Source organism: Triticum aestivum, chromosome 5D, assembly GCF_018294505.1.
Source record: "Triticum aestivum cultivar Chinese Spring chromosome 5D, IWGSC CS RefSeq v2.1, whole genome shotgun sequence".
NCBI lineage: Eukaryota > Viridiplantae > Streptophyta > Magnoliopsida > Poales > Poaceae > Triticum > Triticum aestivum.
The window spans coordinates 426,875,168-426,947,256 of NC_057808.1; the positions used below are offsets into that span (position 1 = coordinate 426,875,168).

The 72,089-nt window shown below is 47.8% G+C and overlaps 2 protein-coding genes across 2 annotated transcripts; one reads left to right on the forward strand and one right to left on the reverse strand.

Moving 5' to 3' along the window:
* Nucleotides 1–28,204: 28,204 nt before the first annotated feature.
* Nucleotides 28,205–30,162, forward strand: LOC123125274 (thaumatin-like protein 1). Its single transcript, XM_044545793.1, has 3 exons — nucleotides 28,205–28,526; nucleotides 28,667–29,354; nucleotides 29,691–30,162. Exons 1-3 carry the CDS (start codon nucleotides 28,448–28,450, stop codon nucleotides 29,881–29,883), a joined length of 960 nt encoding a protein of 319 aa, XP_044401728.1. The 5' UTR covers nucleotides 28,205–28,447; the 3' UTR covers nucleotides 29,884–30,162.
* Nucleotides 30,163–35,851: 5,689 nt separating this feature from the next.
* Nucleotides 35,852–39,579, reverse strand: LOC123122376 (protein NUCLEAR FUSION DEFECTIVE 4). The gene is made up of 2 exons (XM_044542570.1): nucleotides 38,216–39,579; nucleotides 35,852–36,769 (listed from the first exon to the last, which is right to left on the reverse strand). Exons 1-2 carry the CDS (start codon nucleotides 39,379–39,381, stop codon nucleotides 36,289–36,291), a joined length of 1,647 nt encoding a protein of 548 aa, XP_044398505.1. The 5' UTR covers nucleotides 39,382–39,579; the 3' UTR covers nucleotides 35,852–36,288.
* Nucleotides 39,580–72,089: the final 32,510 nt, after the last annotated feature.

Below are 72,089 nucleotides of genomic sequence, written 5' to 3' on the forward strand. Positions count from 1 at the left end.
TTAATGTCAGGAGGCACCAAGAACAATGTTCTCGTCACAAAACCATCGGAAAGATTCCAAGATACCCGCGTGATCCTAAATTTTTTTTTAGTGAAATTCGAGGAGAGAAGAGTCAAAACTTCTACGTCAGGAGACCTCACCAGAGCGACGAAGGGACTGAGGAGTAAAAAGAATCCTACTCTCCGATATATATAAACCTAAGACTCAAAACATTTTTGCTCTAGACTCAACAACGCCTGCGATTCGATCAAGCAGGGGGCTCCTAAGTCGGGGATGGCTCTGATTACCAACTTGTAACGCCCACGATGCGGCTATATCTCCCACGTGTCGAGGCACGACTTAGAGGCATAACCTCATTGTGGTTTTGTCGCAAGAAGGGTCATCTTCACACAATCCCATGTAATGAACAAGAAGGGGATAAAGAGTTGGCTTACAATCGCCACTTCACACAATACATAAATATAAATCATACATCATCCAAAATACACACATAGACCGTCTACGGTCAAGATCCAAATGAAAATAAGATAACCCCAAATGCTAGATCACCGATCGTCCCAACTGGGCTCCACTGCTGATCATCAGGAAAAAGACACATAGTAACGACCACGTTCCTCATCGAACTCCCACTTGAGGTCGATCCCATCATCTGCACCGGCATCGTCGGCACCTGCAACTGTTTTGGTAGAATCTGTGAGTCACGAGGACTCAGCAATCTCACACCCGCGAGATCAAGACTATTTAAGCTTATAGGAAAGGATGGTGTAATGAGGTGGAGCTGCAGCGGCAATAAGCATATATGGTGGCTAACATACGCAAAAGAGAGCGAGAAGAGAAGCAACGGAACGGTCGTCATCTAGTAATGACCAAGAAGTGATCCTGAACTCCTACTTACGTCATTCATAACTCAAACCGTGTTCACTTCCCAGACTCCGCCGAGAAGAGACCATCACGGCTACACACACAGTTGATGTATTTTAATTGGGTCAAGTGACAAGTTCTCTACAACCGGACATTAACAAATTCCCATCTTCCTCATAACCGCGGGCACGGCTTTCGAATGATAATACCCTGCAGGGGTGTCCCAACTTAGCCCATCATAATCTCTCACGGTCAACGAAGGATAAACCTTCTCCCGGAAACACCCGATCAGTCTCGGAATCCCGGTTTACAAGACATTTCAACAATGGTAAAACAAGACCAGCAAAGCCGCCCAATGCGCCATCAAATCCCGAGAGGAGCTGCACATATCTCGTTCTCAGGGCACACCGGATGAGACATCCTACGAGTAAAACCAGACCTCGAGTTTCCAAGAGGGGGCCCTGCAGTCTACTCAGTTCGGACCAACACTCGAAGGAGCACTGGCCCGGGGGGCGTTAAAATAAGATGACCCTCGAGCTCGCGAAAACCCGGGGGAAAAGGCTTAGGTGGAAAGTGGTAAAACCAAGGTTGGGCCTTGCTGGAGGAGTTTTATTCAAGGAGAACTGTCAAGGGGGTCCCATAAATCACCCAACCGCGTAAGGAACGCAAACTCAAGGAACATAATACCGGTATGACGGAAACTAGGGCGGCAAGAGTGGAACAAAACACCAGGCATAAGGCCGAGCCTTCCACCCTTTTACCAAATATAGATAGATGCATTAATTTAATAAGAGATATTGTGATATCCCAACATATCCATGTTCCAACATGGAACCAACTTCAACTTCACCTGTAACTAGCAACGCTATAAGAGGGGCTGAGCAAAAGCGGTAACTTAGCCAAACAACGGTTTGCTAGGAAAGGATGGTTAGAGGCTGACATGGCAATATGGGAGGCATGATATAGCAAATGGTAGGTAGCGCAGCATGGCAATAGAACGAACAACTAGCAAAGCAAAGATAGAAGTGATCTCGAGGGGTGGTCATCTTGCCTGCAAGGTTCTCAGAGTTGTCGAAACCTTGATCCTCGTAAGCGTACTCAACAGGTTCCTCGTTCACGAACTCATCTCCCGGCTCTACCTAAGACAAGAACACAAGCAACGGAACCACAATCAATCACGGGAAATGCACAAGCAACATGATGCAAAACATGTATGATATGCAAGATATGATATGCGATGCATATGCGTGCTCCGGATGAAAAAATATGAACAATGCAGTAACTTGGCAAACCAAGCATGCCACTGGAAAGATGAGATGATTTCGGTCGAAATCGATATAAAGATCACCGGAAACGGATGCACGGTTTGCAAATGGCAAGCAAAACAAGAATGACACGAATCTGCGATTAACAGCAAGATAGCACTTGGAATGCAACAACTAACAATGCTACAGCACCACAACATAGAAACAAAGCATATGACAGTAATCTATAGGAGATGCTTGACAAAAGATGAACACTGAGCTATGGCTAGATCACAACATAACAAGCTCGAACAAGCATGGCAAAAGTGCAAAAGATAACAGGTTCACAGACTTAGTGAAATTACTGGACATGGCAGAAAACAGCATCAGGTAGCAATGTTCAGAGCATGAAATCAACATGCTACAGGAACTTAACATGGCAAACAAGGCATGGCAGTGTTCTACTAAATGCATAGGACAAAATTCCCTTACTGACCATAAGCCAAAAAGGACCAGAAGATATGATGGCAACCATGTAAACATAGCAAGTTTCGTTATCAGGTTTCAGACTTAGCAGAAAAACAGAGCATGACAGAAACAATAATATGAAGGCATCTTGGTGAGCTTGATGCACTCACCACAAAGCAATGCATGACAAAACAAGCATACCTATAGCAAGATGGCATGTTTATGAAGCTGTCCATTGCAAGAGAAAATACATAGCATGTATGGATCCACTACAACAAGCTGGGCAAAATTGAATAACACGTAAACAATCTGCCAGAAATATTTTATAGCAAAAGTAGAGCAAGATTGAGTCATGCTATGGCACTCCATAATTGCAAACAAGGGCAGGAATGGATCAATTATAACAATATCTACAAAACATCCTTACTGAACAGCTCCAAACTATGCATGGATCTCTCTGTAGCATCAAGTTTACATGGCAACAAAATAACAGCAGACGGACTCTGAGAAATCACTAAATCCCTGAAATCAGAAACATTACGGGGCCTAGTTTGCATTCTTGTGCAAGTCACCACAGAGATCACAAAAATACACGGGATACACCACTCGAAAGATGGCATGGCATACAACAAAACACATGTAGAGCTCATGCCCATAAGATGCACAGATTAAATGATACAAAAATAACAAATCTCCAAGTTCTGCTAAGTAACAGCAGATAACAGCAACTAGTACTCTTGCACCAGAGATTTGGGCATCAAGATGGCCTCTAATGAACATGGTGCAATTAAACAAAATGTAGAGCATCACGAGACGAACATTTCGATATATTACACGCGCGAAGCGGAGCTAAATGCAGAGAGTTATGATGCGTTGAACATGGACACATGCGGTAATATGTTGATGTTTTAGAGAAATTTCGGGGTCTCGGGGTCAACCTTGCTGGTTCAGATCTGGATCGGGAGCAACGGGGAAGCTCGAGGCGCTGGAGCTGCTGCCCGCCGAAGCTCGGGAAGAGGGAGATGGCGGCGGGGCGCCGAAGCCAGGGCGCCGGAGGGGCGGCGCCGGCCGGGGGCGGCGGGGCCGCGGCGGGAGGAGCCGGCCACGGGCGAGGAGCTCGCGGGCGGGGCGCGTGCGGGAGGAAGCGGCCACGGGCGGCGGAGCTCGGGCCCGGGCGGGCCTGCCCTGGGCGGCGGCGGGCCCGCGGTGGAGAGGCGCGTCGGCGACAGGTGGCAGCGGGCGAGTGGACGGGGGCGGCGGCGCGGCTGTGTCCGGCCGGCGGCGGACGCGTCCGGCGGCGCGGAGGGTTAGGGTTAGGGTTGGACCGCGAATGTTAAACGGGAAGGGTGCAAATATATAGGTAGAGGGAGCTAGAAGAGTCCAAATGAGGTGCGGTTTTCGCCCACACGATCGTGATCGAACGACCTACAGCATGGAAGAGAGTTTGGTGGGTTTTGGGCTGTTTAGAGAGGGGGTTTTGCTGCAACACACAGAAGGCATCTGCGGTTACCCGGTTAACCGTTGGAGTACCAAACGACCTCCAAATGGAACGAAACTTGACCGATGGTCTATCGGTGGTATACCAAGGCCACTTGACAAGCCTCGGTCCATTCTGAGAACGTTTGACACCCGCTCACGAAAGAAAACAAGAGGGGTGCGCCGGAGGAGGTGGGAGCGCCGGATTGCAAAACAGACAACGGGAAAAATGCTCGGATGCATGAGACGAACACGTATGCAAATGCAATGCACATGATGACATGATATGAAATGCAAGACATGAACAAAATTCAAAATGAAATACAAAACCCGACCACGAAGGGAATATCATAACACATAGCCGAAAATGGCAGGAGTTGGAGTTACAAATATGGAAAGTTACATCCGGGGTGTTACACACTCCCTCTCTCTCGTTGCTGGTCTCTCCATAGATTGATCTTGGTGATGCATAGATTTTTTTTATTTCTGCAACGATACCTAACAGTGGCATCATGAGCTAGGTCTATGCGTAGTTTCTATGAACGAGTGGAACACAAGTTGTTGTGGGCGTCGATTTTGTCAATTTACTTGCCGTTACTAGTTTTATCTTGATTCAGCAGCATCGTGGGATGAAGCGGCCCGGACCGACCTTACACGTACGCTTACGTGAGACAGGTTCCACCGACTGACATGCACTAGTTGCATAAGGTGGCTAGCGGGTGTCTGTCTCTCCCACTTTAGTCGGATCGGATTCGATGAAAAGGGTCCTTATGAAGGGTAAATAGAAATTGGCATATCACGTTGTGGTTTTGGCGTAGGTAAGAAACGTTCTTGCTTGATACCTATAGCAGCCACGTAAAAACTTGCAAGAATTAGAGGACGTCTAACTTGTTCTTGCAGCATATGTCGTGTGATGTGATATGGCCAAAAGGATGTGATGAATGATATATGTGATGTATGAGATTGGTCATTTTCTTGTAATAGGAATCACGACTTGCATGTCGATGAGTATGCCACCGGCAGGAGCCATAGGAGTTGTCTTAATTTGTTATATGACCTGCGTGTCAATGAAAACGCCATGTAATTACTTTACTTTATTGCTAACCGTTAGCCATAGTAGTAGAAGTAATAGTTGGCGAGACAACTTCATGAAGACACGATGATGGAGATCATGATGATGGAGATCATGGTGTCATGCCGGTGACGATGATGATCATGGCGCCCCGAAGATGGAGGTTAAAAGGAGCAAACTGATATTGGCCATATCATGTCACTATTTGATTGCATGTGATGTTTATCATGTTTTTACATCTTATTTGCTTAGAACGACGGTAGCATAAATAAGATGATCCCTCATAAAATTTCAAGAAAGTGTTCCCCCTAACTATGCACCGTTGCGAAAGTTCGTTGTTTCGAAGCACCACGTGATGATCGGGTGTGATAGATTCTAACGTTCGCATACAATGGGTGTAAGCCAGATTTACACATGCAAAACACTTAGGTTGACTTGACGAGCCTAGCATGTACAGACATGGCCTTGGAACACAAGAGACCGAAAGGTCGAACATGAGTCGTATAGTGGATACGATCAACATGAAGATGTTCACCAATGATGACTAGTCCGTCTTACATGATGATCGGACACGGCCTAGTTGACTCGGATCATGTATCACTTAGATGACTAGAGGGATGTCTATCTGAGTGGGAGTTCATTAAATAATTTGATTAGATGAACTTGATTATCATGAACATAGTCAAAAGGTCTTTGCAAATTATGTCGTAGCTCACGCTTCGGTTCTACTGTTTTAGATTTGTTCCTAGAGAAATTTAGTTGAGAGTTGACAGTAGCAATTATGCGGACTAGGTCCGTAAACTGAGGATTGTCCTCATTGCTGCGCAGAAGGATTATGTCCTTAATGCACCGCTCAGTGTGCTGAACCTCGAGCGTCAGTTGTGGATGTTGCGAACATCTAACATACACGTTTTGATGACTACATGATACTTCAGTGCGTAATGCTAAATGGTTTACAATTGAGGCACCAAAGATGTTTTTGAAACATCGCAGAACATATGAGATGTTCCAAGGACTGAAATTGGGATTTCAGGCTAGTGCCCACGTCAAGAGGTATGAGACCTCTGACAAGTTTCTTAAGCGTGCAAACTAAGGAGAAAAGCTCAATCGTTGAGCATGTGCTCAGATTGTATGAGTACTACGATCGCTTGAATCGAGTGGGAGTTAATCTTCCACAGGAGATAGTGATGGTTCTCCAAAGTCACTGCCACCAAGCTACTAGAGCTTCGTGATGAACTATAACATATCAGGGATAGATATGATGATCCTTGAGCTATTCGCGACACCGCAAAAGTAGAAATCAAATAGGAGCATCAATTGTTGATGGTTAGTAAAACCACTAGTTTCAAGAAGGGCAAGGGCAAGAAAGGGATACTTCATGAAACGGCAAATCAGTTGCTGCTCTAGTGAAGAAACCCAAGGTTGAACCCAAACCCGAGACTAAGTGCTTCTGAAATGAGGGGAACGGTCACTGAAGCAGAACTACCCTAGATACTTGGTAGATGAGAAGGCTGGCAAGGCCGATAGAAGTATATTGGATATACATTATAATGTGTACTTTACTAGTACTCCTAGTAGCACCAGGGTATTAAAGACCGGTTCGGTTGCTAAGTGGTAGTAACTCGAAATAAAAAGCTACGGAATAAACGGAGACTAGCTGAAGGTGAGATGACGATATGTGTTGGAAGTGTTTCCAAGGTTGATGTGATCAAGCATCGCATGCTCCCTCTACCATCGAGATTGGTGTTAAACCTAAATAATTGTTATTTGGTGTTTGCGTTGAGCATAGACATGATTGGATTATGTTTATCACAATACGGTTATTCATTTAAGGAGAATAATGGTTACTCTGTTTATTTGAATAATACCTTCAATGGTCTTGCACCTAAAATGAATGGTTCATTGAATCTCGATCGTAGTGATACACATGTTCATGCCAAAAGATATAAGATAGTAATGATAGTACCACATACTTGTGGCACTGCCATTTGAGTCATATTGGTATAAAACGCATGAAGAAGCTCCATGTTGATGGATCTTTGGACTCACTCGTTTTTTGAAAAGTTTGAGACATGCGAACCATGTCTATTGGTTTATACGCATGAAGAAACTCCATGCAGATGGATCGTTTGGACTCACTTGATTTTGAATCACTTGAGACATGCAAATCATACCACATGGGCAAGATGACTGAAAGGCCTCGTTTTCAGTGAGATGAAACAAGAGAGCAACTTGTTGGAAGTAATACATTTGATGTGTGCAATCCAATGAGTGCTGAGGCACGCAGTGAATATCGTTATGCTCTTACTTCACAGATGATTTGAGTAGATTCTAAGTATATTTACTTGATGAAACACAAGTCTGAATTATTGAAAGGTTCAAGTAATTTCAGAGTGAAGTTGAAGATCGTCGTGACAAGAGGATAAAATGTCTATGATATGATCATAGAGATGAATATCTGAGTTACGTGTTTGGTACACAACTAAGACATTGTGGAAATTGTTTCACAACTAATGCCGCCTGGAACACCATAGTGTGATGGTGTGTCCGAACATCATAGCTGCACCCTATTGGATGTGGTGCAAACCATGATGTCTCTTATCGAATTACCACTATCGTTTATGGGTTAGGCATTAGAGACAACCGCATTCACTTTAAATAGGGCACCACGTAATTCCGTTGAGATGACACCGTATGAACTATGGTTTAGAGAAACCTAAGCTGTCATTTCTTAAAAGTTTGGGGCTGCGACGCTTATGTGAAAAGGGTTTAGCCTGATAAGCTCGAACCCAAAGCGGATAAATGCATCTTCATAGGACACCCAAAACAGTTGGGTATATCTCCTATTTTTCGGATCCGGAAGCAAAAGTGATTGTTTCTAGAAACGGGTCCTTTCTCTAGGAAAAGTTTCTCTCGAAAGAATTGGGTGGGAGGATGGTGGAGACTTGATGAGGTTATTGAACCGTCACTTCAACCAGTGTGTAGCAGGGCACAGGAAGTTGTTCCTGTAGCGCCTACACCAATTGAAGTGGAAGCTGATGATAATGATCATGAAACTTCAGATTCACTACCAAACCTCGTAGGTCGACAAGGATGCGTACTATTTCAGAGTGGTACGTAATCCTGTCTTGGGGGTCATGTTGCTAGACAACAATGAACCTACGAGCTATGGAGAAACGATGATGGGCCCGGATTCCGACAAATGGCTCGAGGCCATAAAATCCGAGAGGATCCATGTGTGAAAACAAAGTATAGACTTTGGAAGAACTACTTGATGGTCGTAAGGCTATTGGGTACAGATGGATTTTAAAAGGAAGACGGACAATGATGGTAAGTATCACCATTAAGAAAGCTCGACTTGTCATTAAGATGTTTTCCGACAAGTTCAAGTAGTTGACTGCGGTGAGACTTTCTCACTCGTAGCGATGCTAAGAGTCTATTGGAATTGTATTAGCAGTTACTGCATTATTTATGAAATCTTGCAGATAGGATGTCAAAACATTGTTTCCTTGACAATTTTCTTGAGGAAAGGTTGTATGTGATACATCCAGAAGGTTTTTGTCAATCCTAAAAGATGCTAACAAGTATGCAAAGCTCCAACAATCCTTATAAGGACTGGAGTAAGCATCTCGGAGTTGGAATATACGCTTTGATGAGATGATCAAAGATTTTGGGTTTATACAAAGTTTATGAGAAACTTGTATTTCCAAAGAAGTGAGTGGGAGCACTATAGAATTTTTGATGAGTATATGTTGTTGACATATTGTCGATCAGAAATGATGTAGAATTTCTAGAAAGCATATAGGGTTATTTGAAAAGTGTTTTTCAATGGAAAACCTGGATTAAGCTACTTGAACATTGAGCATCAAGATCTATAAGGATAGATCAAAAAACGCTTAATAGTACTTTCAAATGAATACATACCGTGACAAGATTTTGAAGGAGTTCAAATAAGATCAGCAAAGAAGGAGTTCTTGGCTGTGTTATAAGGTGTGAGCATTGAGTGAGACTCAAGATCTGACCACGGCAGAAGAGAGAGAAAGGACGAAGGTTGTCCCCTATGCTTTAGACGTAGTCTCTACAGTATGCTATGCTGTGTACCGCACCTGAAGTGTGCCTTGCCATGAGTCAATCAAGGGGTACAAGAGTGATCCAGGAATGGATCACATGACAGCGGTCAAACTTATCCTTAGTAACTAGTGCACTAAGGAATTTTCTCGATTATGGAGGTGGTAAAAGAGTTCGTCGTAAAGGGTTACGTCGATGCAAACTTTGACACTAATCCGGATGACTCTGAGTAGTAAACCGGATTCGTATAGTAGAGCAGTTATTTGGAATAGCTCCAAGTAGCGCATGGTAGCTGCATCAACAAGATGACATAGAGATTTGTAAAGCACACACGGATCTGAAAGGTTCAGACGTTGACTAATAACCTCTCTCACAAGCGAGATATGATCAAACCCCATGGGTGTTGGATTCATTACAATCACATAGTGATGTGAACTAGATTATTTACTCTAGTCCAAGTGGGAGACTGTTGGGAATATGCCCTAGAGGCAATAATAAAATGGTTATTATTATATTTCCTTGTTCATGATAATTGTCTATTGTTCATGCTATAATTTTATTAACCGGAGACCGTAATACATGTGTGAATACGTAGACCACAATATGTCCCTAGTAAGCCTCTAATTGACTAGCTCGTTGATCAATAGATGGTTACGGTTTCCTGACCAATGACATTGGATATCGTTCATAACGGGATCACATCATTAGGAGAATGATGTGATGAACAAGACCCAATCCTAAGCATAGCACAAGATCGTGTAGTTCGTCTACTAAAACTTTTCTAATGTCAAGTATCATTTCCTTAGACCATGAGATTGTGCAACTCCCGAATACCGTAGGAATGCTTTGGGTGTGCCAAACGTCACAACGTAGCTGGGTGGCTATAAAGGCACACTACGGGTATCTCCGAAAGTGTCTGTTGGGTTGGCACGAATCGAGACTAGGATTTGTCACTCCGTGTGACGGAGAGGTATCTCTGGGTCGGTAGGACATCATCATAATGAGCTCAATGTGACCAAAGAGTTGATCACGTGATAATGTGTTACGGAACGAGTAAAAGTGACTTGCCGGTAACGAGATTGAACGAGGTATTGGGATACCGTCGATCGAATCTCGGGCAAGTAATGTACCGATTGACAAATGGAATTGTATACAGGATTGATTGAATCCCCGACATCGTGGTTCATCTGATGAGATCATCGTGGAACATGTGGGATCCAACATGGGTATCCAGATCCCGCTGTTGGTTATTGGCCAGAGAGCTGTCTGGGTCATGTCTGCATGATTCCCGAACCCGTAGGGTCTACACACTTAAGGTTCGATGACGCTAGAGTTGTTATGGGAATTAGTGTGCAGTTACTGAATGTTGTTCGGAGTCCCGGATGAGATCCCGGACGTCACGAGGAGTTCCGGAATGGTCCGGAGGTAAAGATTTATATATGGGAAGTCCTATTTTGGCCACCGGAAAATGTTCAGGATTTTTTGGTATTGTATCGGGAAGGTTCTAGAAGGTTCCGGAGTGGGGCCCACCTGCATGGGGGGACCCACATGAACGTGGGTAGTGGGGGCAAGGCCCCACACCCCTGGTCAAGGCGCACCAAGATCCCCCCTTAGAAGGAATAAGATCATATCCCGAAGGGATAAGATCAAGATCCCTAAAAAAGGGGGATAACAATCGGTGGGGAAGGGAAATGATGGGATTTCTTTCCCCCACCTTTGCCAACGCCCCAATGGACTCTAGTGCAAGTGGGAGACTGTTGGAAATATGCCCTAGAGGCAATAATAAATGGTTATTATTATATTTCTTTGTTCATGGTAATTGTCTATTGTTCATGCTATAATTGTGTTATCCGGAAATCGTAATGCATGTGTGAATACATAGACCACAACGTGTCCCTAGTAAGCCTCTAGTTGACTAGCTCGTTGATCAACAGATAGTCATGGTTTCCTGACTATGGACATTGGATGTCATTGATAACGGGATCACATCATTAGGAGAATGATGTGATGGACAAGACCCAATCCTAAGCATAGCTCAAAGATCGTGTAGTTCGTTTGCTAGAGCTTTTCCAATGTCAAGTATCTTTTCCTTAGACCATGAGATCGTGCAACTCCCAGATACCGTAGGAGTTCTTTGGGTGTGCCAAACGTCACAACGTAACTGGGTGACTATAAAGGTACACTACGGGTATCTCCAAAAGTGTCTGTTGAGTTGGCACAGATCGAGACTGGGATTTGTCACTCCGTATGACGGAGAGGTATCTCTGGGCCCACTCGGTAATGCATCATCATAATGAGCTCAATGTGACCAAGGAGTTAGCCACCGGATCATGCATTACGGTACGAGTAAAGAGACTTGCCGGTAACGAGATTGAACAAGGTATTGGGATACCGACGATCGAATCTCGGGCAAGTAGCATACCGATTGACAAAGGGAATTGTATACGGGATTGATTGAATCCTCGACATTGTGGTTCATCCGATGAGATCATCGTGGAACATGTGGGAGCCAACATGGGTATCCAGATCTCGCTGTTGGTTATTGACCGGAGAGGCGTCTCGGTCATGTCTGCATGTCTCCCGAACCCGTAGGGTCTACGCACTTAAGGTCGGTGACGCTAGGGTTGTAGAGATATGAGTATGCGGAAACCCGAAAGTTGTTCGGAGTCCCGGATGAGATCCCGGACGTCACGAGGAGTTCCGGAATGGTCCGTAGGTGAAGAATTTTATATAGGAAGTCCAGTTTCGGCCACCGGGAAAGTTTCGGGGGTTATCGATATTGTACCGGGACCACCGGAAGGGTCCCGGGGGTCCACCGGGTGGGGCCACCTATCCCGGAGGGCCCCATGGGCTGAAGTGGGAAGGGAACCAGCCCTTAGTGGGCTGGGGCGCCCCCCATGGGCCTCCCCCCTGCGCCTAGGGTTGGAAACCCTAGGGTGGGGGGGCGCCCCACTTGACTTGGGGGGGGGGAGTTCCCCCCTTGGCCGCCGCCCCCCCCCCCCATAGATGGGTTCTTGGCCGGCGCCCCCCCCCCTCCCAGGGGGCCTATATAAAGGGGGGAGGGAGGGCAGCAATGACACAGCCCTTGGCGCCTCCCTCCTTCTTTGCAACACCTCTCCCTCTCGCAGAAGCTTGGCGAAGCCCTGCCGAGATCCCGCTACATCCACCACCACGCCGTCGTGCTGCTGGATCTCCATCAACCTCTCCTTCCCCCTTGCTGGATCAAGAAGGAGGAGACGTCGCTGCTCCGTACGTGTGTTGAACGCGGAGGTGCCGTCCGTTCGGCACTCGGTCATCGGTGATTTGGATCACGGCGAGTACGACTCCATCAACCCCGTTCATTGGAACGCTTCCGCTCGCGATCTACAAGGGTATGTAGATACACTCCTTTCCCCTCGTTGCTAGTATACTCCATAGATGGATCTTGGTGATGCGTAGGAAATTTTAAAATTCTGCTACGATCCCCAACAGTGGCATCATGAGCCAGGCCTATGCGTAGTTACTATGCACGAGTAGAACACAAAGCAGTTGTGGGCGTAGATGTTGCCAATTCTTCTTGCCGCTACTAGTCTTATCTTGTTTCGGCGGTATTGTGGGATGAAGCGGCCCGGACCGACCTTACACGTACGCTTACGTGAGACAGGTTCCACCGACTGACATGCACTAGTTGCATAAGGTGGCTAGCGGGTGTCTGTCTCTCCCACTTTAGTCGGAACGGATTCGATGAAAAGGGTCCTTATGAAGGGTAAATAGAAATTGGCATATCACGTTGTGGTTTTACGTAGGTAAGAAACGTTCTTGCTAGAAACCTATACAAGCCACGTAAAAACTTGCAACAACAATTAGAGGACGTCTAACTTGTTTTTGCAGCATGTGCTATGTGATGTGATATGGCCAGAAGATGTGATGAATGATATATGTGATGTATGAGATTGATCATATTCTTGTAATAGGAATCACGACTTACATGTCGATGAGTATGACAACCGGCAGGAGCCATAGGAGTTGTCTTTATTATTTTGTATGACCTGCGTGTCATTGAATAACGCCATGTAAATTACTTTACTTTATTGCTAAACGCGTTAGCCATAGAAGTAGAAGTAATGGTTGGCGTGACAACTTCATGAAGACACGATGATGGAGATCATGGTGATGGAGATCATGGTGTCATGCCGGTGACAAAGATGATCATGGCGCCCCGAAGATGGAGATCAAAGGAGCAAAATGATATTGGCCATATCATGTCACTATTTGATTGCATGTGATGTTTATCATGTTATGCATCTTATTTGCTTAGAACGACGGTAGCATAAATAAGATGATCCCTCACTAAAAATTTCAAGAGACATGTTCCCCCTAACTGTGCACCGTTGCGAAGGTTCGTTGTTTCGAAGCACCACGTGATGATCGGGTGTGATAGATTCTAACGTTCGCATACAACGGGTGTTGACGAGCCTAGCATGTACAGACATGGCCTCGGGACACACGCAATACACTTAGGTTGACTTGACGAGCCTAGCATGTACAGACATGGCCTCGGAACACGGAGGACCGAAAGGTCGAGCATGAGTCGTATAGAAGATACGATTAGCATGGAGATGTTCACCGATCTTGACTAGTCCGTCTCACGTGATGATCGGACACGGCCTAGTTAACTCGGATCATGTTTCACTTAGATGACTAGAGGGATGTCTATCTGAGTGGGAGTTCATTGAATAATTTGATTATATGAACTTAATTATCATGAACTTAGTCTAAAATCTTTACAATATGTCTTGTAGATCAAATGGCCCACGTTGTCCTCAACTTCAACGCGTTCCTAGAGAAAACCAAGCTGAAAGATGATGGCAGTAACTATACGGACTGGGTCCGGAACCTAAGGATCATCCTCATAGCTGCCAAGAAAGATTATGTCTTAGAAGCACCGCTAGGTGAAGCACCCATCCCAGAGAACCAAGACGTTATGAACGCTTGGCAATCACGTGCTGATGATTACTCCCTCGTTCAGTGCGGCATGCTTTACAGCTTAGAACCGGGGCTCCAAAAGCGTTTTGAGAAGCATGGAGCATATGAGATGTTCGAAGAGCTGAAAATGGTTTTCCAAGGTCATGCCCGGGTCGAGAGATATGAAGTCTCCGACAAGTTCTTCAGCTGTAAAATGGAGGAGAATAGTTCTGTTAGTGAGCACATACTCGGAATGTCTGGGTTGCACAACCGCTTGTCTTAGCTGGGAGTTAATCTCCCGGATGACGCGGTCATTGACAGAATCCTTCAGTCGCTTCCACCAAGCTACAAGAGCTTTGTGATGAACTTCAATATGCAGGGGATGGAAAAGACCATTCCTGAGGTATATTCGATGCTGAAATCAGCGGAGGTGGAGATCAGAAAAGAACATCAAGTGTTGATGGTGAATAAAACCACTAAGTTCAAGAAGGGCAAGGGTAAGAAGAACTTCAAGAAGGACGGCAAGGGAGTTGCCGCGTCCGGTAAGCCAGTTACTGGGAAGAAGCCAAGGAATGGACCAAGCCTGAGACTGAGTGCTTTTATTGCAAGGGAAGTGGTCCCTGGAAGCGGAACTGCCCCAAATACTTAGCGGACAAGAAGGCCGGCAACACCAAAGGTATATGTGATATACATGTAATTGATGTGTACCTTACCAGTACTCGTAGTAGCTCCTGGGTATTTGATACCGGTGCGGTTGCTCATATTTGTAACTCAAAACAGGAACTGCGGAATAAACGGAGACTGGCGAAGGACGAGGTGACGATGCGCGTCGGGAATGGTTCCAAGGTCGATGTGATCGCCGTCGGCGCGCTACCTCTGCATTTACCTACGGGATTAGTTTTAAACCTCAATAATTGTTATTTAGTGCCAGCTTTGAGCATGAACATTGTATCTGGATCTCGTTTAATTCGAGATGGCTACTCATTTAAATCCGAGAATAATGGTTGTTCTATTTATTTGAGAGATATGTTTTATGGTCATGCCCCGCTGGTCAATGGTTTATTCTTGATGAATCTCGAACGTGATGTTACACATATTCATAGTGTGAATACCAAAAGATGTAAAGTTGATAACGATAGTCCCACATACTTGTGGCACTGCCGCCTTGGTCACATTGGTGTCAAGCGCATGAAGAAGCTCCATGCAGATGGACTTTTGGAGTCTCTTGATTACGAATCATTTGACACGTGCGAACCATGCCTCATGGGTAAGATGACCAAGACTCCGTTCTCCGGAACAATGGAGCGAGCAACCAACTTATTGGAAATTATACATACCGATGTGTGCGGTCCAATGAGTGTTGAGGCTCGCGGAGGATATCGTTATGTTCTCACTCTCACTGATGACTTCAGTAGATATGGGTATGTCTACCTAATGAAACACAAGTCTGAAACCTTTGAAAAGTTCAAGGAATTTCAGAGTGAGGTTGAGAATCAACGTGACAGGAAAATAAAATTCTTACGATCAGATCGTGGTGGAGAATATTTAAGTCACGAATTTGGTGCGCACTTAAGGAAATGTGGAATCGTTTCACAACTCACGCCGCCTGGAACACCTCAGCGAAACGGTGTGTCCGAACGTCGTAATCGCACTCTATTGGATATGGTGCGATCTATGATGTCTCTTACCGATTTACCGCTCTCATTTTGGGGCTATGCTTTAGAGACTGCCGCATTCACTTTAAATAGGGCTCCGTCGAAATCCATTGAGACGACACCGTATGAATTATGGTTTGGAAAGAAACCTAAGCTGTCGTTTCTAAAAGTTTGGGGATGCGATGCTTATGTCAAGAAACTTCAACCTGAAAAGCTCGAACCCAAGTCGGAAAAATGCGTCTTCATAGGATACCCTAAGGAAACTATTGGGTATACCTTCTACCTCAGATCCGAAGGCAAGATCTTTGTTGCCAAGAACGGGTCCTTTCTGGAGAAAGAGTTTCTCTCGAAAGAATTAAGTGGGAGGAAAGTGGAACTTGATGAGGTGATAGTCACCCCTTCCGAATCGGAAAGTAGCGCAGCGCGGGAAGATGTTCCTGTGGTGCCTACACCGACTGGGGAGGAAGTTAATGATGATGATCATGAAGCTTCGGATCAAGTTACTGCTGAACTTCGTAGGTCCACAAGGACACGTTCCGCACCAGAGTGGTACGGCAACCCTGTCCTGGAAATCATGTTGTTAGACAACGGTGAACCTTCGAACTATGAAGAAGCGATGGCGGGCCCGGATTTCGACAAATGGCTAGAAGCCATGAAATCCGAGATAGGATCCATGTATGAAAACGAAGTATGGACTTTGACTGACTTGCCCGATGATCGGCGAGCAATAGAAAATAAATGGATCTTTAAGAAGAAGACAGACGCGGATGGTAATGTGACCATCTATAAGGCTCGACTTGTCGCTAAGGGTTATCGACAAGTTCAAGGGGTTGACTACGATGAGACTTTCTCACCCGTAGCGAAGCTGAAGTCCGTCCGAATCATGTTAGCAATTGCCGCATACTATGATTATGAGATATGGCAGATGGACGTCAAAACGGCATTCCTTAACGGCATTCTTAAGGAAGAATTGTATATGATGCAGCCGGAAGGTTTTGTCGATCCTAAGAATGCTAACAAGGTATGCAAGCTCCAGCGCTCCATCTATGGACTGGTGCAAGCATCTCGGAGTTGGAACATTCGCTTTGATGAGATGATCAAAGCGTTTGGGTTTACACAGACTTATGGAGAAGCCTGTGTTTACAAGAAAGTGAGTGGGAGCTCTGTAGCATTTCTCTTATTATATGTGGATGACATACTATTGATGGGAAATGATATAGAATTCTTGGAAAGTATAAAGGCCTATTTGAATAAGTGTTTTTCAATGAAAGACCTTGGAGAAGCTGCTTATATATTAGGCATCAAGATCTATAGAGATAGATCAAGACGCCTCATTGGTCTTTCACAGAGTACGTACCTTGACAAGATATTGAAGAAGTTCAATATGGATCAGTGCAAGAAGGGGTTCTTGCCTGTATTGCAAGGTGTGCAATTGAGCACGGCTCAATGCCCGACCACGGCAGAAGATAGAGAAAAGATGAGTGTCATCCCCTATGCCTCGGCCATAGGGTCTATTATGTATGCCATGCTGTGTACCAGACCTGATGTAAACCTTGCCGTAAGTTTGGTAGGAAAGTACCAAAGTAATCCCGGCATGGAACACTGGACAGCGGTCAAGAATATCCTGAAGTACCTGAAGAGGACTAAGGATATGTTTCTCGTTTATGGAGGTGACGAAGAGCTCGTCGTAAAGGGTTACGTCGACGCTAGCTTCGACACAGATCTGGATGACTCGAAGTCACAAACCGGATACGCGTATATTTTGAATGGAGGAGCAGTAAGCTGGTGCAGTTGCAAGCAAAGCGTCGTGGCGGGATCTACATGTGAAGCGGAGTACATGGCGACCTCAGAGGCAGCACAGGAAGCAGTCTGGATAAAGGAGTTCATTACCGACCTAGGGGTGATTCCCAATGCGTCGGGCCCGATGACTCTCTTTTGTGACAACACTGGAGCTATTGCGCTTGTGAAGGAGCCCAGGTTTCACAGGAAGACCAGGCATATCAACCGTCGCTTCAACTCCATTCGTGAAAGTGTTCAAAATGGAGACATAGATATTTGTAAAGTACATACGGACCAGAATGTAGCAGATCCGTTGACTAAACCTCTCCCTAGAGCAAAACATGATCAACACCAGGACGCAATGGGTGTTCGATTCATCACAATGTAACTAGATTATTGACTCTAGTGTAAGAGGGAGACTGTTGGAAATATGCCCTAGAGGCAATAATAAATGGTTATTATTATATTTCTTTGTTCATGGTAATTGTCTATTGTTCATGCTATAATTGTGTTATCCGAAAATCGTAATGCATGTGTGAATACATAGACCACAACGTGTCCCTAGTAAGCCTCTAGTTGACTAGCTCGTTGATCAACAGATAGTCATGGTTTCCTGACTATGGACATTGGATATCATTGATAACGGGATCACATCGTTAGGAGAATGATGTGATGGACAAGACCCAATCCTAAGCATAGCTCAAAGATCGTGTAGTTCGTTTGCTAGAGCTTTTCCAATGTCAAGTTTCTTTTCCTTAGACCATGAGATCGTGCAACTCCCGGATACCGTAGGAGTGCTTTGGGTGTGCCAAACGTCACAACGTAACTGGGTGACTATAAAGGTACACTACGGGTATCTCCGAAAGTTTCTGTTGAGTTGGCACGGATCGAGACTGGGATTTGTCACTCCGTATGACGGAGAGGTATGTCTGGGCCCACTCGGTAATGCATCATCATAATGAGCTCAATGTGACTAAGGAGTTAGCCACGGGATCATGCATTATGGTACGAGTAAAGAGACTTGCCGGTAACGAGATTGAACAAGGTATTGGGATACCGACGATCGAATCTCGGGCAAGTAGCATACCGATTGACAAAGCGAATTGTATACGGGATTGATTGAATCCTCGACATCGTGGTTCATCCGATGAGATCATCGTGGAACATGTGGGAGCCAACATGGGTATCCAGATCCCGCTGTTGGTTATTGACCGGAGAGGCGTCTCGGTCATGTCGGCATGTCTCCCGAACCCGTAGGGTCTACACACTTAAGGTTCGGTGACACTAGGGTTGTAGAGATATGAGTATGCGGAAACCTGAAAGTTGTTCGGAGTCCCGGATGAGATCCCGGACGTCACGGGGAGTTCCGGAATGGTCCGGAGGTGAAGAATTTTATATAGGAAGTCCAGTTTCGGCCACCGGGAAAGTTTCGGGGGTTATCGGTATTGTACCGGGACCACCGGAAGGGTCCCGGGGGTCCACCGGGTGGGGCCACATATCCCAGAGGGCCCCATGGGCTGAAGTGGGAAGGGAACCAGCCCTTAGTGGGCTGGGGTGCCCCCCATGGGCCTCCCCCCTGCGCCTAGGGTTGTAAACCCTAGGGTGGGGGCGCCCCACTTGACTTGGGGGGGGGGGAGTTTCCCCCCCTTGGCCGCCGCCCCCCCATAGAAGGGTTCTTGGCCGGCGCCCCCCCCCCTCCCAGGGGGCCTATATAAAGGGGGGAGGGAGGGCAGCAAGGACACAGCCCTTGGCGCGTCCATCCTTCCTTGCAACACCTCTCCCTCTCGCAGAAGCTTGGCGAAGCCCTGCCGAGATCTCGCTACATCCACCACCACGTCGTCGTTCTGCTGGATCTCCATCAACCTCTCCTTCCCCCTTGCTGGATCAAGAAGGAGGAGACGTCGCTGCTCCGTACGTGTGTTGAACGCAGAGGTGCCGTCCGTTCGGCACTCGGTCATCGGTGATTTGGATCACGGCGAGTACGACTCCATCAACCCCGTTCATTGGAACGCTTCCGCTCGCGATCTACAAGGGTATGTAGATGCACTCCTTTCCCCTTGTTGCTAATATACTCCATAGATGGATCTTGGTGATGCGTAGGAAATTTTAAAATTCTGCTACGATCCCCAACAGAGACGTCCCCGGGCTGTACGTGTGTTGAACGCGGAGGCGCCGTTGTTCGGCACTTAGATCGGAATCAACCATGATCTGAATAGCTACGAGTACGACTTCTTCATCCGCGTTCTTGTAACGCTTCCGCATAGCGATCTTCAAGGGTATGAAGATGCACTCCCCTCTCTCTCGTTGCTAGTCTCTCCATAGACTGATCTTGGTGATGCGTAGAAATTTTTTAATTTCTGCAACGATCCCCAACAATTAGCATCCACTCCACTCTACCAGGCCAGTATCAAACAAAGCAAAAAGAAGAGAGACAGATAACAAAAAAACGGATGCTGATATGATATCCTGGTATCGCCGACCCCACCAGTCACCCGGCCCAGCTGGAGCCGGAACCAACGGCCGGTCTCGGCCAACGCGGTCGGTGGCGGGTCAAGGGCGCGACGCAAAGGCAAGGCAAAGCAAAGCGGCCGCCGACCAGTGCGCCGGCATGCCAGACGCATGGAATCGCTTTGCATCCCGCCCCATGCATGTATGGCGGCTCCCCGTATCTTGCCATCTTTTTGCCTGGTCCGTTCGTGCATATTCATGTCATGTGTGCCCCCATTGCCTTCTTTAGAGGTGCAACTTGGCTTTCTTTTGGGCGCGCAACTTGGCCTATCCCACCGCCGGTTCGACGTGGCATTGACGTGACCCCTCGCGCGTCACCTAGCTCGCCGTTATGTGCACCTGCGAGAGCGGGAATGGATGGCACATCCCGATGTCAAGTCTGATGGCTCCCCGCCGTCGATGTGCCACTAGTGAGTCTCTCCTCCTCGGCAAGCAAAGGTCAAAGGTGTGTAAGTGTACTCACGAGCAGGGTTAAAATGGCATCTTCTCTGGGTCAATTCGAACGAACTACGACCGTCAAATTTGCCATTAGTTTCCAAAGCACTCACTCTTCCATACTGCCCTTTGCTCAGGTGGCCACATATGATGTTCTTCGCTTGAGAGTCGAGTTGTTTGAATCTCTTCACATCAGCAGCATTCATAGAAGGTGTGACAAAGGGAACACGATTTTCCACGACATACCAGAGATCGTTATCAATTGCCTCAAGATGCATTCGCATCTTATTCTTCCAGTAGGGGTAGTCCGTCCCATCAAAGTTAGGACCCCCGGTAGAGACCTTGATCATACCTGCGGTCGACATAACTAAAACTCCAGGCGGTTAAACCAAAATCACACAGAACAAGGGAGTACCTTGCTCTGATACCAATTGAAAGTGCGTTATATCGACTAGAGGGGGTGAATAGGCGATTTTTATGAATTCTTCACTGAGGAATTTGTGGGTGAGGAAATTCCTAAGTGAAGAACTACTTGCAGCGGAATAAGTACTCAGATGTAAACATAACAGAACACAAGCATGGTCATCATGAAGAAATGAAGACAAGCACATAGTACAGAAAGCGTAAACACAGGATAACACAGGATGAAGATAAACAGACTGAAGAAATTGAACTGAAGAAATTGAGAAAGTCTTCAGTCAAAGTCTTCAAACAGATATGAACAAGTACACAACATAGGTATGAGGAAATGAAAGAGTTGAGGAAATAAAACCAGTAAGCTTGGTGAAGACAATGATTTGGTAGACCAGTTCCAACTGCTGTCTCAATTGTACGTCTGGTTAGAGCGGCTAGGTATTTAAACCTGAGGACACACAATCCTCACCGTATTCTCCTTGAGCTAAGGTCACACAGACCTCGCCCAATCACTCGTGGTAAGTCTTCAGGTGACTTTATTTTTTTGAACTTATTTGAACTCCAGACTTTTTCTGTGTTCAAAATGCACCATTCAAAGCCACATCATCAATTTTCAACCCTTTCTGACTTCATTTGTTATTTTTCATGCATTCACTGATTATTTTGAGCTATAAGACCCTGAAATTGAAAAGCATTTCAAATGAACTCTGAAAAGGTTGAAAGTTGGCACGGTATCATCATTTCATCCACATAGCATATGCAAGAAAGTTGAGAGGGTTACGGCAAAAACTGGATGCACTTCGTGTACAAAACGGACAATCTCTTCGAAGTATCAGGGTTACATACGGAAACTCGTCTGTTACAAAGGGATTTCATTTTTTAAACTTATTTGAACTCCTGACTTTTTGTGTGTTCAAAATGCACCATTCAAAGCCACATCATCAATTTTCAACCCTTTCTGACTTCATTTGTTATTTTTCATGCATTTACTGATTATTTTGAGCTATAAGACCCTGAAATTGAAAAGCATTTCAAATGAACTCTGAAAAGGTTGAAAGTTGGCATGGTATCATCATTTCACCTACATAGCATGTGCAAGAAAGTAGAGAGGGTTACGACAAAAACTGGATGCACTTCGTGTACAAAATGGACAATCTCTTTCGAAGTATCAGGGTTTCATACGGAAACTCGTCTGTTACAAAGGGATTTCATTTTTTGAACTTATTTGAACTCCAGACTTTTTCTGTGTTCAAAATGCACCATTCAAAGCCACATCATCAATTTTCAACCCTTTCTGACTTCATTTGTTATTTTTCATGCATTTACTAATTATTTTGAGCTATAAGACCCTGAAATTGAAAAGCATTTCAAATGAACTCTGAAAAGGTTGAAAGTTGGCATGGTATCATCATTTCATCCACATAGCATGTGCAAGAAAGTTGAGAGGGTTACGGCAAAAACTGGATGCACTTCGTGTACAAAACGGACAATCTCTTTCGAAGTATCAGGGTTTCATACGGAAACTCGTCTGTTACAAAGGGATTTCATTTTTTTTAACTTATTTGAACTCCTGACTTTTTGTGTGTTCAAAATGCACCATTCAAAGCCACATCATCAATTTTTAACCCTTTCTGACTTCATTTGTTATTTTTCATGCATTTACTGATTATTTTGAGCTATAAGACCCTGAAATTGAAAAGCGTTTCAAATGAACTCTGAAAAGGTTGAAAGTTGGCATGGTATCATCATTTCACCCACATAGCATGTGCAAGAAAGTAGAGAGGGTTACAGCAAAAACTGGATGCACTTCGTGTACAAAATGGACAATCTCTTTTGAAGTATCAGGGTTTCATACGGAAACTTGTCTGTTACAAAGGGATTTCATTTTTTTGAACTTATTTGAACTCCAGACTTTTTCTGTGTTCAAAATGCACCATTCAAAGCCACATCATCAATTTTCAACCCTTTCTGACTTCATTTGTTATTTTTCATGCATTTACTAATTATTTTGAGCTATAAGACCCTGAAATTGAAAAGTATTTCACACGAACTCTGAAAAGGTTGAAAGTTGGCATGGTATCATCATTTCATCCACATAGCATGTGCTAAAAAGTTGAGAGGGTTAGCCTCAGCCACTTCGAGAAACATAATTATGTGTGTCTATCACTATACATCCATTGCCGGTTCATCTGCGTGCATTATATATAATTATGTGTGTCAAAAATCATTACAGGTTCACATGGATAGATAAGTGACCAAATCAATAGTAGTTCATCATCACATTAAAACCAAAGTACATACATAGTTCAAATTGAACAACATATAGCTCTCCGGAGCATCTAGTCAAACCATACATTGAAACTATGTAAAACCTTTCAATGCAACAACAAATGCGATCATAATCACAACCAAGGTAACAATTGATCCAGCGGCATAACGATACCAAGCCTCGGTATGAATGGCATATTTTCTAATCTTTCTAATCTTCAACCGCATTGCATCCATCTTGATCTTGTGATCATCGACGACATCCGCAACATGCAACTCCAATATCATCTTCTCCTCCTCAATTTTTTATTTTCTCCTTCAAGTAATTGTTTTCTTCTTCAACTAAATTTAACCTCTCGACAATAGGGTCGGTTGGAATTTCCGGTTCAACTACCTCCTACATAAATAAAATCTATGTCACATTGGTCGGCATAATTGTCATAAACAATAAATGAACCAAATAGTTATAAAAAGATAATATATACCACATCCGAATCATAGACAGGACGAGGGCCGACGGGGGCGGATACCAAAACCATCACACTATATAATAACAAGCAATAATAAAAGTAAGAAAATTAGACAAGTATCTATCTAAAGTAAGAATATTTTTTCTTTCAGAAAGAAGATAAGAACAAGAGGCTCACCACGGTGGTGCCGGCGACGAGATCGGTGCCGGTGACGAGATTGGCGCAGGCGATCGACGGCGGTGAAGACGGGGACAGGACATGACGGATCGCTAAACCTATGCAAATCTCGGGAAAAATGGAGCTTGGAGGTCGAGCTTCGAGAGGAGAAAGCTTAACTAGTGTGGCTCGGGCATTTCATTGAACACCTCGTGTGCATAGACCCTAACCCCAAATGCCCTCCCCTCGCCGGCCAGAAAAAACAGAGCACTAGAGTGCTCCGCTGCGGCGATGGGGTATATATAGGCAGCTCATTTGTCCCGGTTCGTGGCTGGAACCGGGACTAAAGCTCCACCTTCTGTCCCGGTTCTAGCCACGAACCGGGAACAATGTATGTGGGCCAGGAGCGAGGCCCATTGGTCCCGGTTCGTGCCAGAAACCGAGACAAATGGGTCCAGACGAACCGGGACCAATGCCCACGAGGCCCCCTGGGCTCACGTACCGGGACGTATGCCCTCATGGGTCCCGGTTCGTGATTGAACCGGGACTAATGGGCTAGCCAGGCCCGAACCAAAGCCCTGTTTTCTACTAGTGGTGGAGGCATCCCAGACGGCGGTGGGTCGGGGTTGGCCCATGCAGCGGCGGCGGCGGAAGGTTTAGATGCTTGCCTGCATGTCATGGAAGTTGAGTCGGCATGACCAGTCAGCTCTGACTGCGGTCAAAACCGCTTGACTTGGTCAAAACTGAGACCAGGGTTGATTTTTTAAGCCCCATTGTAAGTTGAGGGTTTATTTTGACCAGTTTCAAAGTTGAGGGTTGTAAATCAATCTGTATGGTTAATTCGAGATTGAAATGTGGACTTTTCTTTAAAAGAATTGCTCGCTTGACGATCGACCGAATCCAAGATGAGCAAAAGCAGGAGATAAAAGGCCACTGGCACTCAAGTAGTATGCGTACCCGAGGGGCCCGTTGGGATTATAGCATCCACTCCACTCTACCAGGCCAGTAGCAAAGCAAAAAGAAGGGAGACAGATAACGAAAATTAACGGATGGTGATATGATATCCTGGTATCGCCGACCCCACCAGTCAACCGGCCCAGCTGGAGCTGGAACCAACGGCCGGTCTCGGCCAACGCGGCCGGTGGCGGGTCAAGGGCGCGACGCAAAGGCAAAGCAAAGCAAAGCGGCTGCCGACCAGTGCGCCGGCATGCCAGACGCATCGGATCGCTTTGCGTCCCGCCCCATGCATGCATGGCGGCTCCCCGTATCTTGCCATCTTTTGGCCTGGTCCGTCCGTGCATATTCATGTCATGTGTGCCCCCATTGCCTTCTTTAGAGCTGCAACTTGGCTTCTTTTGGGAGCGCAACTTGGCCTATCCCGCCGTCGGTTCGACGTGGCATTGACGTGACCCCTCGCGCGTCGCCTAGCTCGCCGTTGCGTGCACCTGCGAGAGCGGGAATGGATGGCACATCCCGATGTCAAGTCGGATGGATCCCCGCCGTCGATCTGCCACTAGTGAGTCTCTCCTCCTCGGCAAGCAAAGGTCAAAGGTGTGTAGTGTACTCACGAGCAGGGCTAAAATGGCATCTCTGGGTCAATTCGAACGAACTCGTACCGTCAAAGTTGCCATTAGTTTCTCCTCCTCGACAAGCAAAGGTGTATCTACGTTGACACTTGACAGTAGCAGGACGGACGGATCATGGTCCGAGGGGACATGGAACTATGCCAAAAGAAGATCCGTCGAATCGCCAGATAGTTGCAACTAGCTAGGAGGCCATGCAGGGGGGTCGATCACCTTTGCCGCTGGCCACTGCACTGCATGCCAATGCGGCGCGAGAAGGGTGGAGGGTGACGAGCGCGCGGTCGCGGACCGCCTTTCTCTTTCTCTCACCCTGTGGCATGGCCGAGAAGACGACGGCGACCACGACGACGACGACGGAAAAGCTTCAAAGGCGCCCTGCCAGGTGATGGAATGGAAAGGGTCTCTTTCTTATCCGATCGATGCGCAGATGAGCACACCACGCGCTTTACACGGCATGCATGCATCGATCGGTCTGCCCGCGCGCGCTCGCGCTCGCTCCTTCGCCGACGGTGCGCTCGGCTCGTGGATACGTCGTTTCGTGCCTCTCATTTCATATTTGCTTCCGCCCTTTTTCTTTTGCGGGAAATATTTTCTTCCGCCTTAAAGAATCCATCCATCGCCGGACCGGCAGGCCGGTACTCGTTGATCTTTTCGTCGTCTGAATTCATCAGAGATTAACTGAATTTTCAGCTGCAAAAAACGTCGACTGGATTTTCAGTTTTGGTACTTTGCACGTCGACAATCAGTGGACTGATATCTTGTGAAGACTTATATTTTCTGCTAGGTCTTGTTGTGTTGGCCTGGTCTTTTAACCTCAAATGTGAACGCACAAAGCAAGAAAAACAAGAGAAAAAAACCTAAAAAGAAAGAAATGGAACTTTGCACTGTATATGAACATGGTAGAACTCTTGTATTGTGATACCCCAGTAGAAACAAGGCAAAGATTGTACATACATGGCAACAATACAAGAGTTCCATTCAAGAGCTCAACCCTATTGCATCACCTTTGCATTTTGTAGGCCCCAAGTCATCGCCGCTGGCAATGAAGCCATTGTTAAATTACCCGAATGGCCATGTCAACTCTCCTTCTTCCTCCTTTCTATCCCAACCGTCCCATCTTCCTACCTTATGTCTCCTCTCGCCGCTCATCCTCAAACGCAGAACTCTTCGATCAATAGAGTGAGGCATTGAGTGAGGCATACAACTCTACCGACACAAAAATATGACAAGCAAAAAGGGTATGTCGATATCCAGGTCGGCTCCAAAGAAAAGTCGATTACAATATAGTGAATAGTGCACTTTTCATAATATGCACATCTCGGAGTCTGCCTTAGTCGTAAGGAAATCTCGGTAAACTCATGATCAATAAAACCGTAAGCAAAAAGATTGAACGCGGAGTCGTCTTTTCTACCATGCTTTGCTACTCCCTTTCGCGCATAGCATGTCAATTCCCCCATGTCTCATGTCTCTATCTCTTTTGACGAACTTTATCTTCTTCCTGAAAGCAATGGTAGTATACAAGTAAAATGCGAAGATGAATTTATCTTCTTCCAAAAAGCAATGGAATAAGTAATAAAAAGGAAGAAGGTGAAAGTAGCAATACCCCCAACATTATCCATATCATCGCTTGCTTCCATGGACAAGGAAAAGAAGAACCAACCATAATGAAAAGGCTGTTGCTGACGTCACCGCGGGCTAGTATAAAACAACATGTGTGCCCGAGAGCGACTGTGAGCCTACACGTACTGCACAAGCTACCAAGACTATCTCAACGCCTATCCTAACCAACCCTAGAAGATCCCACTCTGCTTTTCTAGGCCCGAAACTGCCGCTGGTAGTGAAGTCTAGTTGGGATGTAGATGTCCATACTAGGCTTTTCTGCCATTGCTAAATTATCCGAATGGTCATGCAGCCACCCTAACTCTCATCCCTCCTTTCTCTCACCACTCCGCCATTGCTTCCTACTCTACGTCTCCTCTCGCCTCCCATGCTCAAATGCACGACTCTTAGATCTATAGATCATTCGTCGTTTTGATACATGAGAAACAACAATTACCTCTGGGACAAGAACTTGGTTTTTGCTTTCTTGACCTAAATTTCGAGAAAAAACTATATACTCTTGGTATTGAAGACACGTACACACAAATAATAATGAAAAGGAGGGAATGCCCTTGATCTCTAAATCGAGTGAGGCACAACTCTACAGCAAAAAGGGTCCGTCGATATCCAAGTCAGATCCACAGCAAAGTCGATTTCAATTTAGTGAACAGTGCACTTTTCGTAACATGCACATCTCGGAGTCTGACTTAGACGTAAGAAACTCACGGTAAAATCGTGATCAATAAAACCGCAAGCAAAAAGACCACGAAGTCAGTCTTTTCTACAGTGCTTTGCTACTCCCTTTCGCGCATAGCATGTCAATTCCCCCCATGTCTCATGTCTCCATCTCTTTTGACGAACTGTATCTCCTTTTCTAAAAGCAAGGGCAGTATATAAGTAAGAAAAAGGCGAAGATGGATTTATCTTCCAAAAAGCAATGGCAGTATACAAGTAAAAAAAAGCCAAGATGAATTTATCTTCTTCCAAAAAGCAATGGAATGGAATAAGTAAAAAAATCAAAGAGGGGTAAAGACGTAAAGTAGCGATACCCCAACATTATCCGTATCATAGCTCGCCTCCGCGGGCAAGGAAAAGGAGAACCCAACCACGATGAAATGAGAAAGGCCGATGCTGACGACACCGCGAGCTACTATAAAACGGCGTGTGCGAGAGACCGAGAGTGATCCTACACGTACTGCACAGCTGCACAAGCTACCAGGACCAACGCCTAGCCCAACCAACTCTAGTAGGAGTAGATCCCACCCTGCTTTGCTCAGACAGAGTGTGGTCGTGGACTCGTGGTCTCCTCCCCCTAACCACCCTACTTACCGTATATAGGTAAGCCAAACCGCCGTTCCACAGGCCATTTCGGGCGTCGACCTTGCCATAACTGATCACCTCTGCATTCGGTTTCGGTCCGATATACCGGTCGGCGTACGTGCATGCGATGGCTTCTTTCGTCTCTCCGACTTCGACTTCCTCGATCGCCGGTCTCCTCCTGTTCGTCATCGCGTCGTTCCTTCAAGGTATCGTTCGTGTGACCGACAATGGCGAATTATATTTTGTTTGTTGTGGATGTGTGCGTGCGTGAATCAGTGCTTGTGTCTTTTGTGCGTGGAAGCTATGCTTATGGATGGATCGATGGTGCGTGCGTACGTGCGTGCAGGGCTGGTGGCGGCGGCCGGCGTGACGTTCACGTTCACGAACCGGTGCGGCGGCACGGTGTGGCCGGGGGTGCTGGCCAACTCGGGAAGCGCGCCGCTGGAGACGACGGGGTTCGCGCTGGGCCCCGGGGAGGCGCGGTCGCTGGCGGCGCCGGCGGGGTGGTCGGGCCGGTTCTGGGCGCGCACGGGGTGCGCCTTCGACGGCACCTCCGGCGGCAAGTGCGCCACGGGCGACTGCGGCAGCGGCGAGGCGGAGTGCCACGGCTCCGGCGCGGCGCCCCCCGCCACGCTCGTGGAGTTCACCCTCGGCGGCGGCGGCGGCGGCAAGGAGGACTACTACGACGTGAGCCTGGTGGACGGGTACAACGTGCCGGTGGTGGTGGAGCCGTCCGCGGCGGGGTGCCCGGCCACGGGGTGCCTCGTGGACCTCAACGAGCGGTGCCCGCCGGAGCTCCGGGCCGCGGAGGGCTGCCGGAGCGCGTGCGAGGCGTTCGACCGGCCGGAGTACTGCTGCAGCGGCGCGTTCGGCGGGCCGGACACCTGCCGCCCGTCCGCCTACTCGCAGGCGTTCAAGGCCGCCTGCCCGCGCGCCTACAGCTACGCCTACGACGACGCCACCTCCACCTTCACCTGTGCCGCCTCCGCCGCCTACTCCGTCACCTTCTGCCCCCGCGCCGGCACCTCCAGCAGGTACGATCGCCGGAGAATGCACATGACATGATCGATCGGTCGAGCATCTCATCTCGCACACGGCACACCACTTCATCAGAAAACGCATTCTCTTTTGCGCATGACCAAAAAGAAGGAAGCATCGATCAAAGAAAGAAAGCTTCGCCTTTGTTCCATCCCCACCACGTACGCATGGTCACCTGCCAGTCACCGCCCCGGATAGTGCTTGTCGCGTTGAAAGCAGCCCAAGCCCAGCTGGAAAAAGAAAAAAGAAAACTGCACGTGTGATCATGCAACTACCATCAAAATCCCAACTACATTCTGATCTGACCTATGCTGACACTTCTCTTTTTGCAGCCTCAAGTCGAGCAACGACCCGTTGCCGAGGCCGGGCGACGTGGTCGCCGGCGCGCAGGTCGCGGCGGACACGTGGCTGGCGAGCCTGGCGACCGGCGAGAGCGACGCTGCCGCGGCCAGGACGGCTGCGGCGGCGGCGCTCCGAGCCGCACTGGCGGCGGCGGCCGTGGCCTTGCTTGTGTCATCACTCTAGCTAAGACGCGGTTGGAGCGAGTAATTAGTTAACTAAGATGATGAGGACGTGATGAGCATCACATTCTTTTGCCTTTTGGTTGTGGATAGAGAGAGTGGGACTGATGACAAGGTGGCAACCAGCTTTATAGTATACTTGTGCAACTTATTTTTGAAGTGGTGTCGGTCAACTAGTGCGCTATGCATTGGCTGATTTATATCTCTCTCGAATCTTGCTGCTCATGTTCCTTCCTGTGTACAAAACACATTTGTATTAGAAATTTATTGCCTCTTCTTGTCACATGCTGTATTCTAAGTATGTAAGGTTTCGGGATCCCTTTTTTGTGAGCGGTTTGAGATGTAAATGATGTATATAATTACCTGCTTTTGAACTTCCACATTACTCAAGCAATTTCCATGATTGTCTTAAGCTAGTAATAAGGATAATCAAAATCTTATGTCCCGAATGAACTTTCCACTTGAGTTAGTTGTGACATCCTGTTGTCCACTTTGAACAATTAATCGATCTGTCTAACAACAATGAGACGAAAGGAAGTAGATTTTTCTGATGTTTATAAACATAGAAATCTCCTATAGAAGGATGTTTCTGGTAATCAAACATTTGTGCAATAACGTTTGCGCAAATTCAGCATGATTTACTCGGCTTTGACAAATTTCAGTTCTTATTCCAATAATTATCGACAATATAAGGCATATACTCCAGTTACTGACGGCAATTGGATTTACCGCTTCCCCCCTGGTAAATAAAGACGACCTGTGCCCGTAACCTTGCTAACCACACAAACTCATGACGTGTGACTGCCAGAAGAAAAAAAAACTCACGATGTGTGAACAGTTCTCAAGGAAAACAAAAACTGATAATGTATATGTAGAGCATGGGCTACATATCTTAATTTCAAAAGGTTTCAGATGACCCACTAAGATATGGTCGCCAGAAGGAAAGGAGAAGGATCACCGACCGAGAGCCCACAAACCTAAGTTTTAGATAGTTCAGTAAAGTATAAGAAAGGTTTGACAGAATACAGACAGAACAAGTATACAGTAGACTGACCATAACCAGTCAGGCAGTCGCTCACCTCACCACAAAGCTATTGGTAAGCATCCATAATGGATATGATATGAAACGAACAAAATGCAAGGAGAGAAACAAAATCCAAGGCTCCAAGCAAGACTTCAGGCTTCAGAAAAAGATTAAAAAAAATTGAAAAGGAGGAAGACCCCCGCTCTCTGCATCTGGGCGATGCATGCCGCCACTTTATTAATTATTCACAAAGACCTTACAAAGTAATACATCAGTAAGTCTGAAGCCACCGTATTGGCAGCATCTGTCGCTATTCCTATCCAGTTGATGAAGGGATGCTGATAGTCCGAGCCTAGTACCAAACAAAACTCGCAGCCAAGCCTAACATCTAAGACCGGAGGCCCCAACCAAGCCACATGTCGGGTATGGGGCACACGCCGGTGCGGCGCACTCTCAGAGGCCGCCGCCGCCAACTACCACCGATCCATCTTCAGAGGCGTACTGAAGTATCGACCTTGCCCGGCCTAGCTGTCATCGACGCCAGACAATGCCACCATCATGCGCTCGTCCATCATCACCCGCCCAGCGGCGAGACCCCACTGTTCCATGTCGCGGAGATCCGCTGTTGTCGACGTGCCAGATGCCACGCCGCTCCTCCGTCGCGAACACCACCTGTTGCCACTTGTACCATCCCCTCTGCCCGCAGTTCCTCTGCACTCTCAACCAAGCCCCAAGTCCCCTGACGACACCTCCAGGAAGGTCACGACGCGAACAACGCCGCTACCGCCAAATCCGAACAGGAATGAAGGTTTTCACCCGGGCAGGGGATCGGGGTGGGTAGTTTGGGACCTCAGTTGTGCCTCCATGAACGATAGCGGCGCCCTTGGGCGTCGCCACCGTCGGGCCGGCTAGACTGGCCAAGGTTTCCCCCGAACCCCAAGTACACCACCAGGGCTCACCATCACAGGAGCCGGCAGACGCAAGCCACAAGGACATCGAGAGAGGCAGCAGGACCGAGGGGAACTTCCAGATCTGACGCAGTAGAGCACCGCGCCGCGGCCGGACTCCACCAGTGCCCCGACGCGCACACTGGCCAGCGTCTCCTGTGGACGTCGCTAGCCACCGGACGACGCCGCCTCGCCGGCAGGGCCGCCACCCCAAGGAACTGCAAGCCTCCGATGTGAGTCTCAGGTATGAAGACCGTCGAGATCGCTCTGAGCGCCGAGATCCCTGCCGCCAACTTCCCCAACGCCCGCGTGGGCTTTCCCGTCGGCCGTCTCCGGTGGCGGCGAGAGGGAGGGGAGGGTGGTCGAGGGCCGGCGGCGGGGGCGGCTAGGGTTCCCCCGTGTCGCCTCCCAGAAAGGATATATTAATAAGTTTTTTTTGCGGGTGAATATATTAATAAGTTAAGCTTAATAAATCTTTTTACGTGAGGTAATCAGTTGTCACTATAAACCCTTGCACAACCAAAGAGATGACAACAATATATGTTCTAGAAGCAGATCGATGCCCGAGAAATGGTTAAAGTTTTCTGCTCCTTCATATGGTACCAGCAGAGCAAGCCTAGTTGTTTCCTGCATTTCTTTTCGTAGGCGACCATACAACATTGTGAACAACCACACAAGCTTGTGAACTAAATTATAGGCAAACAATATTAGCAGCCCCTTTTCTTCTTTTGGAGCTATTTTCTCCAAAACATCTTAAGTAAAGTTGCTAGGAATATGCCTGCTAAAGTTGATGTTGCAGTAATAGCACGTACATATTCCCTACAGAAAATATCTGGTCTAGCTTTATAGATCAGTCAAGAATGTACCAACAGAAATACTTACACTAATAAAAATCAAACCCAAGTCTAGATTAATATAACAGTGACATAACAAAGAATTCATCAGAATATTTGCTTACTTTCGCTGAAGACGAAACTTAAATTCCGAAGATGTTCTCATACGTTTTTTCGTCCAGGTAGATTACGGGGCAGCTTGGCAGAATGAAGGCTCTTCACTTACATACCTACAATAGCAGATTCCTCAGTAGGCTCTGACAGGTAATTGTTTGCAAAGTACGTATATGAAAGCCAACAGCAGAAAACAGAGAACCAAGTTAAGCAAAAGTGGTGTCTATTTACAAGTAACGTCATTTTCTACTTAACGATCAACCTGTCCCGGTCTCAGTGTTAAATCTGCTTAAAGCATCTGCGAGGAAATTTCAACGGTGCAAATATTTTCCAGCTTGTGCTTTATGGTTGAAGTGCCAGTGATGTACCTTATTTGTACTGAAGGGATGAAAAGATGACGATACATAGAATTTTGGAATAATATCTTGACCCGTTGTGAGCCGTCAAAAGCTCTGAAGATTATGACAGGGGCACGCTATTAAGAAGCATCAATGGACCACCCTGAAAAATCAGTCTCTTTATCGTGTCAGCGTCCACTTGTACCGAGTTACCAACCGTGCGTCGAATCAGCTTGCACGGCTTCACTGTTCCTGCCACAATATCCAGAAGGCATGTCAATATCTTTCCTGCAGACAAAAGGAAGGATGTGAATATCAACCTAGAGAGCCAAGATATTTCTCAGAGTGGTTGGTTGAACATAGGAACGGAGACAAGACAATCCAGCAGAAAATGGGACTCAGTTGTCTCAAAACCATATGAAACCTCACAGCAAAAATCTCAAGAGACTGAAATGTTAATACTTAATAGTGGAGGAAAGGTTGCTGTGAGAGACTGAAATGTTAATAGTGGAGGAAAGGTTGCTTTGAACATCAAATATACCTCAATCACTTCACTTCAGATACCAACCCTTCTTCAAGGTAGTTTTTCAGATCACCACCAATCTCAAGGCCGCTGGTGCTTAAGAAACCAGGAACCAGTAATCAGGCCTGCATGAAACTGTGTAGTTTCAGAAGCACTACCACTCCTCCCCTGCTAAAGAAACTGCAGTGCTATCTACCCTTGTTCAGGTTATGGTTCAGCATGGACCATGGCTGAAGGAGTAGGATGCAACATGGGATACATATCTAAATATGAAAAGGATTTGGACGGCCCAGCAAGATATGGTCCTCAGAAGAATATCTCGCAAAAAAAAAAAAGAGAAGGAGAATGATCACCTCCTGATAGCCCACAAAGTAAAATTGTTGATGGCTCAGTAAAGTAAGCAAAGTTTGACTGAATACAGGCACAAGAAGTACAGTAGATTGACCAACCAGGTGAAGTAGTTCAGAAAAGGATACATCAACCAGTGGAGCTTGATGGATCTTTTTTACGAAATCATTCTAAATAATCAGTTTTCAGCGTAAAGCAAACTGCAAGCGTGGTCATGAAATAATATTGCGGACTTGATCTGGAGCTGACCTTATTTCACCGATGATAAATGCTTGCATGGTCGAAGAGATAACAATTACTCGAGAAATTATTAGAATTTTATTTTCTTGATATGGTACCTAGTACCAACAGAGCAAGCCTATCTGTTTCCTGCGTTTCTTTTCCTAGTGACCAGACCATAAAGCTTTGTGAACAACCACAGAAGCCTCTGAATAATAACTTGAAGATTTTTTTTAAGAAATCTTCAAGTTATTATTCCAAAATATCTTAGCCTCCCGAGTTGAAGTTGCGGTAGACAGCACCTTTATATTCCCTACAGAAACTAACTAGCCTAGCTTTATATAACACTCAAGAATGTACCAAGATATACTTGCACTAATAGAAAGAAAAACCGAGTGTATATTAATATGATAGTGACATAACAAAGAATTCATTAGAGTATTTGTTTATTTCCTCTGAAGAGCAAACCCAAATTCAAAAATATTCCCATACATTTGTGTGCATAAGTAGATTATGAAGCAGGTGAGAATGAAGACTCTTCACTAATAGATCTAAAATACTCCCTCGGTTCCAAAATAGTACAAAGTTGGTACAAAGTTGGGTCATCTATTTTGGAACGGAGGGAGTAGGAGATACTTCGGTATACTCATACAGGGAAATGTTTGCAAGCATATATAGAATCCAACATCAGAAAACATGTTGTATATTTTCAAGTATGTCATTTTCTACTTTACGATTGACATGTCTTAATCTCAGTGTTAAATCTGCTGAAAGTAATCTGGGAGGAAATTTTCAACAAGTGCTTTATGGTGAAGCGCCAACGATGCGCAGTACCTTATTAGGACAAGACGAGTGAAAAGATGACGATAAATAGACTTCAGAATAATATCTGAATCCATTGTGAGCCACTAAAAACTCTGAAGATTATGACAGGGGCGCGCGAGATATTAACATCATGAACCACCCCAAAAATTAAGCTCTTTATCTTGTCAGCGTCCACTTGTACCAGAGTTACCAACTGCGTGTCAAATCAGCTTACACAGTTTCAGCCACAATTAAAAAAAAGTTATGTTAGTATATTTGTCAAAGATAAAAACATGTTAATATCCACCAGGAGAGACAGGATATTTCTCCCTTGCAATGAAATTCAGAGTGGATAGTTGAACATAGAAACAGAGACAAAACAATCCAGCAGAAAATGGGACTCAGCTGTCCCAAAACCATATGAAACCTCACAGCAAAAATCTCAAGACTGAAGTGTTAATAGTGGAGAAAAAGTCAGGTTAAGCATCAAGTATACCTCAATCACTTCACCTGAGACCTTCATCAAGGTAAATTTCCAGATCATACCAACCTCAGGCTGCTGCTGGTGCTTGCAAAACCAGGAAGCAGTGATTAGGCTTGTGGGAAACCATGATGTAGTTTCAGAAGCACACAGTCACTCCTTCCCTGCTACAACAACTGCAATGTTATCTACCTTAACCTGAAGGAGAAGGATGCAGTCTGCAGAGCACTGAATTCAGCAGCTCACAAACAGCACTTGCTTGGAATCAGTTATGTGATCCTGAAAGCACTTCTTAATTCCATGTACTGAGCCGAGCACACATAATAACAGACAGACAGACAGGCGACCAAAGGAAATGCACTTGAATTGATGCAAGCTCTTATGCCGAACAGGCTACAAACACAAACATACTACTACTGCCTCCGCTCGGAAATACTTGGCGTGGTTTTTGTTCAAATTTGAACTATGAACTTCCCTGGCAGTACACAATCTGTTTGTTTTCAGAGAATGAAGGAGCTACCACCGGCCTCTGCATCAACCTATTGCACAGCCATAGTAGCATATATATCATCCACATCTAGTATACCAATTGAATCTGCGTATATACTATCCATCTTTGCCCAAAAGAATCAAGGCATGTACTGTATGTATGTATCCCCTTCATTGCTGCGCAAAACTTTACAGGGCAGACGCTGTTGCTCTTCATCAGTCTGAAAAACTGCTAGTAGGTGCTAGCTGTGCAGCCAGCTGAGTTCCTCTGAGAAGAGCGGCGGCCAGCTTAGCTGACCCTCTGCGCGGCGGCGGCCGACCTCTTGGCCCGCTTGGCCTGGTGGATCTTGGCGTAGACCCGCCTGGTCCTGAGGCTGAGGAGCACGTCGAGGCCGAAGCCGACGACGCAGGCGGCGGCCATGACGACGAAGACGAGGCGGTAGCAGTGCGCGCCGGAGCAGGTGTTGCCGCCGCCGGGCACCTTGGTGGCCTCCGCGTCGTAGAGGAGGCCCGCCAGCAGGCCCGAGAAGAGGAAGGACCCCAGCGGCAGGTTGAGGATGAGGATGTTGTAGATGAGGCCGTAGTACTTGAGGCCGAAGAGCTCCGACGCCGTGGGCACGGTGACCGCCAGCCGGACGCCGTAGCAGACGCCGACCACCACGGAGCCGACGAAGAGCGACCCCGGCATGCCGAACGCCATCACCACGTACCCCGCGCACATGAGCACCTGCGACGCCGCGTTCCACACCGGCCGCGGCAGCGCCCTCGTCCTGGAAATTCAGTCATGTTTCACAACGTTATACACTTTTAGAAATATGTTATTTATGTTTGCGAAACAGAAATGAAGAGATTAGGTTGAGTACATAATGATGATCGAAGAGCGAGCAATAATGAGAGCAATCTGAGTTTCTGGATCTCTATGCACATACTAATTGACAGTGATCGATGTTTCGAATATTTCCATGCATGATCGAAAAGCAAGAAAATCAGCCAGTGATCGTTGTTTCGAATCGTTAGACAGTGTCAGAAAATTGTACTCCACTTACATAATGAGTGACTTGGACAGTACTACTACACCATTAGTGATCAAAAAATCACGATTGTTCATTGCAATCTGAAATCCACGAGTTCCTTTCAGAATGTGACACGCTGATTAAAGATCATGCTCGCGCTCTTGTCCAACCGGGCTAACCCCCTTCCCATTAATAAAAACACAGCGAAAATAACAGTTCATTATACAGGTAGGTACTAGCAAGTTAGGCACGATTCATGCGATCTTAGTGCCGAGAAACCACCACCTACTACTGAACTGAACTGTACTGAACCCATATGAAACAAACAGAATTGGCCATAGGCCCATAGCTATCAGGCATAATAAAATATCAGCTTCTTTCTACCAAAAAGCGTGAAAGGGACGCTTCGCCCACCGGTAAAAGGCGCCCGAGCTGCGTGCCCATACGCTGCATAAAGTTGACACTTCTATACTCGTGCAGGTGCGGTCGCAAATTCCTCCACGAAGTTGACGCCCACTTTTGTATGCTCACAGGGCTTTGTTTTGTCCATTAAAAAGCCCCCCACGCCCACGACTTGCAAATATTTTTACTGTACATTTTATCGGCATCACTTTGTTGAATATATCTGGGGTTTCTATAATCCGGGCGTCGGTGAATGTCTTTTTGCCTAAATAAATAAATAAAAATCAACTGCTGCTCACTTTACTCTTCTAGAGTAGGCCTCTTTCGACTTTGCAGTCTCCTTCGTGCTTAAGATAGCACCACCACCGCGGCCATTTCAGTCCAGTTCTTTTAACCAAAATATGGTGGTGCTTAAGATAGAATATGCAGAAAATAATACTTCTACATCTAGAAAGATCCCAATTCCTCCCGCGGACACCACTATGGATGTATGGAGGCGCCGGCCCATTCATCTCAGATCTCCTCTGTACTTCTCACACGACCCAGGCCACGCATTATCTCATCTGAAAGCAACATCCACGAAATCTCTGCGCCGTCCATGCGTTTTTATTTTAATTTATTTGATTTTTTGGCCAAGAACGTTCACGTGCGATTGTGTGGTGGGGTTCGATTCAATTCTGAGCAAGCTAGATATAGATACGGCCCCAGATCCGTACCGTACCACGGACGGAGTTCGTACCGCAGCAGGAAGGGAATTAATGGCGGCGAGTAATCATGGAGTAAAAGGTGGAGGTAACGTACTTGATGAAGTGCTCGGAGATGGTGCCGGAGGCGAGGCGGCCGAAGAAGCCCCAGATGCTGGTCATGGAGACGAAGAGCGAGACGTCGGTGTAGCCCATGGCCACGCCCATCTGCCCCAGGTTGTTCATCACCGCCAGCCCCGTGCCCACGCCCATCAGGAACGACGAGAAGAGCACCCAGAAGTCCACCGAGCACAGCGCCTCCGCGATCGTGTGCTCCTCCCCGAGCCGCGGCCCGCGAGCCTCCTCCCCGTTGCCCTGCAGCTGCGTCTCCACCGCCTCCTTGGAGTCGAGCAGCAAGGGGGCGGCCGCGTCCTCGGCGTCGGCGTTGGCCGCCTTGCGGGACTTCATCCAGGACGTCCAGCCCACGTACGCGGGCACGGCGGCGGGGGCGGCGAGGAGCACCATCAGCACGGCGACGAAGACGGCGGAGACGAGCCCCCCGCCGCCGCCGACGCCCGTTAGGTCGGCCGCCAGGAGGTAGAGCGCGATGGCCACCGCGAGCGTGCTGATGGCCGCGAAGCCGCGCGCGTCGGCCTCGTCCCCGCCCGAGTCGGCGCTGGCGACGCGGCCCTCGCGGAGGAACACCATGGCGACGGCGCAGACGGCGGCGGGCACGACGGCGAGCATGACGAGGAAGGAGGCCGGGTCGTCGGCGAAGAGCGCGGAGCAGACGTCGGTGAAGATGGCGGTGCTGAGCCCGACGTAGCCCTTGAGGACCCCCGAGACGGGGCCCCTGCTGCCGCGGAAGTTGCGGATGCAGGTGACGAGCACGGCGGTGTTCATCCAGGTGGTGGAGTTGCCGCCGAGGCAGAGGCAGACGCACATCTGCCAGTAGGGCAGCGGCGATATGGTTTTGGAGACGACGAGCCACTGCGCGCCGTAGCCGAGGAAGCCCTCGAGGGAGCCGATGGCGAGGAGGAGCCAGGTGGGGAGGCGGTCGGAGGCGAGCCCCGCGAGCAGGCCGAAGGCCTTGCCGACGTCCTTGGCGACGGAGAGGCCGTTGAGCTGCAGCTGCGTGAGGCCCATGAGCGTCTTGATGGAGTCGGAGTAGTTGGAGAAGGTGTAGTTGTTGCCCGAGATGCACTGCACCCACACCGCCGCCACCAGCCCCAGCCACCGCCCCCACGCCGTCCCCGCCATCGCGTCCAGCGCCGTCGACACCATCGCCGGCGGCCAACGTTACCTACCACGGCTCCTCTTTCCCTTTGCTTTGGCCGCGTCTGCTTGGCTGCCTGCCTCGGAGTGGGCGGGAGGCGGTATGGGAGGGAGGGCGGGAGCGGGGGCGGTGGAGGCGCGTTGCTTTCCGCGCGTGTCGCGCCGCGTCAGTGGGGCGGGTGGGGGTTTTCGTCTCGCCTGGGAGGTCACGCTAAGATTGGGGGTTTAGCGAGGAAGATGGCGGTTGATTTTATAGGCAGGGGGAGACACGGGCCGGGAGATTTCCTCGGGCTCTTGGAGTCTTGGGGAGCAGGCGGGACATTGTCGGATCGACGGCGGTGATTCTGTGGATTTTGTTTGGTTTGGCCCTTTCCGGACGAGGGACGGCGGTAATTTTGGAGTGTGAACTATTGACAGTGAATCGCGGCGACTATTTTGGCACGGACTCATCACGGCGAGACTCTGATTTTTCCCTCGTTAATTAATTAATTTTGTGATGATGACGTGAACGGTACTGCCGTTTTCTTGTTCAACCTAATAGCTGTTACATCAGTTTTTGAGTTTGCGGATTGTCGGTTGCCGTTGTATTTGGCGGGGTGGGGGTGACGTGTGCGCAATCTCTAGCGTACATACATGAATGATGGGGTAAGGTTGGGCCGAAGATGGTTGGATGTTGGTCACAGGTATTGAGAAATATGGCAAATATACTCAGTCTTTATCGGGAATAACTTGGGTTGACCATATTGCTATACCGAGACTGGTTACCATGTAGTATATATATTTAGGGTCATTGTACATTGTGCATATTTGTATCTATCATGGGTTGATGAATGCATTTATGTAACAAGTACTTGGACTAGTAGTATATCATTTGATGTTGGAAAGATACTTGCACTTTGGATGAGGAGTAGTTTATTAACAGATTATTATTATTTTTCCTTTAAAATGAGTAGTATCTAAATAATATTGCCAACGGCGTGGGTTTATGGCTTAGAGTTAATGATATTGCCAACCGCGTAGGTTTATCGCCTAGTCACCCTGAGACAACAGATATAGTCGCCTAGCTATCCCAGGCCCTCCGCGCTCTGGCGTTATCTGGAGCATGCTTCCTCCCTACTGCCGACAAAACGATCTAGTCGGTTGTACGTAGAGGTCCCCACCCTCTTGAAGATTTTGGATGCTATAAACGGGAAACAACTTTAGGAATCGGTTTGATTCCTATTATGTAACTTTCAGAATAATCATATTTGACTTCACTAATTTGGACTCGCCGATAATGTTGTTTGTGATATTCTGAAGGTTGTATCTTCTATTGCGGCATGACTCTTCAAACTATTTCACGTTAAAGTAGTGTATTAGCAGACCTCCACCTCGCGCCCTCAGCCATTGCGCGGGCTAATTGTTGATTTATTATGGCGGAATTACTATGCATGTGGAGAAAAAACTTTATGCTCGTGCGTTGACTTTTACATGTACCCATGTATGGCAAGGATATCCAGACGGACTGAGGCTGAAATTCGAGAGAGAGACAGATCTTCGATCATGTAAAACCATGGGCCATGAAAGATCTGAATGTTTTGACACGGTTAGAAAATGTATCGACCACGTCACAAAAACTAAATTCAAATTTGATACAAAACTCATGCAACAGAAAAAGAAAAATCCTCTCTCTCATTCTCTCTCTAGCGCTGAATGAAAATTGGTCGTAGTTTTGTTCAATGGTATGGCACAGAAACAGACGACGGAGCTAGCCCCGGGTGCACTAGCGTACGTCAACTGTGTGTAGCATGCGAGTACATGAAAGTACCTTTCTACACCTAGGAGCAAATGCTCCTGGTGTGAACTGTAAAATCAAAAAAATAGGAAAGGTTTAAAAAATTTCAAATTTTTTTAACATACTTTCACAAATGTTTGTTGTGCATTCAAAGTTTTATCATGAAATCACATTGGTGGAAGTCGTAAAAAAAATTAGAGCTCCAAAATGCTTTTGTAAGTCATTTTCAGAGCATCGATTTTATTTTTTTCTCCCACGGCCTCGACCAATGGGATTTTGCAATGAAATTTTGCATGCAAAAACATTTGTGAAAGTATGCCACAAAAAAGATTCAGAATTTTTGGATTTTTATTTTATTTTACTGTTCACACCAGGAGCAGATGCTCTTGGGTGTAGAAACTCCACGTCCGCGAGTACAAGGCATCTGATCCGGATGATAAAATAAGATTTTCGATAGATTGATCGACAGCACTTGGTCAACGTGCAGGCACGTAGCTATATTCACGGCGCAAATAATACATTATCTCTGTGACTCTGTCCCTCGAAAGTCACTCATATAACATGCTTTGCCTTTCTGGTTCGGTGGAAATAATAGTCGCTTTTGCCAGAAGAAACTTGCTTTCGTTCTTTCTCTTTTTTGTCAAAAAACTGCTGAAACTTGTTCGGATCGTAGACTTGGAGCGTTCGTAGTACACGTATACCAACATTATTAATACGCACGAGGCGTGTGAAACTCATAGTGGCTTGCAAGCAAGCATCGATCATCTGTATCTCTATCACCGGCTCATATCATGGATCTCCTTGGGAACCGAAACTCACACGCATGCACAGCCCATCCCACCAGTAGCTGGCCACGTAGACTACTGCTGCACTGCAGCACAAAACTGGTTGCTCTCTCCTCCCCTTCAGATTCTAATATCCAAAGGCACAGTTGGCACTGGTCAAAACGTTTCTTGTTCGAATTCCATTTTTTTTTCATTAAAGTCGTGCTGTTCATTTCAATTTACCTAAATGATAAAATATCACACGTGTGACACGAAATAACACTAAGCTGACGTGTTTAATTTATAGTCCCGGCTCCTTCTTAGGTCTTAGCAGCCAAAAACGGAAAAGTGGGTACTGCGAAGAAAGCGGACCACTTTGCCACTCGAGGTTGGCCGGGAGGAAATTAATTCAATAATTGCGTCGTTGCTGAGGGAAAGCAGCTGCATCGCTGATTGACAATTCCTAGATTAAAAGCTACAAGTAGTGCCTGCTGGTTGTAATGGGAAAGCAGGAGTACTACTTTATTCATATATTAGTAGTAGCATAATATTTATTATGATACTCAATTCTGTTTTTCTTTATTTAATTGTATGACACATCATTAATGTTGTCTACTCCCTTCGTTCCTAAATATTTGTCTTTTTAGATATTTCAAATAAACTACCACATACGGATGTATATAGACATATTTTAGAGTGTAGATTCACTCATTTTACTCCGTATGTAGTTACTTGTTGAAATTTCTAGAAAGACAAATATTTAGGAATGGAGGGAGTAGTTGGTATGCATGATACTACGACCAGTTAGAATACTCGTTTCACACAGTTACTCTATGGGCGTGTTTGGTTGCCGTGTGCAACAGTGCCTTCATCGCATACACTTCTCTACTCAGACTGGCTATGCAAATGCAGCCTCAAATGCACCATATGCATGTTGTTTGGTTGCCTGCATGCCCTCTTACCTGCATGGGCTGAATCACACTGCCTGGTGTTTGGTTGCCTGCATGTTAGTCAAGGCATGGTGTTTGGTTGTATGCAAGGCCTCATGTGTGGCAACCTCTTTGGCTAGTTGGTGAGGTTACCACCACACTTCGGCAGCACACATCATAAGCACAACAGACTATAAACAAAGCATGAACTAGTATAATTCAGATATAAGCAGTACCACAGATATAACAGTTCAACGCATAAACCATCAACTAGCATAATTCAATAGTACGCTCGAAAGAGGTGGCCCGGCCCTACTCCTTGGCGGCGAAGGCGTCGTCGTGCTTCCCGCACTTGTTGACGACCTCAATGCCATCGTCGTCGAAGATGATGACCTTGAGGGTGTCGGGAGTGAGGAGCTTGAACGTCACCATGTAGCCGATCTTGATCTGATGAACGGCTGCGTAGGTGGCCCAACCCTGATCCAGGGTCACCCGCCCGTTCATCAGCTTCACCGTCACCTTCTAGGAGCAGCCGGTGTTGTTCCTGAGCTTGAACTCCGTCGGCACCGCGACGAAGTGCTTGGTGAAGTCCAGGGGCATGGGGATGCACTCAAGCTTCGGTGCAAGGATGACCTTGCAGAAGTGAGTTGGGCCATCCTCCTGATGGTAGTGGCCGTAGTTGCGGCGCTTGTTGCTGGGGGGCTCCTCCATGCCCTCGTCGTCGCCACCCTCAGGCGTCTTCGGGTCTTCCTCGGAAGTGGGCAGCAGCTCAATCTCGTCGGGCATTGGGTGAAGGGGCTGCTTGCCCTTGCTGTCAACGGCCGGGAGCACCTCCGTGCCCATCTCATTGTTATCCTCGATCTGCACACAAGTCATGGAGTCAGGCATTGCACAGAGTTCATGGCTAATTCAAGAGCTTGTAGTTAAAACGGCATGACTGTCACTCTTCTCCTCCTCTCCATCCCCCCTATATTTACTCACCCTGCCCACCACTATTTACCAACCCCCTCTCTTCTCTCACTCTCAACCTTCCTCCTCCCCATCGCCATGAGCTCTAGCTCCAGCTCCAACGCCAACCCCTTCCCTTGGGGTATTGGCTGGAGGGCCTTCTTCCTCGGGTGGACGGCTGGTGACCGGACCAAGTTCGAGAACACCATGGAGGTGTGCTCGAACTTCGGCTCCATGCCGGACATGCAGAACGAATCAAATGCCGTGCTCATGAAGGCCACTAAAGAAGAGCTGAAGACGCTGATTCCTGACCCAACGAAGGGCGCGATGGCAGTTGACATCATTCGCTGGGCCATGAATCAAGCCGTCTCCGATGACCCTAAACAGAGGAAGAAGTGGTGCAAGTACAAGACCTACTGGGCTCCTAATGACCGCCGTGCCGGGAGACGGCTATCGCGTCGCCGGCGGTCATCAGCGGGAAGCCTAAGGAGGAGGAAGAAGAGGCGGTGCACATGCTAGCTAGGGCGCCGGAGCCAGTCCGTCCTACCTGGCAGATCGACCTCGACTCCGCCGAGGACGACGAGGACGATCCGCCGGCCGGCACGGCGATGAAGAAGAAGATGAAGGCCAGCGGCTCGACCAGCCGCTCCGCACGCCGGTGATGGCCGCCGCGGTCAGCCGGTGTCCGTTGGGTACCCCCTTTCCCCCTATTCCCCTATCCCCCAATCCCGAAATCTACCTTATGCATTCCGATCTTGCATGTATGAACTCGTATGAACTGCTATGAACTAGTATGAACTACCCCTATGCTTATCTACCTCTATTCCCCATTCCCCTCCGCCGTGGATCGAATCTATCGCCGTGGATCGAATCTAGCGTGCATGTCGAAGAGAGAGAAGTGCTTACCGCCATTGATGGAGTCCGCTAGTCTTGTTCCTCTGCTCCGATCCGCCGCCGCCGGTAATGGAGTCCGGTGGTCTTCTTCCTCTCCTCCAATCCGCCGCCATCGGTGAAAGTTGGGAGAGTGGGGAAGAGTGGGGAGAGGAAGCGGTGAGGGGCGGTGAGGCTAATAACTGCCGGTGCTTCGGGAAGCAACGCGGCTTCTCGAGGGTGGCCCCGCGCGTGCAGCTGCGCGTGCCCACGTGCACCGCTCGGGCCTGGCCCTGGAGAAACTGCCGATTCGTGCGTTCTCAGTGAGGCAGGCGCAGAGCTGCTTTAAACATCGTGCTATGCAGGCCCAATAGTAAAACTAGGCAACCAAACAGCCCACACTCATCCCGTGCGGCCCTGGTTGGGCTCGATGCGGGCAACCAAACACACCCTATATGGATGCTGAGAAACGAAGCGAACCTCATGGCTCTTGCAAGTGCGATCGACCTAGCTAGTAGGAGCGCCGTGGCATATACTGTTAAAATGTATGTATGTAGTGCGCACGTCGCCTCCTATATTGTAGGATCTGAACTGACTACCCCGGCCTGCGTGCCTTGTCCATGGGGTGTATATATGTAACACTGATGTATGTGTGATAATCAATACAAGAGAGCAAGTTTACTCTCCAACTTGGTATCAGTAGTCTCCAGGCCGCCGCCATGTCGGAGCAGCACTCCTCTTCCTCCTCCGCGGCGACTCTCTCCGCCACCTCGTCGCCCTCCCTCTCCGGCACTGCTCCCTCCTCGGCCTCCTCTAGCGCGCGCACCTCCCCGTTCATCTTTGGCACTCTCTCGGCTAACCCTAGCGCCACTGCCCCCACTTCCTCTCAATTCGCCCCCCTCTTCTCCTCCACCGCGCCGCCGCCGCCCCCGGCCAAGCACCCTATCCTCAACGTCGACCTCACCAACCACATCCGCTTCCTTCTCAATCCCGCCGAGCACAATTACCACAAGTGGAAATCCTTCTTCCTTATGGTCCAGCTTCGTTACGGCGTCATGTATCTCATCGAGCACCCACCCCCACCCAACGCCAACAGCCAGTATCTCGAGCTCGACACCCACGTCGCCCTCGCCATGTATGCCACTCTCTCTGATCAGATCGTCGACCACGTGATCGGCGCCACCACCACTTTCGATCTCTGGTCTCGGATCAGGGACTACTTCCTCGCAAATCGCGCGGCTCGGTACATGATGCTCAATCATCAGTATCGCAACCTCAAGCAGGGCGACCTCTCCGTCGACGAATAAACGCGCCGCATGAAGCTGCTCACCGCGGGCCTCGCCGACATCAACCACGCGGTCTCCGAGGTGGATCTGACCACTCAGTTCCTCCACGGCATCGACGGCCGCCTCGACACGATCCGGGTCGTGCTGGGGGACACGGTTCCCTTGCCCCCGTTTGAGACCGTGTTTTCGCGCCTGAAGGTCGCCGAAGAAAACCTCGCTCAGTGCACCGCTGACGCCCCGGCCACGGTCCTCGCCGTCCATGGGCTCGGTGGGCCATCCGGTGGCTCCGGATCCAACAGTGGTGGCAGCTCTTCTTCTCGTCCGGGCGATCGGGTAGATCGTCCCCTGGACCGCATCCCCGATCGTGCGCCTGGGCGCGACTACAACAACCGCAGCGACGCTAGTGATCGCGGTGGTGACCGTGGACGCGGCCGTGGCCGTGGCGGTCGCAACGGCCAACAAGGTCGTGGTGGCTCCTCTCCCGCGCCGTTCAACCGCTACATGGGGTTCTTCGCCCCGTACGGCATGGCCATCCCTCCACCGCGCCCTGGCTGGGTGCCCCCGAACGCCGCCGGTGTCCTCGGCCCCCGTCCGGGCTCCCATGCTCAGGTGTACCCGATGTAGTACTCCCCCTACCAGCAGCCGTCTTGGGATCACATGGCTCCCCTTCACGCCGCCTACAGCAACCAGGGCTTCAACAACACCGTGCCGTCCAACGAGTGGTACCTCGACAGTGGCGCCTCCAACCACGTCACAGGCAACCCTGGTAACCTCAGCCACTCGAATTCTTCTTTACAGCGTAAATTCTCTAGCATTGTTGTAGGCAATGGCCATCACCTTCCCATTCATGCCACCGGCTCCACCTCCCTACCTCCCCACAATTTCCAACTGCGCAACATCCTTTTCTCCCCTTCCGTCACTACTATCCTCATCTCTGTTCGCCAATTTACCAAAGATAATTTTTGTTCCGTCGAATTTTACCCATTTGGCTTTCTTGTGAAGGATCTTCGCACACGGAGGGTAATCCTGATCTCCGCTAGCTCCGGCGACCTCTACCCGTTCTTCGGCAATAACACGACGCGGTGCACTGCCCTCTCCGCCACAACCTCCGATGGTGACGTGTGGCATCGTCGCCTCGGCCATCCAAGCACCCAATCCTTCCATGCCATTACTAGTAGTTTTCCTTTTCAATGTAATAAGCCATACACTGGCCCTTGTAATGCTTGCCAACTAGGGCACCAACCTAGACTACCTTTCTTCTCCTCTACTAGCCGCACCAATGCTCCTTTCGAGCTCATTCATTGTGATCTGTGGACCTCTCCGGTCGTGAGTTTTTCTGGCTATGAATATTACTTGGTTGTCCTTGACGATTATTCTCACTTCTCTTGGTCCTTTCCATTACGGCGCAAATCGGACACGTCCATTACTCTCCAACGTTTCTTTGCTCATGTACGCACCCAATACAACGTTGTCATCCAGGCCCTCCAATGCGATAACGGTGGTGAGTTCATTAACTCCACCCTCCGTTCCTTCTTCTCTACGCATGGCATCTCCTACCGTTTCTCGTGCCCACACACCTCCCCTCAAAATGGCAAGGCCGAACGACTCCTCCGCACCACAAATGACGTCGTGCGTACCCTCATCTTCCAAGCCAACCTCGCCCCGTCGTTTTGGGTGGAGGCCCTTCACACGGCCACATACCTCCTCAATCGCCGCCCCTCCCGTGCCATTCATGGCCATACACCTTACTATCACCTACACGGCATCCACCCCACCTACGACCACCTTCGAGTTTTCGGTTGCCTTTGTTTCCCTAACCTATACGCCACAGCTTCACACAAACTTGCCCCCCGGTCTACTCGTTGCGTCTTCTTGGGCTACCCACTCGAGCACAAAGGCTACCTCTGCTACGACTTAGAATCGCGCCGAGTCATCGTTTCACGTCACGTTGTATTCGATGAGACCGTTTTTTCCTACATCTCTCCCACACCACCAACCAGCTCGCCATCAGCCACAAAAGATCCCAACCACCAAATCTCGCTGCAGCCGCGTCTTCCCGATCCCCACGCACCAGCTGGGCCCCGCCACCCGTGCGCACCCGCCCCACCGAGCGATCCACCAATCGCGTCGCCCCGCACACCGGCCACCCAATCCACCCGCTCCACGCGCTCCACCCCCACGCGCTCCACCAGCCCGACCGAATCTTCCTCGCCTCCCGCGCCGTCCCCACCTGCTGGCCCGCAGCGCACTATCTCCGGCCGCAGCCCTGCCAACCAATCTACCTCGGATCGCGCGTCCACCTCGTCCACTTCTCCTCTGACCGGACCCCCCTCGGATCACGCGCCCAGCTCCGACCCCAGCGAATCAAACCCAGCCTACCACACCCCGCCACGTCATCCTCCCCGTGCCATCTCGATTCAGCCCCCTGTAAACGCACATAAAATGCACACACGAGCCAAATCTGGCTTCTGTCAACCCAAGCGCCTCTTCCTCGCCACCCAAACGGACTCCCCCATCTCACCCATCCCCGCCACATATCGCTCAGCCCTCCGAGACCCCCATTGGCTACATGCAATGCAAGATGAATTTAATGCTTTAATCAAGAACTCGACTTGGTCTTTGGTTCCCAAACCTGCAGGTGTTAATGTGGTCACTGGCAAATGGATATACCGCCACAAGTTCAATCCTGACGGCTCCTTGGCGCGGTACAAAGCTCGGTGGGTTGTTCGGGGTTTCACTCAAAAGGAAGGCGTGGACTACGAGGAGACTTTCAGCCCGGTGGTGAAACCGGCCACGATCCGTGTGGTTCTCAGCCTCGCCACCTCTGGTTCTTGGCCCATACATCAACTTGATGTCAAGAACGCATTTCTTCATGGCGAACTCAAGGAGACAGTCTATTGTGCACAACCATCCGGCTTCATCGACCCCTCTCACCCGGATCATGTTTGTCTCCTCCGTAAGTCTCTCTACGGCTTGAAACAAGCCCCCCGCACGTGGTTTCATCGCTTCAAGTCCTTCCTCTTATCCCTTGGTTTTCATGCATCCAAGAGCGAATCCTCACTTTTCATTATGTCTCACAGGTCCTCCATTGCTTACCTACTCGTCTACGTTGATGACATAATTCTCACCGCAAGCACACCGCATGTTCTTCACTCCATCATACACTCCCTCAAAGCAGGATTTTCCATGACAGACCTCGGCGAGCTCCATCACTTCCTTGGCATTAATGTCACACCCAACCGATCCGGCCTCTTCTTGAGTCAGCAACAATATACATTAGAGGTTTTGGATCGCGCCCATATGCTCAACTGCAAACCCGTGTCCACCCCGATTGACACCACCGCCAAACTCTCTGCTATCGATGGCCGCCTCCTTTCCAACCCAACCACCTATCGCAGCATTGCCGGTGCATTGCAATACCTAACCCTTACCCGTCCGGACATATCATATGCGGTGCAACAGATTTACCTTTTCATGCATCAACCAAGGGATACTCACATGCAACTCATCAAGCGTGTTCTTCGCTATCTTCGGGGTACCACCCACTTTGGACTTCAGCTCTACAAGTCCCCCTCTCTTGATCTCGTGGCCTATACCGACACCGATTGGGCGGGTTGCCCTGATACGAGAAAATCCACGTCGGGGTTCTATGTCTTTCTCGGCAACAACTTGATCTCCTGGTCCTCCAAACGCCAGCCGACCGTTTCCCGCTCCACCGCCGAGGCTGAATACCGTGGCGTTGCAAACTGCGTTGCCGAATCTTGTTGGGTCCGCCAGCTTCTCCACGAACTACGGCGCCCTCCTTCTCGAGCCACCATTGTATATTGTGACAACATCAGTGCATCTTACCTCTCTTCTAATCCGGTTCAGCATCAGCGCACTATACATATAGAGATTGATCTTCACTTCGTCCGTGATCGCGAGGCACTCGACGAAGTGCGGGTTCTCCATGTTCCGTCCAGTTCTCAGTTTGCAGACTTGTTCACCAAGGGGCTTCCTTCACAGGTCTTCACTGAGTTTCGATCCAGCTTGAACGTCCTCCCAAACGGCGTTCCAGCTGAGGGGGGTGTTAACATGTATGTATGTAGTGCGCACGTCGCCTCCTAGACTATAGGATCTGAACTGACTACCCCGGCCTGCGTGCCTTGTCCATGGGGTGTATATATGTAACACTGATGTATGTGTGATAATCAATACAAGAGAGCAAGTTTACTCTCCAACTTATACTGCAGGTACATCGTGCCGACCACTGCCCACGGTGTAAAAGGTACCGGTAACGATCATGGCCCGGTCGGCGCATGTATAGCTCAGCCTCGCCATCTGCCACTACTAGGAAAAGGCCTACTAGTGGCGCACCAGTTTTGCCTACTAACGGCGCATTACTGGTGCGCCACTAGTACCACGCCACTAGTATTAAATACTAATGGCGCACCACTGGTGCGCCATTAGTATCTGGTATACTAATGGCGCATCACGCCGTGCGCCATTATTATCTGACTTAGTAATGGCGCACCACATAGAAGTGCGCCATTAGTAACATTTTTTTTTCAAATATTTTTTCAGAATTTTTTTTTAATTTTTTTTCGTTTTTTTCTTAATCTCGGGTCAATATGCTTAATCTCAAGTCAAATCGCACTAAGTGGTCAAACTTCCCGGAAGGTCATCCATCCTCACACTACTCCAGCCCGAGCACGCTTAACTTCACAGTTCTATCCAACCCCAGCACCACCTCACTTAACAGGCACTTGTTGATATATCTACCATATCAATCCTATTAAACCTTGTTGATGTCTAGGACTTTGTTCATGTTCATGAGTATGATGAAATTTTGAAAAATATTTCAAACTTCTCGGTCATATTACGTATCATTTTTTGAAAAAAAATTCCAAAAAAAATTCAACACCAATTTTTTTTCTGTTACTAGTGGTGCACCTAGCAAACGGTGCGCCACTAGTAAGTTTGAAATTTTTTCAATTTTTTTGCCTCTAGATCTTGAAAGCCCAGTAACTTTTTTTCTGTTAGGTTTTTGAGGATTTTGAAAATGTTTAACGGGGTTCTGTTAAATTCGGATGTAACTTTTTGAGTAGATGATTTTTCATATTAAAAACTTTTTAATCCGAGTTCGTATGCAAAAGTTATGCCCATTTTATAAATTTCAGAGAGATTTTGCAAATAAAGTTGAAATTCATATTTGTAAATTTTCCCAACAACTAGACCACATATCACATGGGAAACTTATTTTCTTTTATTTTTTTGACATTTCCATTATTTTATTTTATTTTTTTTAAAACTGAAAACGCGGTTAGGGGGGGTGCATTCGGTGGAATTTTTGGGTCAAGTTAGTAATGGCGCACCGTGGGAGTGGTGCGCCATTACTAGTTTTGAAAAAAAATAAAAAAAATTGAATTTTTTTTTAAAAATCTACTAGTGGCGCACCGTGGATGTGGTGCGCCATTACTAGTTTAACTAGTAATGGTGCACTATCCCCTGGTGCGCCATTACTAGTTTTGAAAAAAAATAAAAAATTTGAAAAAAATTACTAGTGGCGCACCGTGGATGTGGTGCGCCATTACTAGTTTAACTAGTAATGGCGCACTATCCCCTGATGCGCCATTACTATTTTTGAAAAAATAAATAAAAAAAATTGTTACTAATGGCGCACCGTGGATGTGGTGCGCTATTAGTATTTGGACACTAATGGCGCACGCGCCATTACTATATAGTAGTGGCGTACCACATGTCTGGTGCGTCATTAGTGTCCATATCATCTATAGCCCTTTTTCTAGTAGTGTGCTTTCGTACTTTTACTTTTTAGTTTTCATGCACTGAGGCGGATGGAACCGCGTGAAGCACGCCTCCTCTCCCGGCGGCAACAGTGCCAGCCCCAGGTCTGTCTCAGGTGTGCACTGCTGGTCTCGGTGTGCCAGACTGTGCCGCACGGCCGTGCCCAGGTCCAAGTCCAACGGCGGAGAAGAGAAGCCAAGTTGGCCACTTCTACATCAATCCAGCACAGGCCAGTTTGTCAAACACTACTGCCCTTAATCCGGTTGACCTTCCCAAGCCCAAGCCAGACCCATGGCCGCGGGACGTTCACGTTACCGCGACGTCCATGCATGCGAGGTTTTCGACCTCAACAAAAACGTACGCGGCGGCACGCACACGGCAATCCCGCGGCCGCCGCCACGAATGATTGGACGGCGAGACGAACGTGCATGATGCAGCCGCCAGAAGCGAGATGCAAACCATGGGCTCAGTTCGTTCCCATGCACCTCTGCTCCTTTTTTTTAGGATAGTATATCCTCCCTCTGTTCATGAATAAGAGATGTGATACAGATAAAAAATGCCACCGAGACTTATACCTTGTGCCCCTTCAAAATTTTCCATCGCACACGCCCCCGAGCTAAGGAGAGGAAGAACAAACGAGGCGCCGCTAGGGTTTGGGGCCGCCGCCACCGCCATCTCCGGCCACCCCAGCGGCCGGAGCTAATCCCCCAGCTAGCAAGACCTCCCCTCCCTTCCTCCGCACTCCCGGAGGTCGCTCTCGGCCTCCTCCCCGCCATCTGTGGGCACGCCACTGGCCGGATCCGACGTTGTCTCCCCGTGACTGCTGCTTCGTCGCCTCCGCCGACCAGATCCGAAGCTGCCTCCCTCGTGACTGCTGCTTCAGCGACACCGCCGGCCAGATCCGGCGCTGCCTCTCCCCCCACTGCTGCCTTGACCACGCCATCGGCCGGATTCAACCTCAACCTTCCCGACGACAGCGCCTCCCTCTGGCCGTGGTCAACCACAACACTGCCGAGGCTCCTCGCCGATGAACACTACTGCTTGATGTGTTAAAAGCTTGGTAGTTTGTGATATGCTTGTCTTTTATTTGTATCGTAGAAGGCACGCTTGTTGTTTACTTCGTGTATGAATGCTATGAACAAATTTGAAAAATTGTTGTGTATGTGTAATGCTAATGAACAAATTGACAACATGGGAATTTGACAATTTGTTCATAGAGTGAATGTATGTATGTCTTTGCATATTTAATGAAAAATTTAAGTGATAGATACTCGGCACTACAAAAATTTCGGCTAAATTAGGTGGTCAGCATGATGTTTGTGCTAATATACAACTCAAATCAAATAAATCAGTGTTGAAATAATATCTTCAACATTCAGGGGCATTATAGACTTTCATTACCACCTACAGCCTCACCAGCCGTCCTAAAAAAGTTACCAAACAGACTTTTTGCTCTTCTCAGCTTTTACCAGCTCCAACCTGCTTCTCAGCTTCTACCAGCTACGGCCGCTTCTCATTCAGCCGCAGCCCAAACAAACAGGGCCTTAGCAGGCTGGGAGTAGCTCTTGCCTGGATAGGCCAAGTTTTAGAGATAGCGATCCATCCATCCTCCGGTCAAATCACACGTCCAAATACAACGGCTCACGGCGAAAGTCTCCCGAGTTTTGAACTCCACATACGGGGTGCTACCGACCGGGTAGTGCAAGCACTGACGGGGACGGGCCGGAAGACGTCGGGACAAACAAACAAACAAACGCGGACGAGACGTCGCGGATACCAGCCGCGACGCGACGATTTGGCTCACCTCATCGGGCAGGAGCGCGCTGGTTCACTGAAAGAAGAATGCGGCCTTTGGGTGCTCTGGAAGCCGGCACGGACCAAGGGAGGCAAAGTCACCGTCCTCCCCGATCGCAAAGCTAGCTTCCAACCGCCGGGGATCAGATCAGATTGACGATGGCTGTGGAAGTGGAGATAATTAAGTCTCGCTCGCCCAAAGAAAGATTATTGGCGTCGACGCGTACGTGGCGCTCTCCGGATGAGTTTCCACGTCTAGTCACACACACATTTCCGCGCGGAAAATATCCTTGTGCCAGTAGAGCGCATATATATATGCTGATGTAATGGCAACAGACGATCACACACCCATTCCATTGGAGTGCACATTCTGGCTAGTCGCAGGCCAGAATTGGCATGAGACAAACGAGTAAGTCGTAAAACTCATGTATGCACGGTCAGAGCATACAACGATATGTATGCATGAACCCTATCTGCCGAGTGAAGTTTTTCTTGGACAAGACCGAGTAGGCGCCAAAAACAGCTCTTGAGCACTCCAATGGTCGGTCGCGTTCTATCATAATTAATTGGTTGACAAAGCTCTTGCGTTGTGAGTACCGCTACTACAACTATTATAGCACGCGATCGATAGCCGCCGGACAAGAACTTGGAAAATACAGTAGTACATGCGAGCACGAAGGAGCAACGTACTGTGCCAATCATCCAGCAGCTATATATTCCTAATCGAGCGATCAAAGAGAATCTATTAGCCGCACGCAACTCTGTTTGATTTGATTATTAAGCCTCAGCCAGTAAGCCAGCTGGGAATGTAGTAGTACTCAGTTAACGGCGAACGGCCTCGCGCCCTGTCGCATTGATTGCTAGCCGGCGGGTGGTGCCGATACGTCCGGCGCACATGCAATGCGAGCGGCGTATCTTACCGGACCGATCGGGACGTCTACGGCCCCGGCCGGTCTGATAAGCCGTCTGAGTTCTCCAAATGGTGCCACTCAAAGGTGGCACGCCTCCGCACGTAACCTGTGTTGCAGTCTGCTTCCGACGACGATGGCGGACGTGATTTGTGCTAGTATTTTTCTTCCTCGTCTATCAATCCGTGGTGGATGCGTGCGTGCGTGCGTGCGTGTAGTGTGTGGAACGTGCATGTCATGTGTCCTCCCGTGATAAGAGAATTCCAGTTTCTCTACGAGCACCCTCTTCCGCTTCCGGCCATTGTTTTTGTTTGTTTATTCCCTGTATGTATGTATGTATGTATGTATGTATATGTGCTACATTGTACTCCTCTGGTAATAGCAGCAGCAGCACATAGCGATCTTGTAGATTTCTTTTGCGCACAGGGCCAGCGTATCGCAGCACGTCCATAGCAGTCGATGTCTGTCGTCTGCTCCAAGTGTGGTCCGAGAGCGGCACAGATGGACGGCCCGCAGCGTCGTTTCATGGACCGATCAATGGAGCCTCACCGGCGCACGCATCTGGTGGATCAGACCGCCACGCTTCACGCATATCCCTGTGCTAAGCTTTTACTTCGGCCGGCCTCTTCCTTTTTTTTCTTTTTTCTTTTCTGGGAAAACTTGCAATCGTCGTAGCACCTCCTCGATTCTACCCTAATCCAAAACTTCGTCCCGAACCCCGAAATCAAATGCCAATCCCATTCGAGTATAATATAGTACGACAAACAATCCCACGTGTTCATTTTTCTACTTAGAAAAGAAATCGTTGTCGCAAATTTGTTCAAGCTAAAGATCGCATGATTTGGACACTGATACGGCGGTCGGTGTCAACGGGAATCGCAAGCGGATGCCTGCCCGAGCCATTAGTGCAATCACTGTCACGTGGTACCAATGTATACGACCGCGGGGCACGTACACAAGCTAGTACAACCACACTGCTATGCGAGACTCCGGCGAGAATCCGACGACTTTTCTTTGATTTCTCATTGTCCTGAGACACTTCCGTGCTACTACCCGTCGTCCCCATCCACGGCCGCACTCTTCTCCTCCATCCTCACCATAGACGGAGCATCACAACATGAGTAACATGACCTACATAACCACATACATGGCTGTCACCGATTCCGATGAACAGTTACGTCGCAGACCATGCCATCAAGCCACAAGGAAAACAAATAGAAAAAGAATCAATTCAGACGAAGAATTACCCGAACTGTGGCCCGTGAAAGATGAATTTTGCCTACTTTCGTGAATCCTTACTCGCACTTAGAGCCTAGGAGCCCTCGGTGAGGCTCTATCAAATTGCTTTTGCACGTCATTTACCTTAGGCCCTATCTACCTCCTGGACCTCATCCACTGCCTATGAATCACCGTTGACCGCGTGGAAGAAGGAAAAAGAAGAAAGCGGAAGAGGGAGAGATGCTGGAATTTTGTCTATTTTAGACCTAGCCCAATAGCAGTTTTAGAAATTCCTAATAAATCCTAGAGGACCACGCAGCCCATTTGTGCAAGGCAAGAGGTGGAACTAAAGTTTAGTCCCACATTACTAGTTTAGAGGGAGTTGGACCTCTTTATAAGGCAGGTTCTTTCCCCACTTGTATGAGCATGAGAACAAGAGAGACATCCACGCGCGCTCCTCCGCCGCCCGCCGTGCCGCGGGTTGCGGGAATGAGCCGAGCCGAAGTCTCTTCGTTTCGCCTCCCGTCGCTGCCCTCTCGCCTCCTTCTCTTGTGCCTATAAAAGGGAGGTCGCTCCTCCCAGAGAGACGCACCAGAACGTCATGCCGGCTTGCGGCGTGCACCGCACGTCGGGACAGTAGGCCTCCGAAACCGCACCTTTTGAGTCTTGTACGGGGGAAGGGTGATAAGGTTTTTGGGGAGCGCTCAGCGTGACTACTGGCTGCTTCATCACGGACGATCCGGTCGCCGACGACGACTTCCTCCTCGACGACATGGCAGGCGAGGATACCGACCCCAAGTCCAGCGCTTCTGCTGCTGCTGTCCCGTACGTGTTCTTCTCCTTTCCATTAGAGGTCCTGCTACAGTTCCTTGTTCTAGTATTTGCCCTAGATATGTTAGACTCTATTTCATATATGCAATTTGCTATATTGTCTGCTCTAGATATGTTTAGTTACAGTTCATATATGAAGATGTTGTTTACCTTCTCTTTGTCAAATCGCATGGCTTGTTTTATCACTACTATTCTGGTCATGCTTTATCTAGTATTTCTGTTAATAAAATCATTCGGTAAATTGCTCATATTTTCAACAATCCAAAAACCTTATTATAGGCAATTTACCCCGAGTGTTTTTGCTGCTTTCATGAGACCTCCTATGTTTGAGGGTATCCACTATAAGAGGTGGCGCGTGAGAGCAGTCTTATGGTTTCAAACCATGAGTTGCTATGACGCCACTCTCGGCAAACCTGAAGGAGAGCTTGATGCTCAACAGGCACAAGCTTTTCAGAAAATGGATACTCTGTTTAAGGCTGCTCTCTTGAGTGTTCTTGGTGAGAACATAGTTGATGCTTATGCGTCAATTGATAATGGAAAAGATATGTGGGATGCACTCGAGGCCAAGTTTGGGGTCTCGGATGCTGGCACTGAGCTGTACATCATGGAGCAATTCTATGATTACAGGATGACTGAAGAGCCCTCCGTGGTTGAGCAAGCTCATGAGATACAGTCATTTGCTAGAGAACTTGAGCACTTCAATTGTATGCTACCGGACAAGTTTGTTGCCGGAGGTATCATCACTAAGCTTCCTCCTTCGTGGAGGAACTTTGCTACCTTACTAAAGCATAAGAGACAGGAGTTTTCCGTTCCGGATCTCATTGGTACTCTTGATGTGGAGAAAAGGCGAGAGCAAAGGACACACGTGCTCGAGGTATTGAGGTAGGATCTAGTGCCAATCTGGTACAGCAGAAGAACATCCAGCCCCACAAGTTCAAGAACAAGGGCAAGTTTGATGGTAAAGCAAAGTTTGATGGGAAGAACAAGGCTGTGCAGCACACGAACTTCAAGAAGAAGAATGACAAGAAGAAAGGTGCTTCTCATGTGTGTGGAGATCCTGATCATTGGGCTCCTAGTTGCCCTAATCGCTATGACAAGCGTCACCCTGGGAAAGGCGGCAAGACCGCTAATGTTGCCATTGGAGACACTGACATGAAGGATGATGGGTATGGTATATTTCCCACTATTCTTTCAGTACGTCATTCTCCTGATTGGTTGATTGACATGGGTGCTAATGTGCATGTATGCGGTGATATTTGTTGGAAATATGGCCTAGAGGCAATAATAAATGGTTATTATTATATTTCTTTGTTCATGGTAATTGTCTATTGTTCATGCTATAATTGTATTGTCCGGAAATCGTAATACATGTGTGAATACATAGATCACAACGTGTCCCTAGTAAGCCTCTAGTTGACTAGCTCGTTGATCAACAGATAGTCATGGTTTCCTGACTATGGACATTGGATGTCGTTGATAACGGGATCACATCATTAGGAGAATGATGTGATGGACAAGACCCAATCCTAAGCATAGCATAATAGATCGTGTAGTTTCGTTTGCTAGAGCTTTTCCAATGTCAAGTATCCTTTCCTTAGACCATGAGATCGTGCAACTCCCGGATACCGTAGGAGTGCTTTGGGTGTGCCAAACGTCACAACGTAACTGGGTGACTATAAAGGTGCACTACGGGTATCTCCGAAAGTGTCTGTTGGGTTGGCACGGATCGAGACTGAGATTTGTCACTCCGTATGACGGAGAGGTATCTCTGGGCCCACTCGGTAATGCATCATCATAATGAGCTCAATGTGACTAAGGCGTTAGTCACGGGATCATGCATTGCGGTACGAGTAAAGAGACTTGCCGGTAACGTGATTGAACAAGGTATTGGGATACCGACGATCGAATCTCGGGCAAGTAACATACCGATTGACAAAGGGAATTGCATACGGGATTGATTGAATCCTCGACATCGTGGTTCATCCGATGAGATCATCGTGGAACATGTGGGAGCCAACATGGGTATCCAGATCCCGCTGTTGGTTATTGACCGGAGAGGCGTCTCGGTCATGTCTGCATGTCTCCCGAACCTGTAGGGTCTACACACTTAAGGTTAGGTGACGCTAGGGTTGTAGAGATATGTGTATGCGGAAACCCGAAAGTTGTTCGGAGTCCCGGATGAGATCCCGGACGTCACGAGGAGTTCCGGAATGGTCCGGAGGTAAAGAATTATATATAGGAAGTCAAGTTTCGGCCACCGGGAAAGTTTCGGGGGTTACCGGTATTGTACCGGGACCACCGGAAGGGTCCCGGGGGTCCACCGGGTGGGGCCACCTATCCCGGAGGGCCCCGTGGGCTGAAGTGGGAAGGGAACCAGCCCCTAGTGGGCTGGGCGCCCCCCCATGGGCCTCCCCCATGCGCCTAGGGTTGAAACCCTAGGGTTGGGGGGCTTCCCACTTGCCTTGGGGGGCAAGGCACCCCCTTGGCCGCCGCTCCCCACCCTAGATGGGGTTTGGCCGGCGCCCCCCTCCCAGGGGGCCTATATAAAGGGGGGGAGGGAGGGCAGCAAGATTACAGCCTTGGGCGCCTCCCTCCTCCCCTGCTACACCTCTCTCTCTCGTAGAAGCTCGGCGAAGCCCTGCCGGCATCCCGCTACATCCACCACCACGCCGTCGTGCTGCTGGATCTCCATCAACCTCTCCTTTCCCCTTGCTGGATCAAGAAGGAGGAGACGTCGCTGCACCGTACGTGTGTTGAACGCGGAGGTGCCGTCCGTTCGGCACTCGGTCATCGGTGATTTGGATCACGGCGAGTACGACTCCGTCATCCACGTTCATTGGAACGCTTCCGCTCGCGATCTACAAGGGTATGTAGATGCACCTCCTTCCCCTCGTTGCTAGTATACTACATAGATGCATCTTGGTGAGCGTAGGAAAATTTTAAAATTATGCTACGATTCCCAACAGTGGCATCATGAGCCAGGCCTATGCGTAGTTACTATGCACGAGTAGAACACAAAGAAGTTGTGGGCGTTGATGTTGCCAATTCTTCTTGCCGCTACTAGTCGTTTCTTGTTTCGGCGGTATTGTAGGATGAAGCAGCCCGGACCGACCTTACACGTACGCTTACGTGAGACAGGTTCCACCGACTGACATGCACTAGTTGCATAAGGTGGCTAGCGGGTGTCTGTCTCTCCTACTTTAGTCGGAACGGATTCGATGAAAAGGGTCCTTATGAAGGGTAAATAGAAATTGGCAAATCATGTTGTGGTCATACGTAGGTAAGATATGTTCTTGCTAGAAACCTACAAACCACGTAAAAACTTGCAACAACAATTAGAGGACGCCTAACTTGTTTTTGCAGCATGTGTTATGTGATGTGATATGACCAGAAGATGTGATGAATGATATATGTGATGTATGAGATTGATCATATTCTTGTAATAGGAACCACGACTTGCATGTCGATGAGTATGACAACCGACAGGAGCCATAGGAGTTGTCTTTATTATTTTGCATGACCTGCGTGTCATTGAATAACGCCATGTAAATTACTTTACTTTGTTGCTAAACGCGTTAGCCATAGAAGTAGAAGTAATCGTTGGCGTGACGACTTCATGAAGACATAATGATGGAGATCATGGTGTCATGCCGGTGACGAAGATGATCATGGTGCCCCGAAGATGGAGATCAAAGGAGCATAATGATATTGGCCATATCATGTCACTATTTGATTGCATGTGATGTTTATCATGTTTTTGCATCTTATTTGCTTAGAACGACGGTAGTAAGTAAGATGATCCCTTATAATAATTTCAAGAAAGTGTTCACCCTAATTGTGCACCGTTGCGAAGGTTCGTTGTTTCGAAGCACCACGTGATGATCGGGTGTGATAGATTCTAACGTTCGAATACAACGGGTGTTGACGAGCCTAGCATGTACAGACATGGCCTCGGAACACACGCAATACACTTAGGTTGACTTGACGAGCCTAGCATGTACAGACATGGCCTCGGAACACGGAGGACCGAAAGGTCGAGCATGAGTCGTATAGAAGATACGATCAACATGGAGATGTTCACCGATCTTGACTAGTCCGTCTCACGTGATGATCGGACACGGCCTAGTTAACTCGGATCATGTTTCACTTAGATGACTAGAGGGATGTCTATCTGAGTGGGAGTTCATTGTGTAATTTGATTAGATGAACTTAATTATCATGAACTTAGTCTAAAATCTTTACAATATGTCTTGTAGATCTAATGGCCAACGTTGTCCTCAATTTCAACGCGTTCCTAGAGAAAACCAAGCTGAAAGATGATGGCAGCAACCATACGGACTGGGTCCGGAACCTGAGGATCATCCTCATAGTAGTCAAGAAAGATTATGTCTTAGAAGCACCGCTAGGTGATGCACCAATCCCAGAAAACCAAGACGTTATGAACGCTTGGCAGCAGCGTGCTGATGATTACTCCCTCGTTCAGTGCGGCATGCTTTACAGCTTAGAACCGGGTCTCCAAAAGCGTTTTGAAAAACATGGAGCATATGAGATGTTCGAGGAGCTGAAATTAGTTTTCCAAGCTCATGCCCGGGTCGAGAGATATGAAGTCTCCGACAAGTTCTTCAGCTGTAAAATGGAGGAAAATAGTTCTGTAAGTGAGCATATACTCAGAATGTCTGGGTTGCACAACCGCTTGACTCAGCTGGGAGTTAATCTCCCGGATGACGCGATCATTGACAGAATCCTCCAGTCGCTTCCACCAAGCTACAAGAGCTTTGTGATGAACTTCAATATGCAGGGGATGGAAAAGACTATTCCTGAGATATATTCAATGCTGAAATCAGCGGAGGTGGAGATCAGAAAAGAACATCAAGTGTTGATGGTGAATAAAACCACTAAGTTCAAGAAGGGCAAGGGTAAGAAGAACTTCAAGAAGGATGGCAAGGGAGTTGCCGCGCCCGGTAAGCCAGTTGCCGGGAAGAAGCCAAGGAATGGACCCAAGCCCGAGACTGAGTGCTTTTATTGCAAGGGAAGTGGTCACTGGAAGCGGAACTACATGTAATTGATGTGTACCTTACCAGTACTCGTAGTAGCTCCTGGGTATTTGATACCGGTGCGGTTGCTCATACTTGTAACTCAAAACAGGAACTACGGAATAAACGGAGACTTGCGAAGGACGAGGTGATGATGCGTGTCGGGAATGGTTCCAAGGTCGATGTGATCGCCGTCGGCACGCTACCTCTGCATCTACCCACGGGATTAGTTTTAAACCTCAATAATTGTTATTTAGTGCCAGCTTTGAGCATGAACATTGTATCTGGATCTCGTTTAATTCCAGATGGCTACTCATTTAAATCTGAGAATAATGGTTGTTCTATTTATTTGAGAGATATGTTTTATGGTCATGCCCCGCTGGTTAATGGTTTATTCTTGATGAATCTCGAACGTGATGTTACACATGTTCATAGTGTGAATACCAAAAGATGTAAAGTTGATAACGATAGTCCCACATACTTGTGGCACTGCCGCCTTGGTCACATTGGTGTCAAGCGCATGAAGAAGCTCCATGCAGATGGACTTTTGGAGTCTCTTGATTACGAATCATTTGACACGTGCGAACCATGCCTCATGGGTAAGATGACCAAGACTCCGTTCTCCGGAACAATGGAGCGAGCAACCAACTTATTGGAAATCATACATACCGATGTGTGCGGTCCAATGAGTGTTGAGGCTCGCGGAGGATATCGTTATGTTCTCACTCTCACTGATGACTTAAGTAGATATGGGTATGTCTACCTAATGAAACACAAGTCTGAAACCTTTGAAAAGTTCAAGGAATTTCAGGGTGAGGTTGAGAATCAACGTGACAGAAAAATAAAATTCTTACGATCAGATCGTGGTGGAGAATATTTAAGTCACGAGTTTGGTGCACACTTAAGGAAATGTGGAAATAGTTTCACAACTCACGCCGCCTGGAACACCTCAGAGAAATGGTGTGTCCGAACGTCGTAATCGCACCCTATTGGATATGGTGCGATCTATGATGTCTCTTACCGATTTACCGCTCTCATTTTGGGGCTATGCTTTAGAGACTGCCGCATTCACTTTAAATAGGGCTCCGTCGAAATCCGTTGAGACGACACCGTATGAATTATGGTTTGGGAAAAACCTAAGCTGTCGTTTCTAAAAGTTTGGGGATGCGATGCTTATGTCAAGAAACTTCAACCTGAAAAGCTCGAACCCAAGTCGGAAAACTGCGTCTTCATAGGATACCCTAAGGAAACTATTGGGTATACCTTCTACCTCAGATCCGAAGGCAAGATCTTCGTTGCCAAGAACGGGTCCTTTCTGGAGAAGGAGTTTCTCTCGAAAGAATTGAGTGGGAGGAAAGTGGAACTTGATGAGGTGATAGTCACCCCTTCCGAACCGGAAAGTAGCGCAGCGCGGGAAGATGTTCCTGTGGTGCCTACACCGACTGGGGAGGAAGTTCATGATGATGATCATGAAGCTTCGGATCAAGTTACTACTGAACTTCGTAGGTCCACAAGGACACGTTCCGCACCAGAGTGGTACGGCAACCCTGTCCTGGAAATCATGTTGTTAGACAACGGTGAACCTTCGAACTATGAAGAAGCGATGGCGGGCCCGGATTCCGACAAATGGCTAGAAGCCATGAAATCCGAGATAGGATCCATGTATGAAAACGAAGTATGGACTTTGACTGACTTGCCCGATGATCGGTGAGCCATAGAAAACAAATGGATCTTTAAGAAGAAGACGGACGCGGATGGTAATGTGACCATCTACAAAGCTCGACTTGTCGCTAAGGGTTATCGACAAGTTCAAGGGGTTGACTACGATGAGACTTTCTCACCCGTAGCGAAGCTGAAGTCCGTCCGAATCATGTTAGCAATTGCCGCATACTATGATTATGAGATATGGCAGATGGACGTCAAAACGGCATTCCTTAACGGCTTCCTTAAGGAAGAGTTGTATATGATGCAGCCGGAAGGTTTTGTCGATCCTAAGAATGCTAACAAAGTATGCAAGCTCCAGCGCTCAATCTATGGGCTGGTGCAAGCATCTCGGAGTTGGAACATTCGCTTTGATGAGATGATCAAAGCGTTTGGGTTTACACAGACTTATGGAGAAGCCTGTGTTTACAAGAAAGTGAGTGGGAGCTCTGTAGCATTTCTCATATTATATGTGGATGACATACTTTTGATGGGAAATGATATAGAATTCTTGGAAAGTATAAAGGCCTATTTGAATAAGTGTTTTTCAATGAAGGACCTTGGAGAAGCTGCTTATATATTAGGCATCAAGATCTATAGAGATAGATCAAGACGCCTCATTGGTCTTTCATAGAGTACATACCTTGACAAGATATTGAAGAAGTTCAGTATGGATCAGTCCAAGAAGGGGTTCTTGCTGTATTGCAAGGTGTGCAATTGAGCACGGCTCAATGCCCGACCACGGCAGAAGATATAGAAGAGATGAGTGTCATCCCCTATGCCTCGGCCATAGGGTCTATTATGTATGCCATGCTGTGCGCCCCCCCTCCCAGGGGGCCTATATAAAGGGGGGAGGGAGGGCAGCAAGATTACAGCCTTGGGCGCCTCCCTCCTCCCCTACTACACCTCTCTCTCTCTCGTAGAAGCTCAGCGAAGCCCTGCCGGCATCCCGCTACATCCACCACCACGCCGTCGTGCTGCTGGATCTCCATCAACCTCTCCTTTCCCCTTGCTGGATCAAGAAGGAGGAGACGTCGCTGCACCGTACGTGTGTTGAACGCGGAGGTGCCGTCCGTTCGGCACTCGGTCATCGGTGATTTGGATCACGGTGAGTACGACTCCGTCATCCACGTTCATTGGAACGCTTCCGCTCGCGATCTACAAGGGTATGTAGATGCACCTCTTTCCCCTCGTTGCTAGTATACTCCATAGATGCATCTTGGTGAGCGTAGGAAAATTTTAAAATTATGCTACGATTCCCAACAATATTTCCATGTTTTCGTCTTATCAGACCACAGGGATTTCAACCGTGCTGATGGGCAACGGTTCAAGTGCTTCTGTTCGTGGTGTTGGCACGGTCGATCTGAAGTTTACTCTGGGGAAGATCGTGCGGCTGAAGAACATGCATTATGTCCCCTCCGTCAATAAAAATCTTGTTAGCGGATCTCTTCTGTGTAGAGATGGCTACAAGCTTGTCTTTGAGTCGAATAAATTTGTAATATCCAAGTATGGAACCTTTGTTGGTAAAGGCTATGAGTCAGGAGGCCTGTTTCGTTTATCCTTATCAGACGTTTGCAATAAAGTTGTTAATCATATTTGCAACAATAGTGAATCAAATGTGTGGCATTCACGTCTTTGTCATATTAACTTTGGTTGCATGTCGCGACTAGCGAAGTTGAACTTAATCCCTAGTTTCACGACTGTCAAGGGATCCAAGTGTCAAGTGTGTGTGCAAGCTAAGCAACCTCGTAAGTCTCATGTAACTGCGGAAACGAGAAATCTTGCACCACTAGAACTCATACATTCAGATCTATGTAAAATGAATGGTGTTTTGACAAAAGGTGGAAAGAAATATTTCATGACGTTAATTGACGACTCCACTAGATACTGCCGTGTGTATCTTCTGAAATCTAAGGATGAGGCTTTGAACTTTTTCAAGATCTATAAAGCTGAAGTGGAAAACCAACTTGATCGAAAAATCAAGAGGCTTAGGTCCGACCATGGTGGAGAGTATTCCAATGAATTTGATGCTTTTTGTGCGGAACATGGTATAATCCATGAGAGGACGCCTCCCTATTCACCTCAGTCAAATGGGGTGGCCGAAAGAAAGAACCGTATGCTAACAGATTTGGTTAACGCCATGTTAGACACATCGGGTCTCTCCAAGGCATGGTGGGGGGAGGCGATATTGACTGCATGTCATGTCCTAAACCGAGTTCCCACAAAGAACAAAGAGATAACTCCATTCGAGGAATGGGAGAAGAAAAGGTTAAAACTCTCTTATCTACGAACATGGGGTTGTTTGACGAAAGTCAATGTTCCAATTCCAAAGAAGCGGAATCTTGGACCAAAGACTGTGGATTGTGTTTTCCTGGGATATGCTTTTCATAGCATTGGCTATAGATTCTTGGTTATAAAATCTGAGGTACCTGACATGCATGTCGGTACGATCATGGAGTCGAATGATGCCACTTTCTTTGAAGATATCTTTCCCATGAAGGATATGGCTATCTCATCTAATCAGGAGATGCCTAGTTCATCGAATCAGGAACCAGTTACAATTACCAAACCTGCCATTTCGATGGAACACTTTAAAAGTCCTGTGGAGGAGAACAATGAAGTTCCTACTAGGAGCAAGAGACAGAGGACTGCAAAGTCCTTTGGTGATGATTTTCTTGTGTATCTCATAGATGACACTCCCAGTTCTGTTTCAGAGGCCTATGCATCTGAAGATGCTGACTACTGGAAGGAAGCGGTTCGTAGCGAGATGGATTCCATCTTGGCGAATGAAACTTGGGAGATAACTGATCGTCCTTATGGGTGCAAACCTATAGGATGCAAATGGGTATTCAAGAAGAAGCTTAGGCCTGATGGTACTATTGAAAAGTACAAGGCTCGGCTCGTGGCTAAGGGTTATACCCAAAAGGAAGGTGAAGACTTCTTTGATACTTACTCACCTGTGGCTCGACTGACCACTATTCGAGTTCTACTTTCACTAGCTGCCTCGCATGGTCTTCTCGTTCATCAAATGGATGTTAAGACTGCTTTCCTAAATGGAGAGTTGGACGAGGAAATTTATATGGAACAACCAGATGGGTTTGTACTAGATGGTCAGGAAGGAAAAGTGTGCAAGTTGCTGAAGTCTTTGTATGGACTCAAGCAAGCACCCAAACAGTGGCATGAGAAGTTTGAAAGAACTTTAACAGCTGCAGGCTTTGTTGTAAACGAAGCTGACAAATGTGTGTACTATCGCCATGGTGGGGGCGAGGGAGTTATCCTTTGCTTGTATGTTGATGACATACTGATTTTCGGAACAAATCTGAATGTTATTAAGGAGGTCAAGGATTTCCTATCTCGCTGTTTTGAGATGAAGGATTTAGGAGTGGCTGATGTCATTCTGAACATCAAGTTGTTGAGAGACGATGATGGTGGGATTACATTGCTTCAATCTCACTATGTGGAAAAGATCTTGAGTCGCTTTGGCTATAGTGACTGCAAGCCCTCTCCAACACCATATGATGCTAGTGTGTTGCTTCGAAAGAATCGAAGAATTGCTAGAGATCAATTGAAGTATTCTCAGATTATTGGCTCGCTTATGTACTTAGCCAGTGCTACAAGACCTGACATCTCTTTTGCTGTTAGCAAACTGAGTCGGTTTGTCTCAAAACCAGGAGATGTGCATTGGAAAGCTCTAGAGAGAGTTTTGCGTTATTTGAAAGGCACTGCAAATTATGGAATTCACTACACCGGGCACCCAAAGGTGCTTGAAGGGTATAGTGACTCAAACTGGATCTCAGATGCTGATGAGATAAAGGCCACGAGCGGATATGTATTCACTCATGGAGGTGGCGCTGTTTCTTGGAAGTCTTGCAAGCAGACCATCTTAACGAGGTCAACAATGGAAGCAGAACTCACAGCACTAGATACAGCTACGGTCGAAGCAGATTGGCTTCGTCGGCTCTTGAATGACTTGCCGGTTGTTGAGAAACCTGTACCGGGTATCCTTATGAACTGCGACAATCAAACTGTGATCACGAAAGTGAGCAGCTCAAAGGATAACATGAAGTCATCAAGACACGTTCAGAGAAGGTTAAAGTCTGTCAGGAAAATGAAAAACTCCGGAGTTATTGCATTGGATTATATCCAAACGTCTAAAAATCTGGCAGATCCTTTTACTAAGGGTCTATCACGTAATGTGATAGATAATGCATCGAGGGAGATGGGTATGAGACCCACAATATGAGTTGTTCACAGTGGTAACCTATTCTTTGTGATCGGAGATCCCGTGAATTAGATGTGGAAGACAAGCTGTTGGTCAACTGAGAGGAGAGTATCCTTACTATTAACAATACCACTCCATGAAGATGCAATACTCTCCTAATCTGCATGGCAGGTTGATGTATATCTTAATGTGTTCTAAGTGGCTCATTTAAGCAGAGATGTTGTCCTGCAGAACATCTTTTGAAGAACACACCTATATGAGTCTGATTGTCAAACGTCGCAATCTATGAGAGTAGGGTTCTCTCTAATAAACTCATGAAAGGTCTCGGAGTATGACGCATAAGCTCCACCCACGGGGAAGACCCATGGTAGCCACGTATCGGTCAAGGCTTTATGTGAAGCTAGATTCGCAGAAAACTTGCAGTTCAAGGCCTAGTCCACTGTTCAAGTTGCTTACTAGTGTAGCATAGAGTTTAGGTGGAAGTTCAACTTAACAGTCTCCACTGCAGTATCGGTATATAAAACAGTGTTTTGGAACCAAAGGCAAATTTTGTGTGCCTTTGGGATTTGGTGGGGGATTGCTGGAATTTTGTCTATTTTGGGCCTAGCCCAATAGCAGTTTCAGAAATTCCTAATAAATCCTAGAGGCCCACGTAGCCCATTTGTGCGAGGCAAGAGGTGGAACTAAAGTTTATTCCCACATTGCTAGTTTAGAGGGAGTTGGACCTCTTTATAAGGGAGGTTCTTTCCCCACTTGTATGAGCATGAGAACAAGAGGGACATCCACACGCGCTCCTCCTCCGCCGCCGCCTCGCCACGCCGCGCCGCGGGTTGCGGGTTGCGGGAATGAGCCGAGCCGATGTCTAAATTTTTGCCACGCACTACGGGTATACGAAAGGTCACACGGAAGCTGAAAAGATTTTTGCGAAAGTGGAGTTCGAATGCGAACGGTGCAGCCCTTCGGCTGCTGGCTGTTCGCTTCATCTCCGTCTCTTCGTTTCGCCTCCCGTCGCTGCCCTCTCGCCTCCTTCTCTTGCGCCTATAAAAGGGAGGTCGCTCCTCCCAGAGAGACGCACCAGAACTACTCCTTCCCTCGCCATTGGTTCCATCTCTGAGCTGCTGCTATCTTCCTCATCCCGGCTTGCGGCGTGCACCGCACGTCGGGACAGTAGGCCTCCGAAACCGCACCTTTTGAGTCCTGTACGGGAGAAGGGTGATAAGGTTTTTGGGGAGCGCTCAGCGCGACTACTGGCTGCTTCATCACGGACGATCCGGTCGCCGACGACTACTTCCCCGACGACGACTTCTTCCCCGACGTCCACGACCTCCTCGACGACATGGCAGGCGAGGATACCCACCCCAAGTCCAGCGCTTCTGCTGCTGTTGTCCCGTACGTGTTCTTCTCCTTTCCATTAAAGGTCCTGCTACAGTTCCTTGTTCTAGTATTTGCCCTAGATATGTTAGACTCTATTTCATATATGCAACTTGCTATACTGTCCGCTCTAGATATGTTTAGTTACAGTTCATATATGAAGATGTTGTTTACCTTCTCTTTGTCAAATCGCATGGCATATTTTATCACTACTATTCTGGTCATGCTTTATCTAGTATTTCTGGTAATAAAATCATTCGGTAAATTGCTCATATTTCCAATAAGAGACACTTCCACGCGAGACCTAGTTCGTTTGAGTAGTTGAGTTTAAGGGTTTGGTTAGCTGCACATTTTTTAACTTCTGAAATTTGGGAGTCAAGTGCAAAGTCCACCAAAAATGTGTGTGGCTTATAAAAAACAACACTTCGCTAACGGTTTGAAGAAAACAGCCGGTTTTCCGTTGCCGAAAGCACCAAACGCTTTGTTGAGCTCGTTTTGACGCGAAATCTGAAAAGGTGCCCCGCCGTTAGTGTTGACGTGGCAACAAAAACTCACACCGTTTGAGTATACGGTTTGGTTTAGGTCCCACCTATCAGTGCCTGCGCTCCTCTCTCTCTCTCATGCATTTTATTGAGCATCACGTGCGCTGATGTGGATGGGCCGGGGCCGCACCATGGTGCTGCTTCCATAGTACATGCCCTAGATTGGACATGCCGATAAGGTTGTCACTTGTGCGGATGTTTTTATCTTACTTTGCTTGTTAGCATGAATCTCCAAAATATTTTACTTTTGAGTAATGTACATATTCAAGTTGGCATCCATCCTTCTCTCCATATAAGCAATTGCCTCGTAGTAGACTTGGCGAGTTTTTCATGGCAACTATTTTTTAAAGAAATATATGAAATCACATAGCATTCTTCTTCGATATTGTATCATTTACTATCCATGTATGCATTGGAAAAAATGTAAAAGAGAGCATCTCTCATGGATTGCGGATAAAAAAGGCTGCTTTATGTGGCATATGCTTCGACTGATGCATGTAGCCATATATGGCAAAGGGATTGAGGTGGAGCATGAGGGAGAAATCCTCTAGGCGACAAATCTACGACAACACTTACCGGTTGATGTTCCGGTTAGGACCAAAAGATACAATACCGGGGATGTTTGATGTTTCCACCGTAGCATTTTTCATGACCTGATGCGGACAAAAATATACGCCCTCCGTTTTAATTTACTTCGCATATTAGATTTAAGCTAAGTGAAACTTTATAAAATTTGACCAAGTTTATGAAAAGTAATCTAAACTTTCATAATAACAAATATACATGGTATGCAAATATATTGAACGATGATTCTAATGGTATTGATTTGATATTGTGGATGTTAATAATTTTTTGTATAAACTTGGACAAAGTTTACAAAATTGACTAAAGACAAAGCTAATATACGAAGTAAAAAAAAAAATGAAGGGAGTATCTAACAACGAAGAAACTAAAACCCAAAAGCCATGAAATAAAATCTAGAAGTTTTTTTTACAACATTGGGACAAGACGTGTATATGACGCCAAAAAATTCAAATCAAAATTCCATGCATAAACTCAAGCAACAAGAAAGGGGCTACACTATTTGAAATCACTGGCATTCGTGTTATCCACAGCCTCTATGGCAACTAATCGTGTGGAGATGGAGGTAGCGCGCGCGACAGCCGATGAGTACGGCGGCGGCAGCAGTAACATGCGAGCACAAGGCATCTATTCCAGATCATAAATAACACAAATTTGGTAGATCGACCGACATGACGCATGCACTTGGTCAATCGTGTTGGACATGATGTGTGTGTGTCTACGTTATCTCTCTGACTCTCCCTTGGAAGTCACTCACAGACACATGCTTGCTTCCCTCTCAGGAAAGTCTCCTGGTTCGGCCGGTGCAAATAATAGTCGCTTGTGCGATAGATAGAAACTTGCTCCGTTTTTTCTGAGCAAAAAAGTGCTGAAACTTGTTGGGATGGTAGACTTGGAGTGTTGGTACGTACCAACATTAACACGCCAAGTGTTGGAAACGTACGTGTGAAACTTGGAGTAGCTTGCAAGCATGCATGCATGGATCATCTCCCCGCCTCGTAACGTTGATCTTCTTGGCTTGTTCATCAATGCGCCGACATATGTCAATGTCCGGCCGCTCGAACTGCGTACGTGGCAAGAAACCCACACGCACGCACAGCCGGCCTGTAGCTGGCTTCTGGCTACGTACTCCAGCTGTGCGAAGCTGTGAAAACATGCACTACAGCAGCCAGCACGAAACTGGTTGCTTTCTTCTCCGATAGCAGCAGATTATAATGTGCAAAAGAGCTGTCGCACGATTTCCTTTTTGAGTTTTTCCGTTTGCTCTGACGCGGACGGACAAATATATACCCCTCCGGTTTAAAACAGATGACTCAACTTTCTATTAATTTTAGTATATTTAGGAATGAAGGGAATACGTGTCAAAAATGCTCTTATATTATGAGTCAGTGAGAGTAGAAAATGAAGCAAGCAAAGGAACCGCATGAAGCACGCCTGTCGCAACAACAGTCCCAGGTCTGTCTGTCTGTCTCTTTAGAGCATTACTAGTAGAGCTCTCAAACCCTCAAACCCCTAAAAATAACCGTTTTTTTTTTACAGTTTTCGCCGAAAAAACGCCGTAGACTAGAACCTCTAAATCCTCAAACCCGTAAAAAAATTTAGAGGTCCAACCCTCAAACCACTTTGCAACCTGAAGAAGTAGGGGTTGAGAGGAAAATCTCCCCCAACCCGCACTTCTCCTCCTCTCTCGCGCGGGAGCCAACTGCCTCCTCCTCCCGCCGCCTCCCGCCGCCTCCTGCCGCGCCGGCCATGGAGGGCCCCGCCGCCGCGTCGCCCCCGCCCGCCGCGCCCGCCCCGCCTCGCCCGCCCCTGCCCCCGCCCCGCCCGCCCGACCGTGGCCGACGTGGTGGCGGCGACCCACGTCGGGGCCAAGCGGTGGCGGGCGGGCCTCGCATCTCCTCCTGCCGCCTCCCCGGCTCCCGCCCCGGCCACCGTCACCGCCCCGGCGCCCGCCCTCGCCGCCTCCCCGGCGCCCGCCCCGGCCACCAAGAAGAGCCGGCCGAAGGCGGCCTCTCATGGGCCGCGAGGGGCGGCCTCCAAGGTCGCCGGCTCGTCCCCGGCCGTGACCAAGCCGCAGAAGAAGCCCGCGCAGCGGAACAAGCCCGCGGCCCCGCCCGCCGCCGTCGCCGAACCTCCTCCCGCCGCGCACGAGGTGTTCGA

Coding starts and splice junctions, on each gene's coding strand:
- LOC123125274 (XM_044545793.1), top strand. CDS start 28,448: ATGGCTTCTTTCGTCTCTCCGACTTCGACTTCCTCGATCGCCGGTCTC. Junction 28,527..28,666: donor CATCGCGTCGTTCCTTCAAG/GTATCGTTCGTG, acceptor ACGTGCGTGCAG/GGCTGGTGGCGGCGGCCGGC. Junction 29,355..29,690: donor CGCGCCGGCACCTCCAGCAG/GTACGATCGCCG, acceptor CTCTTTTTGCAG/CCTCAAGTCGAGCAACGACC.
- LOC123122376 (XM_044542570.1), bottom strand. CDS start 39,381: ATGGTGTCGACGGCGCTGGACGCGATGGCGGGGACGGCGTGGGGGCGG. Junction 36,770..38,215: donor ATCTCCGAGCACTTCATCAA/GTACGTTACCTC, acceptor CTGAATTTCCAG/GACGAGGGCGCTGCCGCGGC.